The 56,926-nt window shown below is 41.9% G+C and overlaps 2 protein-coding genes across 8 annotated transcripts; both read right to left on the bottom strand.

Moving 5' to 3' along the window:
• Positions 1-24,214: 24,214 nt before the first annotated feature.
• kansl2 (KAT8 regulatory NSL complex subunit 2) lies at positions 24,215-45,034 on the bottom strand. Of its 6 annotated transcripts, XR_014615108.1 has the most exons (11): positions 44,979-45,034; positions 43,625-43,883; positions 43,234-43,406; positions 39,377-39,491; positions 36,791-36,954; positions 36,355-36,521; positions 34,952-35,048; positions 33,765-34,024; positions 30,803-30,994; positions 29,284-29,424; positions 24,215-24,720 (listed from the first exon to the last, which is right to left on the bottom strand). XR_014615108.1 is itself a non-coding variant. In XM_084187900.1 (10 exons), the coding sequence occupies exons 1-10, from the start codon at positions 44,489-44,491 to the stop codon at positions 24,634-24,636; spliced, it is 1,551 nt and encodes a 516-aa protein (XP_084044026.1). In that variant the 5' UTR covers positions 44,492-45,017; the 3' UTR covers positions 24,215-24,633. The 6 variants fall into 6 exon arrangements, 5 of the variants coding, with proteins under 5 accessions (XP_084044026.1, XP_084044027.1, XP_084044028.1 ...); XM_084187900.1 differs by lacking the exon at positions 29,284-29,424 and having other exon boundaries at positions 44,455-45,017; XM_084187901.1 differs by lacking the exon at positions 29,284-29,424 and having other exon boundaries at positions 44,979-45,017.
• Positions 45,035-45,974: 940 nt separating this feature from the next.
• LOC311150307 (cyclin-T1-like) lies at positions 45,975-56,709 on the bottom strand (the record flags this gene model as incomplete). Of its 2 annotated transcripts, none has more annotated exons than XM_084187711.1 (9): positions 45,975-50,069; positions 50,211-50,281; positions 50,385-50,548; positions 50,804-50,849; positions 51,047-51,109; positions 51,847-51,907; positions 54,928-55,056; positions 55,194-55,275; positions 56,537-56,709. In XM_084187711.1, 9 exons carry the CDS (start codon positions 56,707-56,709, stop codon positions 48,774-48,776), a joined length of 2,085 nt encoding a protein of 694 aa, XP_084043837.1. In that variant the 3' UTR covers positions 45,975-48,773. The 2 variants fall into 2 exon arrangements, with proteins under 2 accessions (XP_084043837.1, XP_084043836.1); XM_084187710.1 differs by having other exon boundaries at positions 50,804-50,859; positions 51,048-51,109.
• Positions 56,710-56,926: the final 217 nt, after the last annotated feature.

Below are 56,926 nucleotides of genomic sequence, written 5' to 3'. Positions count from 1 at the left end.
GCGTTAAGGAGGGGTTATAAATACCAGCTATACTACACTTAATGCACATTACAGCTCCAGGCATTGCAAACTACAGTACAATATATAGATCGTTTGTTTATTCAGTAACAAGATAACAGGACAAAATGACAAATCCTCTTCCACATAACAGTATCTGCATGTTCTTGTAACATTCACACATCCAACTGGGTAAAAACTGGTTGGATCAACATTGTTTCAACGTCATTTAAAAAATGTTTTGGGATGTGATGATGAATGAATCAACATGGAAAACTGATTGTATTTTTTTTTAAAGTCATCAACGTAAGGGCATTTTCGTATTTTTTCCACCCAACTTTTAAACTAAATCCAATGATATGGTGACATTATTTTTTTAATTTCACTGTGTTGACAACTCAACCAAATGTAAATTTAAACTAGACATTGAAATGACGTCTGTGCCCAGTGGGATGGAAATCCATGTGAACTCCACATTAAACAAAACATAAAAGTGAGACTAAATATAACATGGACATGCTGCTGTTGCTAGGTGCTGCACTCTATGGGGCAGAACCTTGAATCACGACCAAAATAAAGAGATAAAGGAGAATGCCTCTTTTCTGCATTTAATCCAGACAATTCTAAAGTGATACAATTTATTGATTGCAGCTTGATCAAAGCTGAATCACCCACCCTCATGCACTCTCCCCCATCCTTAACCTCATCCTCGCTCCCCCCATCAGACCAATTCAACTGATATTGATTATATAACAGATCCTACATCTGATCACGGCGGATACAATGAAATTCTAGGCAGGGGTCACAGAGAACTGTAGGGGTCAACTGTAGTGTGCTGAAGGACAGCGTTGTCATTGTGGTGGTGGTGGTGCTTACAGTGCCTTGCAAAAGTATTCATCCTCCTTAGCGTTTTTCCTATTTTGTTGCATTACAACCTGTAATTTAAATGGATTTTTATTTTGGATTTCATGTGATGGTCATACACAAAATAGTCCAAATTGGTGAAGTGGAATGAAAAAAACTACTTGTTTCAAATAATTATAAAAAATAAATAATGGAAAAGTGGTGCGTGCATATATATTCACCCCCTTTGCTATGAAGCCCCTAAATAAGATCTGGTGCAACCAATTGCCTTCAGAAGTCACATAATTAGTTAAATAAAGTCCACCTGTGTGCAATCTAAGTGTCACATGATCTGTCACATGATCTCAGTATATATACACCTGTTCTGAATGGCCCCAGAGTCTGCAACACCACTAAGCAAGGGGCACCACCAAGCAAGCGGCACCATGAAGACCAAGGAGCTCTCCAAACAGGTCAGGGACAAAGTTGTGGAGAAGTACAGATATGGGTTGGATTATAAAAAAATATCTGAAACTTTGAACATCCCACGGAGCACCATTAAATCCATTATTAAAAAATGGAAAGAATATGGCACCACAACAAACCTGCCAAGAGAGGTCCTCCCACCAAAACTCACGGACCAGGCAAGGAGGGCATTAATCAGAGAGGCAACAAAGAGACCAAATATAACCCTGAAGGAGCTGCAAAGCTCCACAGCGGAGATTGGAGTATCTGTCCATAGGACCACTTTAAGCCGTATACTCCACAGAGCTGGGCTTTATGGAAGAGTGGCCATAAAAAAGGCATTGCTTAAAGAAAAAAATAAGCAAACACATTTGGTGGTCGCCAAAAGGCATGTAGGAGACTCCCCAAATATATGGAAGAAGGTACTCTGGTCAGATGAGACTAAAAGTGAGCTTTTTGGCCATCAAGGAAAATGTCTGGCGCAAACCCAACACCTCTCATCACACCGAGAACACCATCCCCACAGTGAAGCATGGTGGTGGCAGCATCATGCTGGGGGATGTTTTCATCGGCAGGGATTGGGAAACTGGTCAGAATTGAAGGAATGATGGATGGCGCTAAATACAGGGAAATTCTTGAGGGAAACCTGTTTCAGTCTTCCAGAGATTTGAGACTTGGACGGAGGTTCACCTTCCAGCAGGACAATGACCCTAAGCATACTGGTAAAGCAACACTCAAGTGGTTTAAGGGGAAACATTTAAATGTCTTGGAATGGCCTAGTCAAAGCCCAGACCTCAATCCAATTGAGAATCTGTGGTATGACTTAAAGATTGCTGTACACCAGCGGAACCCATCCAACTTGAAGGAGCTGTAGCAGTTTTGCCTTGAAGAATGGTCAAAAATGCCAGTGGCTAGATGTGCCAAGCTTATAGAGACATAACCCAAGAGACTTGCAGCTGTAATTGCTGCAAAAGCTGGTTCTACAAAGTATTGACTTTAGGGGGTGGGGGGGTGAATAGTTATGCACGCTCAAGTTTTCTGTTTTTTTGTCTTATTTGTTGTTTGTTTCACAATAAAAAATATTTTGCATCTTCAAAGTGGTAGGCATGTTGTATAAATCAAATGACACAAACCCCCCAAAAATCCATTTTTATTCCAGGTTGTAAGGCAACAAAATAGGAAAAATGCCAAGGGGGGTGAATACTTTCGCAAGCTACTGTAGGCCACTGACTAGCTTCAGCGTGCCCAAATAGATAACCATTCACAGGGAGAGAAGATCAGTGTGTCTGCCCAGAGACTGCTGTGCCAGGCAGGGAGCAAGGGGTGGGGAGGGAGAGAGTGTGGGTGGGAAGGGAGAGAGCGTGGGAGGGGTGGGGAGGGAGAGAGAGAGCAGGAGAAAGAGAATTGGAGAAGAGAGAGTGCACGTGAAGAGAGAGAGCGAGAGAGAGAGAGAGAGAGAGAGAGCGAGAGAGAGAAAAGAGAGAGAGATGCCCTGCTACAGAAATGTGCTGAAATGAGACAGAGCCATAGAGAAGCACTGCATGCAAAAGGAGTTTGTGTACAAGGAGGACGGCCATATTGCTTGCTACCTTATTTTCCCATTCTAGAATTATAAACAGGGGAGATTTATATGTCACCCAAATAATTTATGATATACCCGGATAAAAACAAGACGTGCTTTATTACAATCTGCAGTCTGTGATAAGAAGTATGAATCATATATGGGTACATACTTCCACAATCTCCTTCTTCTCTCTGCATTGTGTGATAAAGAGAACACTGACTGTAATTCAAATGTTAACTATCTACTGTAGATAATGGTGTCTTCCCGTGAGATACATAGAACAGAAGCTTCACCCTCATCCCTTGAGTGCCTGATCATTAATAACCCTGATATTTCCTCTGTTGACTGACATACAGGTGGATCTAAAAAGAGCAACCTCTTAAAAGCAAATATGATTTTACACCACCATCAATGACATATCTAATCACAGTGACAGAGTATCTCCCTCTGTTTCCTGTTCAAATGCCACAAAACTAAAGCAAGGACACTGACACTGTGACAATCGCTAAAAGGACATGAAGACGAAACAGAGTGAAGCACAGAGATAACAAAGGGAACCCTGAACTCCATGAGGTTGACACTGCTTTTTGAGCAGCACTGCTCTTTTTCAATGATGCTTCTACCTCCACTGCTCTTTTTCAATGATGCTTCCACCTCCACTGCTCTTTCGTCAAGTAGATCCATAAAATACAGAGTAAACCATGTCCAATGATGCACGATTTTCAGTTTAAAGGGAACAGCAACAGAACAAAACAAGATATATCATATGTCATATCTGGGCTGGAATGCATATAACACGTTTGTTTCTCTAAAATGGCTGTAAAATGGATATCTGCTATAAAAAAAAGTATGCCTGAGGACATTTTAGGGGCTTTTATAAGGAGACGAAAATGTGTAACACTATAGGCCTACAAAACAAATGTGTCATGCACCAGAAATAAATAGCCAAGCATGCTGTCGCCCTGAAGGTATAACACCCAGAAGCTATTGCTAGGAAGGTCCATTTTCATGGGTGGAAACATACACAGAAAGACAAAGAACATAGAATACAACAGTAGAGTAGAATAGAGTCTTCTAGAACAGACACTCACCTGTGATGCCAGCTCTCCTTAGAGCAGAGTAGTCAGTCTTACTCCTGTGCGTGTAAGCCACTTCTCCACTCTCCCTACGTCAGAGCCAAGGAGCTGAGGAAAACACGAAATGACACATCTTGTTATTATCATCCCCCCCCCCCCCTTTTCCAGTCAGGGGATTTAGTGAGGTTTGCTGACATCAGGCATTATTTTTATACAGTCTACAACATCAAGGCCATATTTCTCTTGCTCCATTTTGATATCCCCAGATGGACACTCAAATATCACATCCCTGTCATCTCCAGAGAGGAGAGCAACTTCATAGTGTTTTTTTGTGTGTTGCCCAAACACAATGAATGTGACTGTCACCATCGGAACGGGCAGCTAGTCCGAATTCTGCAACTCTCCTTCCTCCTTGGCCCTAACCCTTCGATGATTGGAGATCTGAAGGGTCTGGAGCTTCCACCATATGTTTTCCATATCTACACACATCGAAGGGTTAGGGCCAAGGGGAAGTGGTAGGTAGCAAATTGGGACAGGCTATGGAACTGGAATGGTCTTCCTGTCCTCTCAGACAGACCAGGAAGTTGTGAGGAATCTCCATCCCCCGCGGGGGACAACGTCTACAGATGCCAGCCTCCATGCCAAAACCACAATCCCCCCTCTCTCTCCCTCTCATCTTCCCTTCTTTCATCTCGAGTCATTGTAAAGTGTAATGAAAGAAAGATGGATGAATAATTCAGCAGAGAGACCCAGTAGCATGAAGTCCCCTTTCATGTTCCAGTGATAACACTATGGCATGTAGGCTGCAGACACGGCGTATTACAATCACTGTATTGAACCTCCATGTAGTCTAGTCGGTAATCTGGGATTTCCCATTACTGTACTCTCATTGGTAATTATGTTTAGTTTCCACAAGACTTGCCCTTATAGCTAAATGGGACCAGCTCAGACGCTCACTGCCATAGGCTGAGTCCCAAATGGCACCCTATTCCCTATGTAGTGCACTACTTTTGACCAGGTCCCATTGGCACTACATAGGGAATAGGGTGTCATTTGGGATGCAATCTTGTCCTCATACTGTAGCTTGCTAAATGGGAGCATGTTCAGTCACTGCCATTGGCTTCAGATTCAGTCTAGTCTGGCCGCGTTCCTTCAGACTAGATGAGTTTAGACAGAGCTACAGCATTAACTCTTCACTCCCAAGCAGCCCACAGGGAACCCAGGGCTGATCCTTTTAGATCTTGTCAACTCCAAATGGGATTAGCAGTATTTAGCATCTGCCTTTTCCACTCTGGGTTTCAGCTGCAGATGAACTAGAGCAGAGCAGTCTGCACGCCTGTCTCTGAGTCAGGAGAACACACCTGCTCCATGTGTGAAAATCCTGATCTGTGCTCAGATTATTGTTACGATCCACTTGCCATAGCCATATTGTGTTATTAGCTGCACACCTGATCACATCCAAGAGACCAGACAAAATGGCACTTGAGTAATGATTCCTTGAAAATGGGTTTTGCCGTTGGCATATAATGTTACTGGGTGCACACACCTGATCACATCCAAGAGACCGCGAAAAATAGCACTTCTTCATAATGATTTTCTTGAGAATGTGTTTTGCCTGTGGCAACACTGATATTGATATAATGCTGTGTGTGTGAGGTCATCCGAATGGAGCTCAGAGTTCAAAGTGTCTGGGTCTTGTGTGATGCACGCCACAAAGAATGAGCCAAGCAGCAGACTATACTCTATATTCATGGAATGAGGGCTACAGTATAAATCAAAGACAACTCAGCAGAACCAAAAACCTTGAAGCTCCTTAAATCATGTCAGTCACACACTTGGGGATTTGGCTGCTGCCGGGCAGAGGCTGTCTCAGGTTATATCAAATAGCACCCTTCCCTTTTGCCAATCTGGGATGGCACAGATTGGAGTTCTCTCGGTGTGAACAAACAAGTGTGTAGGCAGGAGGGGTAAACAACATCCAACACAGAAGACCCATTCAGACAAATTAGGAACCACATCTCATAGGAACAACAATGCAACTATAAACATGATCACTAAAATATGCCACTGTAGACATACATCTAAGCACAGTGACATAGTACATAGACTAGATTCATCCTATCGGATTCCTTTGTTCCTATGGCTTCTGATGTTTAGCCAAAATAACAGTGGGCCTGATTATCCAATCACAACATTCTGACTGAAGGTACAGTGGAGAGATAGAGGAGAGAGGGAAGAACAGATTTGGGGAGGGGAGGGACGATTCCCAAAAGAATCCAGAGGTTGGACCAATGCCATGTCTGAGAGTAATCCAACAGAATGGTGCAGGCCTCTCTGGGATATTTCAAAATCTTTGTCAGGCAACCCCCAAAACCCCACCCTCCACCATCCGTCCTCCCCACTGGAACTGCATTACAAGGCAGCCAGTCCTGATACAGCGAGACAAGGGAGATTTTGTCATAATTGGGCACACTGAACAACAAACAACATTCATGTACACATGTCCCTCATCGTCTATGATCTATAAAACAAACTAAATCAACCCCAATACCTCCATGTTGAGTTGAACAATCAAAAGACTAATATGTTTATGGAAACTGTTTATGTAGTGCTGGCCCAAAATGTAGGCTAGTCCACTAATCACTATAACACAGAAAGTAAGGGACCTGGCCGTGGGCGTCTGATCTCTGCTTCCCATGTCCATCTGTCCTCTCAGACCACAGCTAATACATCATCTGTTATGGTTCTGTCACATCACCTGTCACAACTAGCCTGCATGTGAAATCTACACAGTCAATGGTATCAGAGCACCACCCTAAAAGCACCATAACAGCACAAGATAGGCAAATATTCTAGACTACATTATGTCTTAACAATAATATATTTTTCAGATTTTCAATGTGCGTGTCCTAAAATGCCCACCCAAGCTCACCTTGCTCCGTATCCTAGCATCTGCTCAAAACAGAAGGGTTTTTTCCTCAAGGTGATGTCTTCCAGTCTATACTACTGATAGAAAAGGCCAGTCCTTGGGCATGTGCATTGTGTATCTCTCTCTGCCTGCCCTGTGCTGTCTGCCTGCAGTGGCTGCCATATCTCCCATTGTTCCAGGGCGAGTGAGGAGGCAGGCTTCCTGCCCCAATAGATCCTGCCTACTACAACAGCTGTGGACTAGCCCCCACCTCTCCTCTCTCCTCCTCCTCTCCTCTTTTCTCCCCTCCTCCTCCTGCTAAAACGACTACCTCTGCCGCTGCTGCTAAACATTAACCCTGCAACTGCTGGTCAGGCCATAAAGGAGAAAGAAAGAAAGAAAGGGGTTATGTTTCAAAAGAAATCCCACCATGTAACGGACAAAGGCATGGAGCCGTGGACACAGAGAGGATATCCAACAGCCTGGCTGGCTGGCTAGTTGAGTAATGGAGTTATCCGGCCAGGGCTATTCAACTGCTTGTATAAAGAACATGGGTTGTCGTTAAGAGGATTTTCATACCGAATCAGACCACTAATGAGGAGAGGATAGCCTCCCCCATGACCATGCAAAAGAGGGAAAGACACTAATAAATGAATAACCTATTCATGAACAACCAATAGATGAGCTAATAATTCAAATATTCAGTTTGCTATGTAATAGCATTTTACATTTGTGAATTGACCAAGCACTATGCAGCTAATAATGCTTTTAAATAACACCTTTAATAAATGCCTTATACCAGTAGGCCGAATTGTTTAGTATTTTCTAGTAAATGACCCTAATTGACATGACAGAGAGGCCTGACCTGAATGTACTTGATTCCAGAGAAGACTTCCGGAACTCAAATAAAAAAGCCCTGGGGTTATTTCATGAATGTCAGTGTTCTCAGCTTCTCTCTCTCTTGGAATCTAGATTTGACCTAAGCAGCTTGCCATTGGTGCCACATTCCTACAAAAGCTTTTAAATCTCTGCCAATTTAACCATGGCATTGGATAAATATCACTGTATTGCCACATATTGTATTGGGAACAATTCGGCCATACCTACATCTAAAGTGGCACTAGGTTGAGTTGCATCCTCCTTCCTGCTATCAAAGAGACAGATTCACTGTAGGGCAACCATAGAGGCAGAAATCTCTGTCTGTCCACCTAGTGGTTGGAAGAGAGAATAAACTGTTTCCATCTCCATCCAGTGTCATATAAATAGTGAATGAATCTGGCTGGATACCATTATTGCATCCCAAATGGCACCCTAGTCCCTACATAGTGCACTACTTTTGACCAGAGCTCTAGGGCGGCAGGTAGCTTAGTGGTTAAGAGCGTTGTGCCAGTAACCGAAAGGTCGCTGGTTCTAATCCCCGAGCCGACTAGGTGAAAAATCTGTCGATGTGCCCTTGAGCAAGGCACTTAACCCTATTTGCTCCTGTAAGTCGCTCTGGATAAGAGCGTCTGCTAAATGACCAATTATTTTTTTAAATTATATAGGGAATAGGGTGCCATTTGGGACTCAGTCAATGCCTCTGCTCTGTCAGACATTAATCCACATGGGCATCTATCTCTATGGGATGGATGTAATGAATGGAACATTCACAGAAACAGTCCCCTCAAAGAGGGTCAGATAGGCTGCACAGGCTGCCATGATCTGAATGAGAGAGAGCAGGTCACATGGTACCCATAGAGGGAATGAGAACATATTTCACATTAAAGGCCTATTGTTACCCTTTTACATTTACATTTACATTTTCGTCATTTAGCAGACGCTCTTATCCAAAAAAGATTTGGCATGGGTCCTCAGATCCTCAAAAAATTCTACAGCTGCACCATCGAGAGCATCCTGACTGGTTGCATCACCGCCTGGTATGGCAACTGCTTGGCCTCCGACCGCAAGGCACTACAGTGCGTAGTGCGTACGGTGCGTACGGCCCAGTACATCACTGGGGCAAAGCTTCCTGCCATCCAGGACCTCTATACCAGGCGGTGTCAGAGGAAGGCCCTCAAAATTGTCAAAGACTCCAGCCACCCTAGTCATAGACTGTTCTCTCTGCTACCGCACGGCAAGCGGTACCGGAGTGCCAAGTCTAGGTCCAAAAGACTTCTCAACAGCTTCTACCCCCAAGCCATAAGACTCCTGAACAGCTAATCATGGCTACCCGGACTATTTGCACTGCCCCCCCACCCCATCCTTTTCACGCTGCTGCTACTCTGTTAAGTATTTATGCATAGTCACTTTAACTCTGCCCACATGTACATATTACCTCAACTACCTCAACTAGCCGGTGCCCCCGCACATTGACTCTGCAACGGTACCCCCCTGTATATATAGCCTCCCTACTGTCACTTTATTTTACTTCTGCTCTTTTTTTTTCTCAACACTTTTTTTTGTTGTTGTTTTTTTTTTTTTTTTTTTTTAATAAATGCACTGTTGGTTAAGGGCTGTAAGTAAGCATTTCACTGTAATGTCTGCACCTGTTGTATTCGGCGCATGTGACCAATAACATTTGATTTGATTTGATTTGATTTGAAAAGCGACTTACAAATTGGTGCATTCACCTTATGATAGCCAGTGGGACAACCACTTTACAGTATTTTTTTATTTTTTTATTTTTTGGGGGTGGGTTAAGGGGAGGTAGAAGGATTACTTTATCCTATCCCAGGTATTCCTTAAAGAGGTGGGGTTTCAAGTGTCTCTGGAAGGTGGTGAGTGACTCCGCTGTCCTGGCGTCGTGAGGGAGCTTGTTCCACCATTGGGGTGCCAGAGCAGCGAACAGTTTTGACTGGGCTGAGCGGGAACTGTGCTTCCGCAGAGGTAGGGGGGCCAGCAGGTCCACTTTCACTTCTTTGAGGATCGCGACTCACAAATAGAACAGTCAATATTAATCGAATGCTCAATATCGACGTTACGTTATAATGTTATTTATAGGAGTTAGTGATTGTACCAGTATGAAAATGTATGCACTCACTAACTGTAAGTCGCTCTGGATAAGAGTGTCTGCTAAATGACAAAAAATATATACTTGTAATTGGTTGATGATAGGTAAAAACAGAGGTAGAGTACTGGTAGCTAAGGAGCTCACATTTCCTAACATAGTTACCAGTAAGCATAAATGCAGCTACAGTATATCATCAGATTCAGATTCAGTCACTAGTAATGTCATGCTGACATACCCGGCCACCACTGAGCACCGTTCCACCTGGACCCTTACAGATTTGCGAAGACACATCAAGAAATTAGACTAAAACACAATGCAAAAGAAGTTCATTCCATAAGACTGGCTTCCTCTGTCAATTTCCATAAAAAACCCAAAAGCCTCCATGGTTCAACCTGCCCTCCATGCACAAAAAAACACAAATACATGCGCCCAACGTCTGACCAAAGGCAAATTAATACAGCACAGCAGCCTAGCAAAATAAAGAAATGCAACTATGCATTAACAGATGGTCTATCTATTTCAACCATTCTTCTTCTTCCTCGTCGAGTGGTTGGTTAGTTGGCATGCAAAGCGAACCTCACTGCTGTCAAAGGGGCTGAGGATTAGGGTTGTAAATAAGACTAATGGGGTAAAACCCTATTGAGAGGCAACAGTTTAATGGCCTGTAGTGTGCACAGCTCCATGTGAGATGGAGCTAATTCACCTATTAGAAATGTGACACTGGCTGCCTCTGCTCTGCTGGCAGACACACACACACACACTCTCTCTCTCTCTATCTCTCTCTACTGGGCAATGGGAGATGGGCAGGGTGTGTCCACAGCTGGGTATATAAAATGAGAATGGTGGCCTTTATGGTAATTTGTATGAAGCTGCTCAGTTATGCCTTAGCCCAGGCCTAATTATGAAGTCAAAATCGTACTATCCATTCCAGAGACATCACCAAGAAGTACTGTAGCTTCTGCATTGCTGATTTAAACTGGGCGTATTCGCGGAACGTACGCAGACATTCACATTCCTTTTGAATGCATGGGTAGTTGACATTGTGGCCAAACCAAAAGTGCAAAACATTTTATTCTAAAATTCAAGTAAAGAAACATATAGTTGCAATAAACTATCTCTAAACAATTCAAAATGTTATGTGACCACCTTCGATACATGTTTTAATACAATTTAATGAACCATTTCATGCATTATTTCGGCCCAGTACATCACTGGGGCCAAGCTTCCTGCCATCCAGGACCTCTATACCAGGCAGTGTCAGAGGAAGGCCCTAAAAATTGTCAAAGACTCCAGCCACCCTAGTCATAGACTATTGTCTCTGCTACCGCACGGCAAGCGGTACTGGAGCGCCAAGTCTAGGTCCAAGAGGCTTCTAAACATCTTCTACCCCCAAGCCATAAGACTCCTGAACATCTAATCAAATGGCTACCCAGACTATTTGCATTGCCCCCCCCCCCACACCCCATATTTTTTACGCTGCTGCTGCTGCTCTCTGTTTATGATCTATGCATAGTCACTTTAATAACTCTACCTACATGTACACTACCATTCAAAAGTTTGGGGTCACTTAGAAATGTCCTTGTTTTCGAAAGAAAAGCAATTTTTTTGTCCATTAAAATAACATCAAATTGATCAGAAATACAGTGTAGACATTGTTGATGTTGTAAATGGCTATTGTGGCTGGAAACGGCTGATTTTTAATGGAATATCTACATAGGCGTACAGAGGCCCATTATCAGCAACCATCAGTCCTGTGTTCCAATGGCACGTTGTGTTTGCTAATCCAAGTTTATCATTTTAAAAGGCTAATTGATCATTAGAAAACCCTTTTGCAATTATGTTAGCACAGCTGAAAACTGTTGTGCTGATTAAAGAAGCAATAAAACTGGCCTTCTTGAGACTAGTTGAATATCTGGATCATCAGCAATTGTGGGTTCGATAACAGGCTCAAAATGGCCAGAAACAAATAACTTTCTTCTGAAACTCGTCAGTCTATTCTTGTTCTGAGAAATGAAGGCTATTCCATGCGAGAAATAGCCAAGAAACTGAAGATCTTGTACAACGCTGTGTACTACTCCATTCACAGAACAGCGCAAACTGTCTCTAACCAGAATAGAAAGAGGAGTGGGAGGCCCCGGTGCACAACTGAGCAAGAGGACAAATACATTAGAGTGTCTAGTTTGAGAAACAGACGTCTCACAGGTCCTCAACTGGCAGCTTCATTAAATAGTACCCGCAAAACACCAGTCTCAACGTCAACAGTGAAGAGGCGACTCCGGGATGCTGACCTTTTAGGCAGAGTTGCAAAGAAAAAGCCATATCTCAGACTGCCCATCTTAAACTTTTATTTTTATTGGCCAGTCTGAGATATGGCTTTTTCTTTACAACTCTGCCTAGAAGGTCAGCATCCCGAGACAACAACATATCACAATTGTAGCAAGTAGATTTTCTCTCAAAAAAGTAGTTATCAGCAAAGTCAGTGCTATTAGGACAAGTGCAATCGGTGGGAGGTGGGTTTCAGATGTTTTCGGAAGATGGGCAGGGACTGTCCTGACATTAGAGGGAAGCTTGTTCCACCATTGGGGTGCCAATTAGTTTAATGGTGTATTATGATGATGTTACCTGCCTCATGCTTAACAATTATTTATACATTTTGTTCAAGACAACACCTTTTTTTCCTTTCATTTATTGGCGTCGCCCCATTGGACATTATGTCACACCGATGGACAATTGACAAAAGGCAGTCAAATTTTACTTATAAATAACAGTACATTTATATAAATATAAATAAATTACACTTTCAAAAGTTTCTGACCACTGTAAAACAAAACTTCTAAACATCAGTAATGGATCCTCGTTAAAGGATTGAAAGTGTACTCATTCCAACTGAAGGGCCTCGAAAGAGTCCTGTATTGTTATTTTTTGCCACTACCTCCCAGAGTCAGGAGTGGTTCATTTAGGTACCTGCTGGATGTGGTTGCCGTTTCTTGGGCTCCCTCCCCAGAATCGATTCCTGACTCACTGTTACCCCTGGTCACCACGGTAGGCACAGAAAGTACCATCGAAAAGCGTCCGTGGTGCCCGAGACTAACCTGCATGGGTTTTGGGTCTGATTAAATGCACGCATTCCCAAAGGTCAGCACTTGTTGGCATGATTTAGCTCTAGAATTGCTGCAGTCATCCAAGTAACGTTGGAGCAATCAAAGGAAATATAACTGATTTAATGAACCATTCGCAGTTTCACTGTACCGGCCGTGTGTACTAATACTTGCATGGCTTCATTTTTGAGACAAGAATAATGCTAATGGCAAGATCACTCACGTAGACCACCAAAACATTGAGGTGTACCTGGCCGCAAAGCGAACCCAGACCCCGATCTACCCACAGCCACAGCGTGGACGACATGGGTCCCGACACGGGTCTCGTTATGTCTGGCGAAAACCAAACACTGCATTCCACACACAGTAATAACCTCATACCAGCGGTCAAGCATGGTGGTGGTAGTGTGATGGTTTGGGGATGCTTTGCTGCCTCAGGACCTATGAATTCTGCTTTGTATCAGATAATTCTAAAGGAGAATGTCAGGCCATCCGTTCATGAGCTGAAGCACAGCTGGGTCATGCAGCAAAGTCGAGACCTAAACTCGATTGAGATGTTGTGACGGGACCTGAAATGAGCAGTTCATGCTCAAAACTCCACAAATGTTGCTGAGTTAAAGCAGTTCAGTTTTTATTTTTAATCCCAGCCCCCGTCCCCACAGGAGGCCTTCTGCCTCTTGCCAGGCCGTCATCGTAAATAAGAATATGTTCTTAATTGACTAATTCTTTTTTTGTCTTTTTCTCCCCAATTTCGTGATATCCAATTGGTAGTTACAGTCGTGTCCCATCGCTGCAACTCCTGTACGGTCTTGGGAGAGGCGAAGGTCGAGAGCCATGCGTCCTCCGAAACACGACCCTGCCAAACAGCATTGCTTCTTGACACACTGTTTGCTTAACCCAGAAGCCAGCCTCACCAATGTGTCTGAGGAAACACCATCCAATTGGCAACCATGTCAGCATGCATGCGCCCGGCCCGCAACAGGAATCGCTAGAGCGCGATGGGACAAGGACATCCCGGCCGGCCAGACCCTCCCCTAACCCGGACGATGCTGGGCCAGTTGTGCGCCACCTCATGGGTCTCGCAGTCGCGGCCGGCTGCGACACAGCCTGGGATCGAACCTGGATCTGTAGTGATGCCTCTAGCACTGCGATAGTACGGAGATACTCGGGAGGCCGACTTGCCTGGTTAAATAAAGGTTCAATAAAATAAAAGGTTCCGTTGATATAATATCAGGTTTTGGTTGAAGATCTGATAACATTCAGTGTCAAAAATATGCAAAAATAGAGAAAATAAGAAAGGGGGCAAATACTTTTTTCACGGCACTGTACATTCCGTTCTAAGCATCAACAAAACTCTCTCTATCCTCTATCTTGTTAAGTGTGTTCAGGTGTGTTGGCCATGCCCACTAATTGGCCGCGCCCACTAATTGGCCACACCTGATCTTAATATCTTAATGAGTGTTTGTTTCCTTTGAAATGGGGTCTGTTTGAATAGACTAAAATGAACAGCTTTGCATGCGTAAAAAAATGCTTGCAATGCTAGCTCCATCCTGGTGGCGCAGTAGACTAATTCCATGGATAAAGAACAGATGATTATAGGTTGAAATCGTACTTATGCCATGTCACAATAAAAAATAAGTGTTTGCATAATTAATGCCTAAGGAAATGAATTTCCATGTATCCTATCTGTGCTTGGAGTTCAAAAATGTTAACCCAAAATAATCTAGCATTGTTATTAAAAGTCTAATTGAAACATTCAGTGAACTTTTTAAGGAAGTTATTCAAAAATCTCCTAATAGCCTACAATTTCCGTTCTCAGAGCATTAATAAAACCTCCCAGGAAAACTTTCAAGGAACCAGAGTAATACCTTCTCAGAACCTCCCTGCAACCTAAGAATAAAGGTTCCCAGAACAGGCAACATTTTCACTTCTGTTCTCAAAAGATTTAAGAAACGTTCAGTTTTACCGGTCAGGAAACATATGGCTTCGTTCCCACAACCAATGTGAAACATTTAAAAAGGCATCACACCAAAGGACTAAGACATTTATGGCAACAGCAAAAAAGTACAATATTTTGATAAATATTTCTGATAAAATTTACAATCTGTTTAGACCACGTGCTCCAGCTCTCTCGCCTGTACAATGGTGACCAAATGCTGGCTCATTGTTTAATCACACCATGTGGACGTTGTCACCAAAACCAATCAGAACTATTTGAAAATATCATGAACTGACTTCGGGAAAGGAATTGTATAAATGTTTTCATTAAAGTGGCAATATGTAACTTTTTGGGCGACCTGGCCATATTCACATAGAAATGTGAGTTATAGATCTATCATTCTACTCTAAAGAAAGTCTAAGAAGCGGTAGATCTATTTTATGTGCGCTATTTCTATGCTTTCCGTGCTTAAATTTTGTTTTTGCATCTTTAACTTTCGGTTTTGTACACCAGCTTCAAACAGCTGAAACAACAAAATGTTTGGTTATGGAAAATATATTTCACAGCGGTTTACATTGGAACAATGATTCTCTACACCAGGGGTGTCAAACTCATTTTAGCTCAGGGGCCACATGGAGGAAAATCTATTCCCAAGTGGGCCGGACCGGAAAAATCATGGTATATATAACTTAAAAACAACAACTTCAGATTGTTTTCTTTGTTTTAATACGATCAACATACAACATAAAGCTGGAGCCTGAGGACAGTGTGTCCAAAATAGTACAAGCACAACATCACTATTAATCATTAAACACGTCAAGTTTATTTGAAAATTCTAAAGAAAAAGAACACAAATACACAATGCCTCAGTGATTAACAGAACTGTTTCACAGATCACAGAACTATATCAGGGGGTCATTTCTCAGGCAGAAATGTAGATAAAAAGAATGAAATCCTGTTCCCCAAACAAGTGCAAGAACCACAGAGTCAAGAATAGGTTAAATATACAAATAAAATAAAATCAATTAAAAACAATAGCACATCAACATAAAAACATATAAACATAAAGCTGGAGCCTGAGGACAGTGTGTCCAAAAGCACAACATCACTATTAATCATAAAACACCTCAAGTTATTTGAAAGTTCTGAGGACAAAGAACACACAAACACACAATGCCTCAGTGATTCACAGAAGTATATCACAGATCACAGAACTATATCAGGGTGTCTCATGTAGCACTTTAAGTGGGGTTGCATAGTTTATTTGACTCCTGATACCTGGCATCTTTTAGCTTTCACCAGCGCATCAATATCAGGCGTCACATCCTGAGGGCGCACCATCTGTAGCCAGGCTGACAGCGCGGGACCAGTGTGCGGTAAAAATATCAGCTGCTGTCGTTGTATCTGTCATCGGCACCAACTCCACGAACTCCTCGGTGACGGTCAATGTGTCATCAACTCCGCGGATGAAAATGGCCAGTTGTGCAACATCTGTAATGTCCGTGCTTTCATCAATTGCAACCGAAAACGCAATAAATGACTTTACTTTTTGCTTCAACTGGCTGTCAAAATCCACTGAAAGATCGGAAATCCTGTCTGCAACTGTGTTTCTTGTCAGGCTGATATTTACAAAAGCCTGACGCTTTTCAGGGCACACAATCTCCGCTGCCTTCATCATGCATGTTTTTACAAATTCACCCTCACTAAATGGTTTTGAAGCCACTGCGATTTCATTAGCAATGAGGTAGCTAGCTTTCACTGCAGCATCACTGATGTCTCGGCTGTGAGTAAACACAGACTTGACCTACTTGCTCTGCCCCGGTATAAACAGTTTGCTTGCTTAACACAATTGCTATTGCGCCATCCAGTGGACGCAATTGGAACAGCAGTTTATTTTATTGAAAAATTGCAGCGCATTTCTATACTTTACAAAATCATCTTGCGGGCCGGATTAAACCCGTTTGCGGGCCTGATCCGGCCTGCGGGCCGGACGTTTGACACCCCTGCTCTACACTATACTATCTTATTTTGTCACATAAACTGAAATTAGGCTAACTGTTAAGAGTTTTAGCAACCAGGAAATGGCAGAGCGATTTCTGCATAGTGCAACTTTAATTTACTTAAGTTAAAAGTTCAAAAACTTTACTTGTAACAGTCACACCATTGGACATGTATCCACAGCTGGCCCGCTCATTAGGCAGGATTAGGCGCCAGATTGACGAGGGTGTCATTTTCTGAGCTAAACGGATCAAGACGCACATCCAACAACAACACATAAAACCTCACATAATTCTGCCCAAAAACAATGACAATTTCTCTCAACCAGTGGCATATGGGCTTTTTAGGTGAGCGCTGATGCCGCCCTGTGATAAGCAGTGCCCACTTTGTCAAAGGCAGGGGCCAAAATATTTTGCTTGTTCATTTGCAGCACCTCCCCATCGTGCTGTTGGAGAGACGCATCGCTGCCGCGCTCCACCAACGTTCTGTCAAAAAAATTTTTTCACATAAATCATGTAGCAGATATAGCATATGGTAGAAAGAGTATGTGACCTTTTCTGTAGCCTACAGGCTGGAGAAAGAATGTATTACAATGTAATGAGATGGACACTTTTTACATCATGCAGGTTTCTCCGATCAAATAGCCTAACCTAAATGGCGCTCAATCAAATAAAAAATGCACTGTCATGTTAACAAACAACATATCCTAAAAACAGGACAGGTCAAAGTAAAATGGACAATATGGAATGGACAATCACAACTGTTGTCCAGGAGTTTCACCCCATTGTCATGATCAGTGGTTTCAAGTTTGTATCCATCAATTACTGACAAGCTGATCATAAAGAAAAAGAAAATACTTCTGCATTTCCCGCTGTGTAAACACATTGCAAATAGGCTCACGATAACTCCTGATGAAGTTGGGTAGCTGATATTCAGAGCTTAAATAGCCAAATTGATTAGTCACAGGAATCAGTACTAATAAAGCCAATACAACGGCCTGCTTTACAAAAGGTGGGCATACAACATGGATAGACATTCATAAAATTCCATTGTGGGCGACAAGGTAGGCTACACCCCAGTAAGCACGAGCCGACGTATTTTGCACGTCTTTCGTTTTGGTGTTTTACAAACAGTAGGCTTACCACATAGATGGGCATTCATAAAATTAAATTTCAGGCAACACTGTAGGCTACACCTCAGTAAGCACGGACCGATGTCGACGCCTTTTGGACGTCTTTATTTGGTGCAGACCGGCCTTGATTTCCACATCCACAGACATTGGTTTTTGGTCCGGACCAAATCTGAACCAATCATAGACGTCTATAAATGACTTATTTTCAACTTTTATTCAGAACCGAAAATGTGCATGATTCCAACATCCAGAAAATACATATTTTCAACATCTGGAAAATACTTATTTTCAACATCCGGAAAATTAGTAGCCTATTTTCAATTTTAATTCAGAACCGAAAATGAACCTGATTTCAAAAATAAGTATTTTTCAATGTCCGGAAAATATGCCTTTTCAACATCCTGGAAAATATGTATTTTAAACATTTGGAAAATACCTTTTCACCTTTCATTCAGAACCTAAATTGAACCTAACTTCAACGTCTGTAAAATACGTCTTTCTGACGACTTTTCATCGGCATTTTGTTTACTGGGACTATTCTAGTTTTGCGGGGTGGCATTTTTTGGTCTTGACTAAGGCGGCAGAACCGCAAGGACTGGCCCTGCGTTCATCGCCTTTGATTCAAAATTATAAGAAAACAAATTATACAGTGCGTGAATTTACTTGTGATCCAAGTTGAAAAAACTAAGTTATATTTATGTTTGCCATTATGAACAAAGAAAGGGGCATCACTTCAACTACCCAATATGTTTTAGAACTGAATCATTCTGCAGTAACCACACAACGGCCCTTATAAATACCTTTCAGGTAAAACATTTGATGAATGTTCTTAATAAAAAGTTGATGTATTGTTCTTCTTACATTTTACTGAACATTAAACTCAGTAAGGAAAACCATTTGTCTTGCCTCTGTATACAGACAGGTTTTATACAGCTGTAAATACTTCCGTGATAACAGGAATCCCCTTGCCAACAACTGGAGTTCTCTTGCCAGAATGTGGAGAGCAGGGCAGTGAAGTCTGGGTCATGCTCTGTAGGGCAAAACATACCAAAGCGGTTTGAAGCATAACATGAATATGAGCTTTTCTTATTGAACATATTCAGGTAGTACCTCACTGTTTCACCAGCTTCAAAAGTTATCTCCTGTGTAGTACCTACTGGACACAACCCTGGACCTCTGCAATGTTCCACAACGTTTTTCTACTGAATATGGCTGTGACTATTTGCTGGATATAGAATGGCAGTGTGGTACTCAAGGCCAGAGAGGAGCAGGAATTGGGATAGGATAAAGTAATCCTTCTACCCCCCTTACCCCACCCCAAAGAAAGAAGAAAAAAAACATATTGTAAAGTGGTTATCCCACTGGCTATAAGATGAATGCACCAATTTGTAAGTCGCTCTGGATAAGAGCGTCTGCTAAATGACGTAAATGTAAATGTAAATGTAATAGCCAGCCAGCAGCAGGTAACATCTGGACACCAGGCACCATGGAAGCGTTTCAAATGGCACCCTATTCCCTATATAGTGCACTACTTTTGACCATGGCCCATAGGGCCCCCCTGCATTAGAGGAATTAATTATTGGGGTAGCTATAGGCTAAGCCCAAAAGGCTATTGTTATAATTTAATACCAAAAAAATGATTTGATGCAGTTTATATTAGGAGAGAAATAGAAGTGGAAGAGTTTAAGCTGTCCTTATAATGACCCCTAAATAACGTTCTGCCTTTAGTCGACACACACACACCACTTCTGACGATTTATGTTTTTTTAGTTCAAAAGAAAACGAGAAACAAAAGGCTGCGGGGGAAAATATTAAAATATCTTCAGTGTGTGGAAACGGTAGTGATGTTTCAGGGAGATATTGGTCCTGCCTCCTGCTTTGAGCTCTGCCATATCGTTCCAGCTCCACGTGGTAATTTATGAATATTTCTACATGCTAATGTGTGGCTCCAGAGACACACACACGCTAACATGCTGCTCCAGAAGCGTCTCTACTCGGCTGCATAACCATGGTAACTACCTGCATGCAGCAAACTGCGGGGTGCAGTGGGCGATAGAGTGAACATTTATAACAGACGAGAGGGGAGAGGGGGATAATGCATATGCACAGAGGGGAAGCACTGCAGTACGTTTAAGAAAGATAGGCCTCTTATAGCCTAATGACACTGTGACCTGTATGCGCATTCTGTCTGTGAAAGGCATTCAATAACAGCATTGTAGAAGTGTGTTAATATAAGTCTCAATGCAACTCTGTACAGACATAGCAGCTATGTTTCCATTGCTCTAATTCCTACTAGAGCAGTGAGTTGTCAACACAACCAGGAATGTTGATAAGTGATCTCTAGGGAATGAATGACCATGACTTTACAGAGGTTATAATCTCAACAAAAGCACTAATTAGGCCTACTCCATGCATAGGAGCACAAGGACTTGTCAAACACTAAGTCTAGACGTCTAGTGTAGTGCTATGCCTAACATGTTATGGCTGATGTATTAGAAGAACAGAAAGGAAAACGCAGCACACTGCTGCTCATGCTCCCAGGTGATATTTATTTATAACAACGTTTCGACCCTTACGTCTTCATCAGGCATCCATGTCCCAGGTGGGGGTGGAAGGTCCTATTTATAGGGGCAGTGCTCAGTGACATCACTTCCTGAAACAGGAGGTAAAAGAAATGTATAACATAGGTTCACAATATTAACATTCAATGTATCAAAATATATGATCATATACAAGGAATGCAATCAATATTTACAGTAATATACATACAATATTCATACAATGTTCAATTTGGATTTTAAAAAAAATACAATTGGACATATTTAAACTATAAAAACGGTTAAAGTCAAACTCCTCGTTAAGGCCAAGAGGAGACAGTGTGTTGAGCCTGTGGATCCAGAAAGATTCCTCTCAATGTCCTCTCCCCTGCGTGACATCTTTACCATTTATATTCCAATGTATCTCAGAGAACTAATAAGATGTCCAGTTTGTAATTACAAATGTGGCCAATGTGCTCAATGCAGCTTCACGTACACATGCAACTCATTTACCCACCCCGCACAGCACCTCAGCAATATACGGACAGGTGAGACAAAAAAATCAGGTTGCTGTTCATTTTGTACAAGCTGGACATCCTATTAGATTTTCCACCCCCACCTGGGATATGGATGGATGCCTGATGAAGACCTAAGGGTCGAAACGTTGTTATAAATAAATATCACCTGGGAGCATGAGCAGCAGTGTGCGGCGTTTTCCTTTCTGTTTTCCATTAAATTGCCTATAGCTCCAGCACCTGCGGAAAGTATCTGGATGTGCCAATGTTCTTCAGCTTTTGTGATGCATTAGAAGAACATTGTAATAATTCCAATGTCAGCATCATTCTGTCACAAGACAATACATTTGATCATATGTTTGTTAGTATCAGACTGAAAATGATCTGCGTGTTTTAAACAATCTTGTAACAATTAACTTGGGAAGAATAATTAATGTTTCCCTCAATGGATCCAATTTCCATAATGTTTTTAGGTTTCTTCATTCTAAATCCACTGCAACATTTCCTCTTATAACATTATATCTAGCAACTGTCTCTAGGCAGACATGTGGGACACAAAAGACATGCAACACATCTGTAAAAATGTAAAATTTGAACTAAATTATCCAGGGTGAGGGAATACTTTTACCGACAATTACACTTGAATTAGTCACTGCTGTTCATGGTGTAAGTGAGCACACCAAATAGGCCATATAACCTAATAGTATACATTCCAAAACTGGACACATTGTTTGGGGTTTTCCCATTGTCAAATCCATGTTTTGGATTTGTGTCCGCCAGACAAGCAGGCAGACACAGACAGACACACACACACACACACACACACCAACCTAGACCTGGCTATTAGTAGCCTAGCATACATTGCCATTTGTCGGCTTTTTGGAGGACAACTGCACATATTCCTAGATGTATAATTTTCCGGTTTTATCTGGAGGGAGATCACAGCCACTGGCATGTTATTTTGGTATATGTTTTAAAAACGCTCACTAATTTTCTAAAAATATCGTCGTGTAGACTAATTTCATTACATTGCAGTTTAATTAAATAACCAGACTGCCTATCCTACCTACACAAAAGTATGTGGACACCCCTTAAAATTAGTGGATTCGGCTATTTCAGCCAGACCCGTTGCTGACAGGTGTATAAAACGGAGCTAGCTCCCTAGACAAACATTGTCAGTAGAATGGCCTTACTGAAGAGCTCCGTGACTTTCAACGTGGCACCGTTATAGGATGCCACCTTTTCAAGTCAATTCGTCACATTTAACTGACGCTCTTATCCAGAGCAATTTACAGCAAGTAGGCTACCACAGAAAACGTGCCATAAACTATAAATAGCCTACATTTAAATCGTATGAAAGCGCTCCGCTGTTTTAGGACGTTTTGTCTTTGTCGGTTGCATTTTGCCTTGCTGCTTGCAGGCAGCGTTTCATGTCATCGAATGAAATTGTGTTATCCGCCCAAATTCAGTCCCACATTGCCAAGCATGACTAACCTCACCCAAGGAGATGTATATATATAATACCAGGGTTTTTCTTTATTTTCACAATGTTGAATAATAGTGAAGACATCAAAACTATGAAATAACACATATGGAATCATGTAGTAACCAAAAAAAGTGTTAAATCAAAATATTTTGTTATATTTGAGATTCTTCAAATAGCCACCCTTTGCCTTGATGACAGCTTTGGGGGTATACAGATGATAGCCTTATTTGGTAAAAGACCAAGTCCATATTATGGCAAGAACAGCTCAAATAAGCAAAGAGAAACAACAGTCCATCTTTACCTTAAGACATGAAGGTCAGTCAATAAGGAACATTTCTAGAACTTTGAAAGTTAAGTGCAGTTGCAAAAACCATCAAGCGCTATGATGAAACTGGCTCTCATGAGGACCGCCACAGTAATGGAAGACCCAGAGTTACCTCTGCTGCAGAGGATAAGTTCATTAGAGTTACCAGCCTCAGAATTTCCGCCCAAATAAATGCTTCACAGAGTTCAAGTAACAGACATCTCAACATCAACTGTTCAGAGGGGACTGTGTGAATCAGGCCTTCATGGTCGAATTGCTGCAACAAAAAAAACACTACTAAAGGACACCAATAATAAGAAGAGACTCGCTTGGGCCAAGAAACACGAGCAATGGACATTAGACCGGTGGAAATGAGGTTTTTGGTTCCAACCACCTTGTCTTTGTGAGACGCGGTGTGGGTGAACGGATGACCTCTGCATGTGTATTTTCCACCGTAAAGCACGGAGGTGGTGGTGTTATGGTGCTTTGCTGGTGACAGTGATTTATTTAGAATTTAAGGCACACTTAACCAGCATGGCTACCATAGTATTCTGCAGCAATACGCCATCCCATCTGGTTTGGGTTTAGTGGGGCTACCATTTATTTTTCAACAGGACAATGACCCAACACACCTCCAGGCTGTGTAAAGCCTATTTGACCAAGGAGAGCTGCATCAGATGACCTGGCCTGCACAATCCCCCGACCTCAACCCAATTGAGATGGTTTTGGATGAGTCGGGACTGCAGAGTGAAGGAAAAGCAGCCAACAAGTGCTCAGCATGTGGGAACTCCTTCAAGACTGTTGGAAAAGCATTCCAGGTGAAGCTGGTTGAGAGAATGCCAAGTGTGTGCAAAGCTGTCAAGGCAAAGGGTGGCCATTTGAAGAATCTCAAATATATTGCTTTTTTTTAAACACTTTTTTGGTTTCTACATGATTCTGTGTTATTTCATAGTTTTGATGTCTTCACTATTATTCTACAATGCAAAAAACAGTACAAATAAAAACCCTTGAATGAGTAGGTGTGTCCAAACTTCTGCCACATATATATATACACATATATATCACCCACCATTGAATCACCTGTAGCCTCAAACATCCCATGTTTAGCGAATGATGCTTTGGAGAATAATATTTTCTCAGCATTTGGCAAACCAAAATACTGGCACTTCCAGTAACAATTTAGTGGTGCTGCACAATTAAAATGAATCCGACAGACACACAGTTAGTTACATACTGGTATAATAGTGTCATTTGTTTCAAGAGTAGGCTATTTGTTCAAACTAAACTACTTGGAAGAATTAAGTTTCACCAATTTGAGAAATCTATAATAAGAGAAGTGTAATTACAATACAGAAGGTAAAAATCAAATGATCAATACATTTATTTGTGGAGTGTTTAGTGAACAGTAACAAACCAAAGACTTGCAAGGGTGTTTCATCTCTTCACTATACCAACACTGACTTGGTATACAATATATAATCTGTTTGTAGTTTATGGAGAAGCCAGGAGTTGTTAAATTACACAGGTAAAGTTCAGAAAGGCAACAGTGCACGAGACCAGACAGACATTGAAATGACTCATTGAGAGTATGAGCAAAAGTTAGCAATACGACAACTGATTAAACAATGACTTAACAGTAGTCATTTGGCAATGGTGTGCAAAGGCACCGTTATGATCTACCACCTTGTAGATCTATCCTGGCTTTGAATTGGTCAACTCAATATTAGTCTCTGTAATTCAACACAAGTTTGTAATTTGAACATGGGTTGAGGCAAAGCTCTTTCATCTGGAGGTGTCTGCAGCAACATGGTCCAGTTCTGTTGATGAATTTTCTGTGGTGTCCCCTTCTCCTATTACCTCTGATACAATCTGGAGAGGAAGAAGATGAGCAGTTTAGCTAAAGCTAGATTAATTTATAGCAGGCATTAGCCATCAACAATGTACAGTGCCTTCAGGAAGTATTCATACCACTTGACTTATTCCACATTTTGGTGTGTTACAGCCTGAATTCAAAATGGATTATATAGATCCGTTTCCCCTCACGCATATACACAAAATACCCCATGACAACGTGAAAACGTGTAGACATTTTAGCAAATGTATTAAAATGAAATACAGAAATACCTAATTTACATAAGTATTCACACCACTTTGCTATGACTCTCCAAATAGAGCTCAGGTGCATCCAACTTCCTATGATAATCCATGAGATGTCACTAAAACTTGGAGTCCATCTGTTGCCAATTAAATAGTTTGGACATGATTTAGAAACAAAACACCGGTGTTGGAAAAAATATGGAAATGAAAATAATATGGAACTACCCCAGACTTCGCCTAGAGCTGGCCGTCCAACCAAACTGAGCAACCGGGCAAGAAGGACCTTGGTCAGGGAGGTGACAAAGAACCCAATAACAGAACTACAGAGTTCCTTGGCAGAGATGGGAGAACCTGCCAGAAGGACAATGGTCTCAACAGCACTTCACCAATCTGGGCTTTATGGGAGAGTGACCAGACGAAAAAGGCACGACAGCACGCCTGGAGTACGCAAAAAGGCACGTGAAAGACTGAGCATAAGGCAAAAGATTCTGTGGTCTGATTAGACAAAAATTTGACTCTTTGGCCTGAATGCAATGTGCCATTTCTGGAGAAAACCAGGCACAGCTCATCACCCATCTAACACTATCCCTACCGTGAAGCATGGGGGTGGCAGCATCATGCTATGGGGATGCTTTTCAGCAGCAGGGACTGGGAGACTGGTAAGGATAGAGGGAACAATTAATGGAGCCAAATCAGGCAAATCCTTGATGAGAACCTGCTCCAGAGTGCAAACAGACTGGGGCAAAGATTTGTGTTCCAACAGGACAATGACCAAGCATACAGCTAAAGCGACGCTGGAATGGCTTCAGAACAAATATGAGAAAGTCCTTGAGTGGCCCAGCCAAAGTCCAGACTTGAATTCCATTGAAAATCTGTGGAAAGACTTGATTGCTGTTCACCGCCACTCCCCATCGAACTTAACAGAGCTTGAGAAAATCTGCAAGGAAGAACGTGAAAATCCAGATGTGCAAAGCTGATAGATATACAAGACAACACAAAGCTGTAATTGCCGCCATAGGCGCTTCTACAAAATTATTGACTCAGGGGTGTGAATATTTACATAAATTAGATTTCTGCATTTAATTCAAAACATTTTCATAAAATGTTAAAAACGTTCTCACTTTGTCATTATGGCGTATTGTGTGTAGATGGGTGAGAAATTAAATGTCATCATTTTGAATTCAGGCTGTAACAACTAAAATGTGGAATAACTTGAGGGGTATGAATACATTGAAGGTATAGTACATTTTAAATCTATTCAACTTTATGAGAACAATGTATTTTTCTGTATTGTGCTGTTGGTTAGTCATTTCTTTGAAGGGGGGTGGTAAGCTGACATATATAATTGTTTTAATACGGTCATTCTATGGACAATTTAGCCATTTTATTTTTAGGACCCCTTTAGGTATAATGAAAATAGATTTTGGCCTTTATTACTAATGCCCATAGAAACGCATTGAATAACATTCATAAATGGCAAAAAGGACAGTAAAAAAATATAAGAAACAAGGTTTTGAAGTGTCTGTCCTAAATCTAGAAGATATATATATATAAATAAAAAACAATGGAAATATATATATATACACACACAGTACCAGTCAAATGTTTGGACACCTACTCATTCAAGGGTTTCTTAATTTTTTACATTGTAGAATAATAGTGAAGACATCAAAATTATGAAATAACACATGGAATCATGTGGTAACCCCCCCAAAATTGTTAAACAAATCAAAATATATTTGAGATTCTTCAAATAGCCACCCTTTGCCTTGACAGCTTCGTACACTCTTTGCATTCTCTCAACAAGCTTTACCTGGAATGGTTTTCCAACAGTGTTGAAAAAGTTCCCACATATGCTGAGCACTTGTTGGCTGCTTTTCCTTCACTCTGCCATCCGACGCATCCCAAACCATCTCAATTCCAAATAAAATCTTATTTGCCACATGCGCCGAATACAACAGGTGTAGACATTACAATGAAATGCTTACTTACAAGGCCATTACCAACAATGCAGTTTAAGATATTTTTTTTATTTAAATAGCAAATAATTAAAGAGCAGCAGTAAAATAAAATAACAGTAGGGAGGTTATATACAGGGGGTACTGGTACAGAGTCAATGTGCGGGCGCACCTGTTAGTCGAGGTAATATGTACATGTGGGTAGAGTTAAAGTGACTGTGCATAAATAATAAAACAGAGTAGCAGCAGCGTAAAAGAGGGGGTTGGGGTGGCAATGCAAATAGTCCAGGTAGCCATGATTAGCTGTTCAGGAGTCTTATGGCTTGGGGGTAGAAGCTGTTAAGAAGCCTTTTGGACCTAGACTTGGCGCTCCGGTACCGCTTGCCGTGCGGTAGCAGAGAGAGCAGTCTATGACTAGGGTGGCTGGAGTCGTTGATAATTTTTAGGGTCTTCCTGTTCCACTACAGCCCCGTCGATGAGAATGGGGGCGTGCCCAGTCCTCTTTTCTTTCCTGAAGTCCACAATCATCTCCTTTGTCTTGAGCACGTGGAGGGAGAGGTTGTTGTCCTGGCACCACACGGCCAGGTCTCTGACCTCCTTCCTATAGGCTCTCATTATTGTCGGTGATCAGGCCTACCACTGTTGTGTCTTCGGCAAACTTGATGGCGTTGGAGTCGTGCCTGGCCATGCAGTCATGGGTGAACAGGGAGTACACTCTGACTGAGCACGCACCCCTGAGGGGCCCCTGTGTTAAGGCTCAACGTGGCAGATGTGTTGTTACCTACCCTTAACACCTGGGGGCAGCCCATCCGGAAGTCCAGGATCCAGTTGCAGAGGGAGGTGTTTTAGTCCCAGGGTCCTTAGCTTAGTGATGAGCTTTGAGGGCACTATGGTGTTGAACGCTGAGCTGTAGTCAATGAATAGCATTGTCACATAGGTGTTCCTCTTGTCCAGGTGGGAAAGGGCAATGTGGAGTGCAATAGAGATTGCATCAATTGGGTTGAGGTCGGGGGATTGTGGAGGCCAGGTCATCTGATGGAGCACGACATCACTCTCCTTCTTGGTCAAATAGCCCTTACACAGCCTGGAGATGTGTTGGGTTTTTGTCCTGTTGATAAACAAATGATAGTCCCACTAAGCGCTAACCAGATGGGATGGCGTATCGCTGCAGAATGCTGTGGTAGCCATGCCGGTTAAGTGTGCCTTGAATTCTAAATAAAATCACAGTGTCAACAGCAAAGCGCCCCCAAACCATAACGCCTTCTCCATGCTTTATGGTGGTTACTACACATGCGGAGATCATCCGTTCACCCACACCGCGTCTCAAAGACAGTGGTTTGAACCAAAAACCTCCAATTTGGACTACAGACCAAAGGACACATTTCCAGCGGTCTAATGTCCATTGCTCATGTTTCTTGGCCCAAGCAGGACTCTTCCTACTGGTGTCCTTTAGTAGTGGTTTCTTTGCAGCAATTCGACCATGAAGGCCTGATTCACACAGTCCCCTCTGAATAGTTGATGTGGAGATGTGTCTGTTACTTGAACTCTGTGAAGCATTTATTTGGGCTGCAATTTCTGAGGCTGGTAAATAATGAACTTACCCTCTGCTGCAGCGGTAACTCTGGGTCTTCCATTCCTACGGCTGCCCTCATGAGAGCCAGTTTCATGATAGCGCTTGATGGTTTTTGCGACTGCACTTGAAGAAGCTTTCAAAGGTCTTTACATTTTCCGTATTGACTGACCTTCAGGTCTTAAAGTAATGATGGACTGTCGTTTCTCTTTGCTTATTTGAGCTGTTCTTGCCATAATATGGATTTGGTCTTTTACCAAATAGGGCTCTCTTCTGTATACCCCCCCCCACCCCACCTTGTCACAACACAACTGATTTGCACAAAAGCATTAAGACGGAAATCAATTCCACTAATTAACTCTTAAGAACACACACCTGTTAATTAAAATGCATTCCAGTTGACTACCTCATAAAGCTGGTTGAGAGAATGCCAAGAGTGTGCAAAGCTGTCAAAGCATAAGGCTGGCTATTTGAAGAATCTCAAATATATTGCTTTTTTCAACACTTTTTTGGTTACTACATGATTCTGTGTGTTATTTCATAGTTTTGATGTCTTCACTATTATTCTACAATGCAGAAAATAGTAACAATACAGAAAAACCCTTGAATGAGTAGGTGTCCAAACTTTTGACTGGTAGTGTATATATACACACAGTACCAGTCAAGTCTGGACACACCTACTCATTCCAGTGTTTCCTTCTTAAATGTGTTTGAGCCAATCAGTTGCAGGGGTGGTATACAGAAGACAGAAGTCCATATTATGGCAAGAACATCTCAAATAAGCAAAGAGAATTGACAGTCCATTACCTTAAGACATGAAGGTCAGTCAATCCGGAAAATGTCAAGACATTTTATCTTCAAGTGCAGTGGCAAAAAACATCAGGCGCTATGATGAAACTGGCTCTCATGAGGACCGTCACAGGAAAGGAAGCCCCAGAGTTACCTCTGCTGCAGAGGATAAGTTCATTAGAGTTACCAGCCTCAGAAACTGCAGCCCAAATAAATGCTTCACAGAGTTCAAGTAACAGACACATCAACAGCAACTGTTCAGAGAAGACTGCGTGAATCAGGCCTTCATGGTCAAATTGCTGCAAAGAAACCACTACTAAAGGACACCAATAATAAGAAGAGACTTGCTTGGGCCAAGAAATGCAAGCAATGGACATTAGACCGGTGGACATCTGTCCTTTGGTCTGATGAGTCTTAGAGTAGGTGAACGGATGATCTCCGCATGTGTAGTTCCCACCGTGACGCATGGAGGTGGTGGTGTGATGGTGCTTTGCTGGTGACACTGTCTGTAATTTATTTACAATTCAAGGCACACTTAGCCAGCATGGCTACCACAGCATTCTGCAGCGACACGCCATCCCACCTGGTTAGCGCTTAGTGGGACAATAATTTGTTTTTCAACAGGACAATGCTCCAAAACACACCTCCAGGCTGTGTAAGGGCTATTTGATCAAGAAGGAGAGTGATGGAGTCCTACATCAGATGACCTTGCCTCTACAATCCCCCAACCTCAACCCAATTGAGATGGTTTTGGATGAGTTGGACTGCAGAGTGAAGGCAACACAGCCAACAAGTGCTCAGCTTATGTGGGAACTCCTTCAAGAATGTTGGAAAAGCATTCCAGGTGAAGCTGGTTGAGAGAATGCCAAGAGTGTGCAAAGCTGTCATCAAGGCAAAGGGTGGCTACTCTGAAGAATCTAAAACATAGTGATTTGTTTAACACTTTTCTGGTTACTACATGATTCCATATGGGTTATTTAATAGTTTTGATGTCTTCACCATTATTCTACAATGTAATTTTTTAAAACTAAAAATAAAGAAACCCTTGAATGAGTAAGTGTCCAAACTTTTGACTGGTGGCAGTGGTAGTGTGTGTATGTATATATATTAAACACATTTTCAATCCCTTTTTGGGACTACCTCACTTAAATTGGTTCCTTTTTTACCGGTAACCTTCAGAAGAGTCCTGTGACACTTGTGGGGATCCTAGAGCAAAAACTGATAACACGTGAGTCTCCCTTTTCCATAGACAGGTCATAATAGTTTAGGCCAAACCGTTCAGACGTTTATGTGAGAAGACTGATTTTCGGGATGTCTCATGGTCTGACAAACACCGCTCCATTTCAGCCACCTTTCACCGCAGATGCGGAAGTGCGACACTGGCGGATGCGGTGGATTTAGACGCATCAAATGCAAAAAACAGATCTCTAGCTTAAACTGATGGATTTTGACGGGGATGTTTGTTATGCAACTTAGATTGACGCACCGGCGTGTCAGTCGACTCTAGGGGGTTAAGGAAACAAGGACGACAACTCACTTGGTCCTCTATAGACTGCAGAACTCTCTCAGAGAGCTCCATGTCAGCAGAGTCGTGTCCCGAAGCGTCCAGCTCAACGCCAGTTAGGATGTCCATGGGACCCTCAGCGATGGCCCTGATCGTCTGGTCCTCCAGAGCCAGGGCCGTGTCAAACATCAGAGGGGACGGAGGACACCCCACTACATCCAGGTCCTACGGGGGGGGACATTAGAGGTAAATGTTACAAGATGTTTCTATTCCGCAGCAGAGTAGATTAATACCGCTACATTACAGGGGAGGTAAAAGGCAGATTTTTGTGATGGATTAACACTAATGCTATGGTTGAGCACACACAGTAAGCCAGTGGTATCCAAACTTTATCAACGGGAACCTCATTTTTTGCGCTGGAATTTCTGCTGACCACATCCCACCAAATCCAATGAAACTATAAAATCTGTAAATTGATTTATCAATAAATAACCTTACATTTATTACAATAATCTCTTAAAATTATTAGAACCAATAAATACATTTAAATAAAAAGTTAAATCTTTCAAATTCTTTTGTATATTGTCCCATATAATAATCTGTAAAAAAATTAACCTGACGACCCCACTGCAATTCCCGCTACTTTGAGCCTTGTTAAAAAGGGATACTTCAGGATTTTGGATAAGAAGCCTTTAATCTACTAACCCCAGAATCAGATGAACTCGTGGATACCATTTTTGTCTGAGTGCCGTTTGTAGGAAGTTGCTAAATAGTGTTAGCGCAATTGCTAACTAGCATTTGTGCTAGTGAGCATTGGCTCGCAAAATTACCTCTAACTTCCTTCATACTGCACGTAGAGACATACAGTTGAAGTCGGAAGTTTACATACACCTTAGCCAAATACATTTAAACTCTTTCACAATTCCTGACATTTCATCCTAGTACAAATTCCCCGTCTTAGGTCAGTTAGGATCACCACTTTATTTTAAGAATGTGAAATGTCAGAATAATAGTAGAGAGAATGATTTATTTCAGCTTTTATTTCTTTCATCACCTTCCCAGTGGGTCAGAAGTTTACATACACTCAATTAGTATTTGGTAGCATTGCCTTTAAATTGTGTAACTTGGGTCAAACGTTTCGGGTAGCCTTCCACAAGCTTCCCACAATAAGTTGGGTGAATTTTGGTCCATTCCTCCTGACAGAGCTGGTGTAACTGAGTCAGGTTTGTAGGCCTCCTTGCTCACACACGCCTTTTCAGTTCCGCCCACACATTTTCTATAGGATTGAGGTCAGGGCTTTGTGATGGCCACTCCAATACCTTGACTTTGTTGTCCTTAAGCCATAACTTTGGAAGTACAGTGCCTTGCAAAAGTATTCATCCCCCTTGGCGTTTTTCCTATTTTGTTGCATTACAACCTGTAATTTAAATGGATTTTTATTATTTGGATTCCATGTGATGGACATACACAAAATAGTCCAAATTGGTGAAGTGAAATGAAAAAACTAACTTGTTTAAAAAAATTCTAAAAAATAAATGACGGAAAAGTGGTGCGTGCATATGTATTCACCCCCTTCACTATGAAGCCCCTAAATAAGATCTGGTGCAACCAATTACCATCAGAAGTCACATAATTAGTTAAATAAAGTCCACCTGTTTGCAATCTAAGTGTCACATGATCTAATTCATTCATATATACACACACAGTTGAAGTCTGAAATTTACATACACTTAGGTTGGAGTCATTAAAACTCGTTTTTCAACCACTCCACAAATTTCTTGTTAACAATCTATAGTTTTGGCAAGTCAGTTAGGACATCTACTTTGTGCATGACACAAGTAATTCGTACTATTGTTTGTACAGATGAACGTGGTACCTTCAGGGGTTTGGAAATTGCTCCCAAGGATGAACCAGACTTGTGGAGGTCTACAATGTTTTGTTCTGAGGTCTTGGCTGATTTCTTTTGATTTTCCCATGATGTCAAGCAATGAGGCACTGAGTTTGACGGTAGGCCTTGAAATACAGCCACAGGTACACCTCCAATTGACTCAAATTATGTCAATTAGCCTATCAGAGGCTTCTAAAGCCATGACATCATTTTCTGGAATTTTCCAAGCTGTTTAAAGGCACAGTCAACTTAGTGTATGTAAACTTCTGACCCACTGGAATTGTGATGCAGTGAATAAGTGAAATAATCTGTCTGTAAACAATTGTTGGAAAAATTACTTGTGTCATGCACAAAATATATGTCCTAACCGACTTGCCAAAACTATAGATTGTTAACAAGAAATGTGTGGAGTGGTTGAAAAACAAGTTAATGACTCCAACCTAAATGTATGTAAACTTCCGACTTCAACTGTAATTGTATCCACGAGTTCATTGACTCTGGAGAAGAAACACCAAAAATCCCAACGTATCCCTTTAAGGCCATTCTAGAAGGCATGGAATCAAAGTGTGATTTTAGCATCTCAAATACTTTGAAACTATTTTAGTACATGGGGCCGACACTTTAAATGTTGTATTTATATTTTTGTTCAGACATTCTGGGGGGGTGAAATCAGTTTCGGAGGAATAAATGTGTTTGTTGCTTCCAACTGAATTGACTATCCCCTTTGTTAATATGGGAGGGGAAACCAACAGACCATGGGAAGTTGTTAATGTTTGCCCGGTTTGGATCTGGACAGCTACAACAAGCTGTCAGACTTGATTAAGGCACCGTTAGCAATAATGGTAAGCAGAGGGAGAGTGAAAGTAAATCTTGGGGGTGAAAATTAGTGCGCGATATACATACACCACAGACTTCCAGCAAGTTTCCTGTTCTTATGATATACTCATAGCCTGGAATCCAGACCTGTTGTGTGGTAACATTTCACTCCTTGTACTGTGTCATATGCCAGACAGAGTACAAGGAGTGGAATGTTAGCACAAACATCTGGATTCCAGGCTATGAGTATATCATAAGAGAAGGAAACTTGGTGGGTCAGACTTTACGTACGTCACTGAATTCTAGTGGCAGGCTCTCCGTGGGCTGTAGCTCTGCAGCACTCAGGTACATGTCTTTGGGTAGTACTGCATCTAGCTGCTCTGGGGTCAGGGCCGTCTCCTGTTCAGGCTGGTACATGGGGGGAGGCAGGGAGAGGTGCAGGGGGCAGCGAGGCTCCTCTGACTGGCCCATGTGAACGGGCCGGTCACAGGGAACATCCTTCAGCCCCGGACACATCTTGAACAGTACCTGGTTACTGTCCTGGTAGATGTCTGGATGTCTTATGGTCAAGATAAATAACTGATATCGATGATGGTAATTACATCAGTTACAGTCTCCCATTAAGATACTTCCAAGTCTCGTGTATCACTCTGCTATCGGAACCAATGTGAGGAAGCCTGGAAATCAAGGCTAGATCAGTTCATCTTACTTCTGTGTTGGGCATCTATAGGAATCGTGGGCATGCAACAGAACGTCAGAAACAAACAACCACCAGTTAGACCAGGGGTGTCAAACTCATTCCATGGAGGGCCTAGTAGTGTCTGCTGGTTTTGGTTTTTCCAACACAAAACACAAAAGCGTCACTCTGAATTAATCAGGTTTTATTGATTCTTGGAAAAATACTTGCTACGTCAACCATTCTGTTGATCTTATACGGTTGTTGATTACGAGCAGACCAACAATGTAATGAAACTGATGCATCTTTATGCTTGAAATACATGTTGCAATAATGATTTGTAAAGGAGGAGTTTTGTTCCTTCCAACTGAATTGACTATTCCCTTTTAATATGGGGGAAAACCAACAGACCATGGGAAGATGTTAATGTTGGCCCTGTTAGGATCTGAACCGCTACCACAAGCGGTCAGACTTGATTTGGGCCCTTTTAGCAATAGTGTGTAGTAAAGGGAGAGTGAAATTAGTCCATGCATCTTCTGGAGGTCAAGCACATGTAAGAAATGAGGGTGCAAACAGGATATAAGTTACTGTGCTGACTGGTTAACAAGCTTGGAACGCCTTACTAGCTAATGCTGAAGTTTTAGGCCAAAAAAATAAAGGCTTTCGGCACAACAAGCATTAGTATGTGTAGTTTAACACCCACAAAAGTCAATGAAAAATATTATTTTCATTCAAATTTGAACTTTAGGTAATCACATGACTGATCATAGAGATGACAACAGAAGAACAGTATGAAGGATACGAGAGACGCAGTGTCGCGTCATTGGGAGACACTGGTTAGAACAGCGGGTCCCTTCCACATAGGAGATACACCTCTGGCTAGACCTCATCGTATGCACCTGTAGAGAGAACACACAACCACAGGACTATGGTTAAAATCCTCAAACAAATTCCTCAGCCAAAGTTTATTAAACACAACTTCATCAGAAGAGGTTTTAACGTATTTGCTGACCAGTTCAAGCAATGTCTTAATCAGGATATACCAAATCCGGCGTACTGCCTGCGTTCCCGCAAAATATTACACTGTTCCCTCTGCTGGCACTATTGTACTGAGGCGATATATCAAATTAATTTGAATTGGTGTTTTAGCACAATGTTCCAAATGCCTGTATCGCAAGAATCAATTTATTAAATTTTTATGAGCGCTCTGCATTTTTGGTCTCGTCTCTTTTGCGCCTTCTGTGCACCTTCTCATACAGACACCAAGCCCCTGCCACTCACAATGACGAAATAACTTCTTCTTACAACAAGCAGTTTAAACTCGCTATTTGCATTTGAGGTTTGGTCCAAAAGAATCGATCATATGGACACCGAAACGCTTATACACTTCGTAATAGATCTTTCTAACGATACCATTTTTATGTCTCAAATCCCAAAATGTATAACAGACCCTACTAAACGAAAGTATCAATGAACACGACTGTTATACCTTGTTAGCAAGCAAATGGAGCAAATTTGCCTACACTTGAAATATAAAAGATTAGCTGGCTACTGACTAGCATTTTTTATGAGACACGTGTTAATTTTCTATAACGACTGCTACAAGAACTTGGTAATTATTAGTGGACGTGCACGGTTCTGGTAAAATTTGTAACAAAGTGGATGTGCACGGTTCTGGTAAAATTTGTAACAAAATGGCATTTTCATAGACAGTCTTGAAAGCCAGATCAGTTATTATTGCAAAAAAAGCATGTTAAATTATTGCTCAAATTAAATTATTAGTGGGTCTTATGTTTGTGGAAGGCTTATATTTAGCCTAGGTATATTTTTTACATGCAGTATTTTGCCCTGAGCTCTTCAGTTAGGCCATTCATTCTACTGCCAATGTTTGCATTGTTGATTTTATACACAATGGGTGTGGATGAAATAGCTGAATACACTAATTTGAAGGGGTGTCCACATACTTTTGTATATCATGACTCGCCCATAAATTCAAAAAAAATATAGATATGATTTTTAGGCCATATCGCCCAGCCCTATGTGAGGCTCGAGCAGAGTGGATTTGGGATGCTAGGAATTTCCACAGTCAATCTTCTGAGACTCACATACAACCTGGAACACAACTAGTTACTTCTGCCAGGCCACAGACGGTTGCTGGAGTTCGCGGCATTAGAGTCCATCCCTACAAACAGTTAAGCCACAGACCTGAGGAGGAGCTCCTTCTGTGACAGCCTGTCTCCTCTCTCTGAGCTGCCGGTGAAGCAGAGCCTCCACGCCGTACCGGCGGCGGTACCGACGGAGAGCCTTCAGCTTCCTCAGGTTCTCCCTCTCCTTCATGGAGAGACCCTCTGTGCCAGTCAGCAAACTACTCCCTGTTGGACAGAAAACACAAGGGGTCAGAGCCAGTATTCAAAAAGCGCACCCATTAATTACGCAGGAATCACCACAATTATCTCAACTGGAAAACCCACGATCACACCTGGGTTTTGTTCAATATGGAGTACTATATGAAGCTGTCCAACTGGAACGATTATATTTATTTTCTGTTTAAAAATGTTCCGCTACAGTGAACTCTATTGGTCACAACCCTGACTAACTACAGGCCAGAACTGGCTGGGTTAGTGCAGCGCCATGGCTTTACCTAGGGTCTCATGCTCCACCTTGCGGCTGTGCAGGTATCGGCGCTTCTTCTCCTTGAGGAGGTGCTGCAGGCGTTTGAACTGGTCGATGTAGAGAGACTGGAGTCTGATGAGCTTCTCCCGTGTGATGAGAGCAACCTCCTCTGCTGTGTACACCCCTGCATGTCTGTAGGTCAAACAACCAATGCAAACAGTTAACAGTCTACTGCAAATATTTGTCTGATCTAGGGTTGTTAGGTTGACCGTATAGTCGCAACACCGGCGGTCACGATTCATGAAGGCAGTCAAATTTCACGGTAATTAGGCTTCTCTAAGCTATGATGCTGCTGATATCATTAATAGCCTACCAAACTTGCTAACTGCCTGGTACTCTGCACTCCATTGCGCCTCTAAATCACATCAACGCAAATGTAATCGAAAATCTAAGTCAAAACACTTAATGAGAGCCCATTAGCTCATGTTGCGCAACATTACTATAGGCTATGCAATTGCGTGAGAACACAGGGTGATGGACTCTATTAAAAAGAGGATCCCATCAGATTTCTATAGGCTAGGCCTAATATTTATTTCTCAACTTTCCTAATATTAAGCACATTGCTTCTCTTCACAACAGGAGTATAGCCTACCTGGCTGGCATGAAAATGAACCACGTAAAAAGCATCGCCCATTAGCTATTTAAGTGCATAGATGACATGCATTTCTTTCCGGTGCCCCTGTTTCGAGACAGGTGCATGATAATGGTCCATTCTAGATCAAATTAAAAGTAACATTATTTACTATACGTAAAGACAAGATTAAATCAAGAAGAGTGATGGAGACAATATTAGCCTATCACTTGTGAATGATGCCCAGCTTAAGGCACACAGCACATTATTTTTATTGCAACTTTTTCAAATCATAGGTCGCACACCTCACGTAGCCTAGCCCATAGGCCTATATGTTTTGATAAAGCACATTAATCCGATTTACAACGGGTGCAGAGCCTAACTGGCATACATACACAGCGCGTGAGTTAAGCTTGGGGAAGATAATTGTCACCATAAAAATGCACCTTTACAATAAAAGCAATACATGCATAAATCGCATTTGTGGTCACTTTTGAGAAAATTGAACATTCGCGCTTATAGCCTACTGCCGTGTGCACATTGCTGCACTTATGTGAAGAAATAGCCTAAGTTATCAACGTTTTAAGATAAACGTTCTCATCTGTTGTGTTAGTACTTTAAAAAAAACAGGTTTTTTGATGCTAGTGGTTGCATCCCACAACTGTCCCAAACTATGTTTGGAGTATTTATTTCTCGCACAGCAGGACAAGTTGCCCAATAGAATTGGTCAACTTTTGTACAATGGGGGATAGTAGATTGACATAAGCTAGTGCTTTTGCTGTTCGGTAGTCCTACTCACAATGTGGACAATTCTTCCAATATGCGCCTCAGAATTGGATAAGGACGCGCGCAGTTGCATCCCCGATGTGTCAGTCTTCATTTGTGGCCTGCGAAAAAGACCCGATCACATGACGGAGAGCCATGTGGATGAGAGGTGTTGTCTCGGCACGCAGCCCAGAGAAGGTTATTATAATTATTAAATTCAGCCCAAGGGCACAATGGCCACTGGCAGCAAAGGGTATGGATTTTTTTAGGGGGCATTACGGCCACACAAAGGGGATGCAGCCGGGAAATTCAAAGCATTATCAAGTGCTTGTCAAATTGTGAATGAGAGACTGATGAAGTGTGTACAGCCTTCTCAAAAAACTAAGCAGAGCTCATGCCTTAGACTTTTTTTCAAATTAGTCGCATCATGCAGCCTTAGAATGTATTAGAAATCTAAACATATAGCCCAATATTTATCACAAGTTACATAACTCTAAATTAAGCATATAGGAGTACCCGTTTCTTTGTTAACCCCTCAACACAATAGCCACATGTGCGCACTCAAATCGTTTGGAGAAAATATATTTTATATTTCATTTCAGCTATGTTCAATTGTATTCTTCATACTACAAAATAATGCCACGAAATTCTAAGCAAACCGTGTCTGCTAAATTAACTAGTGTCACACACAGCCATATGACATAGCCAGATCATGGCCTAAAGCACAACTCAGAGTACGCCATTATGTTCTTCTGAAATAGACTACATTTTCTTCTTATCATGTCTCTTTAGACAGGTCTAAAACAAATGGATGTATTGTGGATGGTGTAGGCAATATTACATGGATTTATTAGACTTTCTAAAATGTCGATGTTCTAAAAAGGTCTGCATCAGTGGCTTCTATGCTATGTGTGGAAGCCAGGAGATGCTAAATGGGTTTATGTTAATTAAGGGTAAATTACAGTGAGACCGGCAGTTATTTGCTTGACAATCACCAGCTGACAATATTTCATGACCGCCACAGCCCTACTCTGATCTTGCTTTCATAATTTTGACACAGCCCAAAGCAAAGGTTAGCTAAATGCACTCCAATAGCAATGCCTTGAAAAGTTACATGATTTTTACAGAGTATATAATTATTGGAAACTAATCTCATGGCATTACAAGACCCATGTAATGTGAGCACAAGCAAGCACACAACACCAAAAGGTGCCTTACTTAAGAGGATCCTCATGGTCACTGTCGATGCTGTCAGCTTCACTGTCTGGATCTCCTCTCCATGTCTGGTCCAGCACCAGCGGTCCCTGCTCCTCCTCACTCCAGCTGTCCACATCTGACAGACAAGCACTAGTCAATACCTCTGCTCTACGGCATGGCTCAAAGCAACAAAGAAACAGGAAAGTCATGACACTAGCTAGCAAGTGCATTCGGAAAGTATTCAGACTTGACTTTCCACTTTGTTACGTTCAAGCCTTATTCTAAAAAAGGATTAAATCTCCCCCCACCTCAAATGTACACACAATACCCCATAACATATATATTTTTAAAAAATAGAAATCTGAACAAACAAAAAAATACTTCAATATCACATTTACATAAGTTTTCAGACCCTTTACTCAGTACTTTGAAGCACCTTTGCCAGCGATTACAGCGTCTAGTCTACTTGGGTATGATGCTACAAGCTTGGCACACCTGTATTTGGGGAGTTTCTCCCATTTTTCTCTGCAGATACTCTCAAGCTCTGCCATGTTGGATGGGGAGCGTCGCTGCACAGCTATTTTCAGGTCTCTCCAGAGATGTACGATCGGGTTCAAGTCCAGGCTCTGGCTGGGCCACTCAAGGACATTAAGAGACTTGTCCCGAAGCCCCCCCTGCGTTGTCTTGGCTGTGTGCTTAGGGTCATTGTCCTGTTGGAAGGTGAACCGTCGCCCCAGTCTGAGGTCCTGAGCAGGTTTTCATCAAGGATTTCTCAGTACTTTGCTCCATTAATCTTTCCCTCGATCTTGACTAGTCTCCCAGTCCCTGCCGCTGAAAAACAACCTCACTGCATGATGCTGCCACCACCATGCTTCACCGTAGGGATTTTGCCAGGTTTCCTCCAGACGTGACACTTGGCCAAAGAGTTCAATCTTGGTTTCATCAGACCAGAGAACCTTGTTTCTCATGATCTGAGAGTCCTTTAGGTGCCTTTTGGCAAACTCCAAGCCGGCTGTCAGGTGCCTTTTACTGAGTGGCGGCTTTCGTCTGGCCACTCCACCACAAAGGCCTGATTGGTGGAGTGCTGCAGAGATGGTTGTCCTTCTGGAAGGTTCTCCCATCTCCACAGAGGAACTCTGGAGCACCTCCCTGACCAAGGCCCTTCTCCCCGGATTGCTCAGTTTGGCCGGGCGGCCAGCTCTAGGAAGAGTCTTGGTGGTTCCAAACTTCTTCCATTTAAGAATGATGGAGGCCATTGTGTTCTTGGGGCCCTTTGATGCTGCAGACATTTTTTGGTACCCTTCCCCAGATCTGAGCCTCGACACAATCCAGTCTCTGAGCTCTACGGACAATTCCTTTGACCTGATGGCTTGGTTTTTGCTCTGACATGCACGGTCAACTGTGGGACCTTATAGACTGGTCTGTGCGTGCCTTCCCAAATCATGTCCAATCAAGTTGTAGAAACATCAAAGATGATCAATGGAAAGAGGATGCACCTGAGCTCAATTTTGAGTCTTATAGCAAAGGCTCTGAATGCTTTTTATTTAATACATTTGCAAAAATGTCTAAAAACCTGTTTTTACTTTGTCAATATGAGGTAGTGTGTAGATTGAGGATTTGTTATTTATTTTTTAAATTCATTTTAGAATAAGGCTGTAACATAAAAAAAATGTGGAACAGGTCAAGGGGTCTGAATCCTTTCAATTAAGAAGGTCAAATACACTTCATTTCAGAACAGTCAGCACTAATCTAATGAATTCAGGGCTTGTGAAGTTATACCTAGGCTAAATATAAGCATTCCACAGCCATAAGACACACTAATAAACTATTCTCATAATAATTTAGTTAACTTGCTTTTTTGCAAGATTCACCGATCTGGCTTTCAAGTCTATGAAAATGCCCTTTGTTACAATTGTAACCAGAACCGTGCATTATGCACATTCACTAATAATGTCTAACATTTACATAGGTCACATCAACAAGCCCACGTGCTAGTGATTAGCCAGCTAATCTTTATATTTCAAGTTTAGCCAACTAGGATCTATTTGCTAGCTAACAAGGTTGAACAGTTTAATTGTTATGAACACAACCTTGTCGGTCTGTCTCCAACTGTTTGAAAAGCATGTTACCCTGTCCACTTTGTTCAGATGTTGAAATCAAGTGGCCTACCTTATTGCTCAGAATGACAATGAGTTGCCAATTCCTTATATAAAATTGTGTTTTATGCTTATTGCACATTTACAAAACATATACTAGCTGTCTAGTCTAACAGTCTTTGGATAAAATGCTGCTAACCTACCAATTCCATGCACGACAAACGGAGCATTCACTTTCCAGAATCAATGTTCATTGATACTCGTTTTAGTAGTGTCTGCTCTGCGCGCAATTTGAGTAGTTGAAACAAAAATGGTATTGTTTGAAAAGTTAACTTCTCTATTACAGCAAAATAATGTCTCAATGTGTTTTTCCATATTAGATTATTTTGGACCAAACCTCAAATGCAAATAGTGAGTTGAAACCGCTTGCCAGAGAGGAAGATGTGATCTCTCAACTTTGTTGGTGCGAGAGGCAGGGGCTTGTTGTGTGTAAACCATAGAGGAAGAGGCAAAGCGAGCGGTTTCACTCCCACGGAAATCTGTCCAAAATAAGGCCAATGCGTTTCTATGGGCTTATTTTGGAACTAAGCTTGTTGCCTGCCTTCCCGCCTTTGGGACAACAACTCCCATTGTTAGGGCGGAGACGTGCATCTCGTCATTGTATACAGATCTCTGGTGTAAATGGGGAAGGTACACACAGCACAGAGGAGCGAAGGAGAGGAGACCAAAATTACAACATGAGAACATGCGGACATAAACACAAAAAAATAAAAAATAAATGTTAACTAAATTCTTGCGATACAGGCATTTGGAATATCGCGCAAAAACAAATGTATTCTATATAAATTGCCCAGCCCTACATCGAACACCTTTCGGATGAATTGGAACGCCAACTGCGAGCCAGGCCTAATCGCCCAACATCAGTGCCCGACCTCACTAATGCTCGTGGCTGAATGGAAGCAAGTTCCTGCAGCAATGTTCCAACATCTAGTGGAAAGCCTTCCCAGAAGAGTGGAGGCTGTTACAGCAGCGGGGTCGGGGGACCAACTCCATATTAATGCCCATGATTTTGGAATGAGATGTTCGACGAGCAGGTGTCCACATACACTACATGACCAAGGGTATGTACAGTGCATTCGGAAAGTATTCAGACCTCTTTGACTTTTTCCACTTCGTTACCTTCCAGCCTTATTCTAAAATGGATTAAATCAATTTGCAAACATTTCTAGAAACCTGTTTTTGGTTTGTCATTATGGGGTATTGTTTGTAAATAATAAAAAAGACATGAATCCATTTTAGAATAAGGCTGTAACATACAATTGAGAAAGTCAAGGGGTCTGAATACTTTGAATGCACTGTATGTTTTAGCTTGAAAAACATGTTGAAATAATGATTTAGAAAGTCATCATTATGATTTGTAAAGGAGGAGTTTTGTTCCTTCCAACTGAATTGACTATTCCCTTTGTTAATATGGGGGAAAACCAACAGACCATGGGAAGATGTTAATGTTGGCCCTGTTAGGATCTGAACCGCTACCACAAGCGGTCAGACTTGATTTGGGCCCTTTTAGCAATAGTGTGTAGTAAAGGGAGAGTGAAATTAGTCCATGCATCTTCTGGAGGTCAAGCACATGTAAGAAATGAGGGTGCAAATGGGAAATAAGTTATTGTGCAGACTGGTTAAGAACTGAAGTTCACTCTAGGAAAAATTAAGTTATTCTAAAACATGTTGCCATTGCATATGGCTGTGAAGGGGAAAAAAAGATGCAGGAACGTTATTCACCTAGGATGCGGGTGGCTTCACTGCGGCCACTGTCCAGGCCATGCGTCTCAGGGCGGTTGTACCCACTGAGCTGAGATAGGAGGGCCTCAGGGGAGGGTCCGGACGAGGCCTTTCTCAGCTGGGCCTGGAGCGCCATGGCATTCCTTCTAGCGTGCTCCGCACAGAAGGTCACCCTGAATGTAGACATAAGAATCACACGTCAGATAAGAACTAATGTCACAGAGAATTCAAGATGTCGCAGATATTTCTGAAGAACTGACTTGAAAAGCAAAAGACTCAGTCTTCATTGATAAACTTCAAGTGTTTTCCCACATTTAAGCCCATATACATCAAAATGTGGTTGTTTTGAGAGTTCGATAAAATGCATTTATATCCAAGTTGCTTCACTCACCCTTCTTTCTTTTCCACCTTAGGGGCTGCGTTCGGGCAGCGCTTGCCATTCTTGTTGGAGACGTAGCTACACTGTCTGTAAGGGGCGTTCTTGTCCTCCAGGACGTGTTTGATGCAGAACTCCAGGCCCTCCAGGCGCGGCTGGGAGCAGGGTCGCTGAGTGAAGGAGCAGGCCTGGGGCTCCTGGGTACGAGCGGTCTGGGCCACACGGCCCCTGCTCGATGGCAACACGTGGATCCTTATCCTGTTCATCACTGGTCCTGGAAGGGAAATACATGCTCCGGTGAGTACCAGGGGCTGAACCAGCAACCCTACAGTTACAAATCGACATAGCTACTTAGGTGAGAATTGGGTAATATTGACATTTTAGTCATTTAAGCAAATACTCTTATCCAGAGCGACTTACAGTAGTGAATATACTTTTTTTTGCTGGTCCCCCGTGGGAATCGAACCCACAACCCTGGCTTTACAAGCGCCATGCTCTACCAACTGAGCCATATGCGACACCACAATATGTGGCGGCAAACAAAGAACTGGGGGCATTTCAATGGAATCTTGATACTACAATACAATAAACATGGGACATGATCAAAGAAATTATAAAGTTTCAATTGTGTGTCAGTTGTTCACGGACCTGACCCATGTCACATTAACTTAATTTGTAATTCAAGCCTTACTCAATTCTCTTTCATCAAGGATTTCCACAACCTCAGCAATCAATAGATACATACTAAAACAGGTGCATCAGCATAACCAGTGACATAATTGGGCTGGAGGACAGAATAACCAGAAGTAAAGAATGAAAGGTCAAGAAAAGCACAGGACACTTACTCATGACAGCTGGCAAGCTTATTTGCCACATGAACATGGTTTCAGATCTGACCTTTGCACCATGCTGCTGATTGATAAGTTATGCAGAATAGTAGAGACACGGACCTTTTCATTGCAAACATATTTATACAAAAATGTTAGTTACTTGCTACGTTAACTTCTAAGCCATTTGTTGTAGCTAGCTGCCAAACAAGTATGTTGTTCAGGATAAAACTGTACTCTACCATCTGTGCCATACACTTGTGCTGTGACGATCCTGCATAAAACCCAATCACGCGCCACATGGAACAGGTCCGCCTTCTTTTAGCTCAACGACAGCGAATTGTAGCTTTTGTGTTAGCTTGTTAGCCCGCTAGCTTTAGCAGCCATGTTTGTTCAGCGTTCCTTAGTCTCTATGTGGCAAAGTATACTGCTTTATACGCTGTCGTTGATGTACAGATGCACTCTAATATAAGCAAAATAAGTTAATAACTCCAAATTACTTTTATATCGGATTTTGGTTAATACAACGACGAGGAGCTTACCGTGTCCTTACCTAGACAGTCCTCGAAGCACAATGCCACTGCGTCGTTTTTCCCGCACTCTCCTATCAGTTCGTTGAGAAGATGGACCCGCCCCATTTGAGCTTTGATTGGTCTAGACTTGTGGGTGGGAAATACACGATAGGTTGAAAGACCTGTCTCTCAATTTACAAAACCCACATCTGAGCATGTAGAGATATTAAATGTCGCTAGCGACCTCAGTATATTATTATTTATGTTAACAAAGATTGTTGCATGATCATAAAATACAAAATAATAATGAGAAAGGGATGTTTTTCTTAAAACATTTATTGACATGGGATTATATCAACCACATTTAAAAAATGAACTTTGTTCACAACAAAACGCATACCTTTAGTTTATTTTAAACAATATATATCCCAAAAAGTTCAATTACAGACCTGAGTTGTGGTACAACTGAAACATTAAGACGTGACAATAAGTACAAACAGATACAACTTTTGAGCAGTTAATGAAGTACAGAGGAGTAGCAATGTGATTTTGCATTTGGTTGCATGAGTGTCTTCCATCTATTTTCATAATTTCAGCTTCATTTTGTGGTCATTCATGTTCAACAAGCACTCGCACAAGACATATCGCATACAGTCATCCATGTATCAGTCCAAATCCATTGATTCTTAGCTTAATTTAGTACTAATGGGTATCTTATATAATACAAAACAAAATGGAAGCATAATGCTCCTAGTAATACAAGTTATAATTTCCTCAGTTTTTAACAATAAAAAAGCAATGTTTGTTAGACAATCCTGATGGGATAACGTTTCAGTGCATTTTGAAGCATATCCATGTTTCTCTTTATATATCATCATAAAGGCTTACCTGAGTGACAAAAATCAATGGTTGGACTCAAGTACTGTAGAAACTGGGCAGACTTAGGCCATTTTAGGTAGCCTAGGAAACAGCAGAAATGTATTCCCTTCATGCGTCGGTTAAAGTAATAGAAAACAGCCCCCAGAATAATGACAACTCTTTCCTTTATATACAAAACCAAAACAGCAGGAACACCACATGATCAAATCAGTATGCTACAGCTTTGTTACATGATCTCCAAAAAATAAATCTGTCCATTGGCATCTTATTGGACCGAGAGAGTTCTGATAAAAATGCCTGAAACATGGCAGAGCTAAGTTACAGCCCACTTCATTTCCACTATCACACATTCTTAAACATGATTCCCAAAACATGATTTAATGCGAGAATACCAGTTTATGAACATGAAAAACAGCATATTTGGACATGAATGGGACGATAATTATTATATCTTAATTGAACAAGTCACAGAAATTAAATCCTGACAGTTATGGTTGACACAGTGGTACCAGAGATTTTCTTATGTTAAATCCTCTAATCTCTCAGTTAAGCATGTTTAATTGCCACAAACAATCATAGTGTGGAGTGAAACCAGAAAAAACTGCTGTATTATCTAAATAATATGGACAAAAGATTATGCACCTTACTAAAATCTCCCAAAAAGGAAATTTCAATTTCATTCAAATGAGTGAAGACATCAGTTATCGTTAAAACAGTAGTGGAAGTAACACTTAATTCTGTTCAAAACACACAAAAATACAAAATCAGTCCATTATCAAAATGATTGACACTGCTGTGGTTTGTATATGAATATGTAGATACACTACATGGCCAAAAGTATGTGGACACCTGCTCATCAAACATCTCATTCCAAAATCATGGGCATTAATATGGAGTTGGTTCCCCCTTTCCTGCTATAACAGCCTCCACTCTTCTGGGAAGGCTTTCCACTAGATGTTGTTACATTGCTTCAGGGACCTGCTTCCATTCAGCCACAAGAGCATTAGTGAGGTCGAGCACTGATGTTGGGCGATTAGGCCTGGCTTCCAGTCAGCCTTCCAATTCATCCTAAAGGTGTTCGATGGGGGTTGAGGTCAGGGCTCTGTGCAGGCCAGTCAAGTTCTTCCACACTGATCTTTAAAAAAACATTTATGTATGGGCCTCGCTTTGTACACGGGGGCATTGCCGTGCTGAAACAGGAAAGGGCCTTCCCCAAACTGTTGCCACAATGTTGGAAGCACAGAATTGTCTAGAATGTAATTTTATGCTGTGGCGTTACGATTTCCCTTCACTGGAACTAAGGGGCCTAGCCAAAACCATGAAAAACAGCCCCAGACCATTATTGCTCCCCAACAAACTTTACAGTTGGCACTATGCATTTGGGCATCCACCAAACCCAGATTCACTGTTGGACTGCCAGATGGTGAAGCCTGATTCATCACTCCAGAGAATGCGTTTCCACTGCTCCAGAGTCCAATGGCGGCGAGTTTTACACCACTCCAACCGACAATTGGCATTGCGCATGGTGATCTTAGGCTTGGGTGCGGCTGCTCGGCCATGGAAACCCAGTTCATGAAACTCCCGACGAACACTGTGCTAACATTGCTTCAAGGCAGTTTGGAACTTGGTAGTAAGTGTTGCAACCGAGGACAGACAATTTTACGCACTTCAGCACTACAGTTCTGTTAGCTTGTGTGGCCTACCACTTCACAGCTGAGCAGTTGTTGCTCCTAGATGTTTCCACTTCACAATAGCAGCACTTACAGTTGACCAGGGCAGCTCTAGCAGGGCAGATATTTGACAAACTGACTTATTGGAAAGGTGGCATCCTATGACGGTGCCACGTTGAAAGTCACTGAGCTCTTCAGTACGGGCCATTCTACTGCCAATGTTTGTTTATGGAGATTGCATGTCTGTGTGCTCTATTTTATACACCTATCAGCAACAGGTATGGCTGAATTAGACAAATCCACAAATTTGAATGGGTGTCACATACTTTTGGCCATGTAGTGCATGTACTGTAGTATAAACTCTGAATGTTAGTGTAATTATTTGAGTATTAACATTTTACAACCATTTAAAACAATGACTGCAACACATAAAAATCTAGGAACTAAAATACAGCTTGTATCAATTTACAGGATTTTTTGCAACCTCTTTCTTAACAAAATGTAAAAAATATTTGAGTCCACTTTCACCAATTTACATTATTAATATATAACAATTGTTTACCAAATAATGCAGATTACAAAACTAAAACACAAAAAAATAAAAATAACTATGCTTCAATGACTACAGTATTTTGAAACAAACAAATTTTTTGAAAACGATGGCTTTGAAGACATGAATTCTCAAATAGGCCTGTTTAAGGAGCACTCAACTATCCTTCAGTTTAACAGGACACAGCAGAAAGGGCCGGGGAGGCAGTTGGTAAAGAAAGAAAACTTCCTCAAAAGCATTCAATACTAATAATAAATAGTATATTTCAAAAACATTCTGAAAAAGACTAATCGTTAGCAAGACTTTAAAATTTCCTCTACTATGCATTCAAAACATGTAATGTTTGACTTTCTTTTAAAACAGCCATGGCTCAAATATTATGCCCGCCATTCCATTCCATTTGATTTTGAGTTCCAAACTGAATAACATCCCAAAAAAGTATTTACATTGTGAATAAATAATTTAGTTCGTTTCATATTTTTGCAAGCTTTTCTTTCACACCTCCTGTTATTGCCCCACAGATGTATTGGATATGATGTAATGAGGGAGAAACTTCAGCACATCACTGAAAAGTATGTATTAGTACATTTCTTTGCTGTCAAGTTGAAAACCACAAAACATGATCCATACAAACACATAAAAGGGACAAAAAATTCACAGAGCAAATATCTTATGTAACATGGTTGGATGATGTGTCTACAGATACACTGTCATTAATTCACCTCTTCATTTGGGTAGAGGGGGTAGCGGAGGTGGAGGTTCAGCAGGCAGAGGTGGCGGTCGAGACCCCCCCCTAGACCCTCCACTGTATCTGTACTCCCCGTACTGAGACCGGCAATCAAACATGGGAGGCTGGGCAGGCTGGACCCCCTGAGCACTCAGTAAAGAGTTCAGCATCTCAAACGTGTCCTGGTACTCATTCGACTGGCTGCCAACCCCTGCATTGTGTCCGTTAGTGTCCGGCTTGTCCCCCTTGGCGTGAGAGTAGTTTCCCTGGTGGAGGGAGGGGAGACCCAGGGAGGGGAGGATGTCAGTGGGGTGCGCCCCCAGGGAGTGTGCTCCAGAGGCAGCTAAAAGAGCAGGCAGTTGGTGGGCTGAGTTCCTGGAGGACTTAGAGACTTTGGAGGGGTGGGAGCCCTGGGACTCCGTGGAATTTGTCCTCTTTCGAGACGCAGAGGAAGAAGAGGAGCTCATTCTAGCAGAGTCACTGGAGGCTTTTTTGCTGCTGCTTCCTCCTACAGCACTGGCTGAGTGTTTATGTGACGAGGATGAAGAGACAGAAGCACCGCTCAAAGACGACAATGAATGATGGTGGTGGTGATGATGATGGTGGTTGGAGCGTTCTCTGTGCTTTCCCTCCCTACTCTTGCCCCCCTCCTCTCCCGAGCCTCCACTTCGTACTTTCTCAGGCACCCGGATTCTAACTTTGATGTCCTTTTCTCCTCCTGCTCCTCTGTTCCCTCCTCCACTGTGCCCCCCGCCTCCCCCAGACCCCAGAGGGAGGTGCATCTTCAGGGAGCTGCGCTCACCCCTCTCCTTTTCCAGGGGGATCTTGAGGATGATGGGCGAGGGGCTGCTGAGGCCAGAGGAGGCTGAGCTGGAATGGTGGGAGCTGGATTGCTGCTGGTCACGGTGGTGCTTCTCCTTCCTCTGCTGCTGGCCTATCAGAGCCTGGGCTGCCGTGGCGTACTCCTTCTTCACGCTGGCCTCCATGTTCTCCAGCTTCCTCTTCTGAGCAGCCAGGACGTCAGCGTGCTTGGCCCGGTACTCGCTCAGTGACACCTTGGCCGGGGCGTGCAGCTCAGCGTGGCTGGGCTGGTCGGAGCCACTGCCGAGGGTCGACTTGAGCTCCAGTAGTATGGGAGCCATGGAGGAGGAAGAAGAAGAGGGGTTGGAGAGGCTCATCAGGCCGCCCAGCGTGATCTCAGACGACGACATGGAGACCATGCTCATCATGCCATCTGTCTGATCCCCGTCCTCTGGCACCTTGGACTTCCCTCCCTTCACTGTCTGACCTGCCGCCTGGGACAAGAAGTCACGGAGTTAGGCAATGATGGAGCTACCTTTAAGTCAGGAAAGACCCTTTTGCGAGGGCGACCTGAAAGAAATGGAGCTATGAAAATATATAAAATGAGCGCAAGTATGTTACAAAGTACGACTTACTTTCCAGTTGCGAATACGTTTTAATCGGCTTGGTGTCTTCTCCAAGATCTGCAGGAACTCGTGGGTGAGCTCTACGGAACAAAGTATTACAAAGGGCTCTGCAATTCAGTTCATTACAATACAATCTAACCAACACCTGCACAAACATGCATAATGAAATTCAGTCAAACTTACCATCCAGCAGCTCGAGGGTGACAGTATTGTCCACATACTCCCACCAGTGCTTGCTGTCTGTGGAGACAGGGATCTCCCAGTTGGACCACTTGCAGGCCAGATGGATGCAAACGCAGGCCACAATGGGCGGGCTGTGCTGCAGGCAGAATGTGGTCAGGTGTAGACTACACACCAGGTTGGGTCCAAGATAAACCAGCCAAAGGAAAATCCAGGGAAAACAGGGAAAAAACAAGAGGGGGGAGAAGAAACAGATTCAGTTTCAGAATATAATGAAGAGGACCGTGCACCTCTTAGATGGGTGGTCATTTCATTCAAATACAGGCAGATCAGACAATGTTGCATTTAATTTTTATTGAATAATGTTATATTGAATTGAAATTAAAAGCGCAAAGTTGAACACAGCAGAGTGAACAGCATACCTGTTGGTAGCCATGAAGTATGATGTCTGGGCCAAATCCTTACTCGCTGGAACAACAACACGAGAAACAAGAAAATACAATTAAAACCTGCTGCGTTCAATATACTGGCATTAAAAACATTTGATTAAAATATTCATAAATAATACCTTTAACTAAGCGAGAACCATTTATGTCATTGTAAAAGTACTACTAGGGTTTGGAAACTTCACCAGTAGCCTACAAAGGGACTTTGTTGATGCTTACCTCTTACTAGCTGGGTGCACTTGACAACATGAGTATGTGGGTGGTCAATGGTGATTTCAAAGGCTGTAATGAATAGGGCAGAGGGGAGACAGAAAAAAGGTTCCATGAGTGACAATTTCGAATCGTCTTTATGAGAATTTGAGGCTGCTAATGCAAAATACAAATTTTTACTCAATAGGTACTGAATTTATTGGATATTTCAGTACTCTCACTGAGCGTTAATATAAATCATTCCCGGAAAACCAATGTACTTGTTTTATGAAACTATATTAAATAGTGAATGAATGCACTGCTTTAGATCTTCAGATGACAGGCCCTGTATAAGACAAATGTGAATGAGTGAGTAGAGAATAAAAAAAGTTTCACATTTACATTTAAGCCATTCATTGAGACAAAGGTCATAGGTGGTGAATGGCCATTTTAGCAGGCAATCCCAATTCTATCAATACTGTACTAAATTCACTTGCTCTCTAATATGATTAGAACCTAAATATCCTCCATCACCACAACCTGCACCACAATTACTTGAATCAAATGAATGGCTTAAAATCATGAGGAAAATGTGAAGAGAAAGTGCTACAATATAAACTTCATATGAAGACAAAAGTAGGGAACCAAAAATGCAAGACAGTAGTGATAGTGAGCATAGAGGACTAGGTGATGTGTGGACTTCCAATAGAATGGACTGCTACTCAAAACTCTGTGGACAAGAACAAAGATGGTTAATAATGTCAGCAAGCAGCACATCTCTAGTTTGGGATGAAATCAAAGACCCCATTCATTTTTCCATCCCAACTTACCCAGGGTCTGGAGTATAATGCTCTCAAGAATGACCAGGTCTTGGGCTTGTTGCAGGTAAGCCTGAGGTTGAGAGGACAGGCAGGAGACAGGCATTACTCACTAGGAGGCATTCTCTCTCACCCTTATGTCTCACTCACCCTCTTGCCTTCCCTTTACGCAGTCTTACCTTCAAGGAGGTACAATTAGGCTTGGGCGGTATCTAGATTGTCATACCTTCAGACAGACCTTGTGCCATACCTTCAGACAGACCTTGTGCCCTACCGGGATATTCTGTAATCCCCGCACTGAACACAAACCCCACTGAGCCTCTAATCCGAAGGTTACGAGGAGGTTAGCCGGTAAATGACAGCTTTTGTGCGAGAGGAGAAAATAATCCATTGATGGAACTACCAGTCGAAGTGCTCCAACTTCAAAGGCAAATATACTTCATAGCCTAATAAATATACTTCACAGGCTAATAAATCTTCAAGCAGCTTGGAAATTAGTGTTGTTTCTATTTTTACTCCCGCAAAAGACGTCAGGTCCTCATAAGGGACTTCAGCGAAGTATACCCCGACTGGGCAAAATTGGCAAAGATTGTGTTGATTATCCCCCTTTCCAGTATCCAGTATGCCCGCCGAGAGGGGTTTCTTTCTCCAAAACAGAGTAAAGACAGCCTCAAGATCGCGCCTTCCCGAGGACAAAGTAACGAGGCTGATGTGCATTGCAAGCTGCTCATAAGAGTTGGGACAGTTTTGACTTCCCAACAGCAGCGGCTCACTTTGATAGACAGGTGTGTGCCTTTCCAAATCATGGCCAATCAATTGAATTTGCCACAGGTGGACTCCAATCAAGTTGTAGAAACATCTCAAGGATGATCAATGTTTTTAATAAATTAGCAAACATTTCTAAAAACCTGTTTTCACTTTGTCATTATTGGGTATTGTGTGTAGATTGATGAGGAAAAACATTTATTTAATCCATTTTAGAATAAGGCTGGAACATAACAAAATGTGGAAAAGGGGAAGGTGTCTGAATACTTTCCGAATGCACTGTATATTGGAGGCAAATTGTGTTCGTCAGGCCCGGTCTTAGCAGTTCTGCTGGCGCCCTTGTCAAGATCAACATATGCCGCCCCTGTGTCATGTATAGTATAATGATTTGGAATGGATTGATAGACTAGAGTAAGGATGTGTATCATGCGCAATTGGTGCATTTCAGTTGAGCTTATTCAGTAGCACTTGGAAACAAAATATTGTTGCCGAAATATTCACATCGGAGAGTTACAATGTTGCAATCACTAGGCAGCCAACTGCCTATAGTAAGAAACAGAGTTATCAATAAGCCACGTACATCACATGACAACCCCACTATAGTTCAAATTACAATAAACACACCATTTATTATCATCCAGTATAACTGTAAAAAGAGTGAGATATCATTTGACATTTGGAAACAAGTGCTTCATAAATCCATAGAGCGGAGCTCGTGTCACAGGAGTATTGTAAAATAAGCTCTCTCAATGAACCAGCCTTAACGAAATGTGTTCATTTGATTGTCCAACATCAGTTTTACAATTTCTCAATTTTGTGGCCACAAAGAGTGGCCTCTTTCCACTGTTGTGGTGCTGAATCGCAGTGAGAATGAGGAGTGGGACGGGCTGGCCCTGATGTTCGTAGACAGCCATGTTTTGTTATTTATTAGACCTAATTAAAATGTTCATGCCTAGGCTAAATTAAATTAGAGGCCGAGATTGTATTTGTGTTTTGTTATTTATTAATTCAAATGTTCATACGAACAGCCTATTGGACAGGTCGTTTCCAAATTATATTATACAAATATTATATTTTTAAGTGGTATTTTATTGCTGTGTAGGCGACTTGTTCTTCTAGGTTAAATGTTTATTTATTTTTGAGTTTTGATTTATAGCAGGGATGAAGACAACGGGCAATGAACATCATTCTACTTTATTACATCTTTACAGGCTCATTTCTATTCTTTTAAGAAGAATTACAATAATCTAAATGTGATTTTGAGCACCGTGGGTGGACACCTTAATGCGTTACGCACCCAATGCATATGGATGTCCGGTAAATTTCTCAAATGTCTGGTAAATAAAAAATGTCCTCCCGGAAACCCAAGTAAAATCCCAAAGCTAACTAAATGCTTACGAGCACATTGTGAATATTTTATACAGTGTCTGACCTAAACTATTATCAGGACATACGTCCCAGTTCATAAAGTTATACAAGTAACTCAAAAACTACTAAAAGCTACTCGCAGTTTGTTGCACGCACAGAACAAATATAAGACAGCAAGGATCTTAATCCAGGACGGGATTCTCTTCTGTTAACAAGCTAAACTTGATTTTGGAAGAAGCTAACCACTAAATTAGCACACCAAATGCACAACTGCAGAGCATTTTTAGCACATTTTAGACAGTTAACTTAATAGTTGTGAATTCCATACTGTAACTAGATCACCTGGTGCATGCTGCACAACAGTGACTGACTCACAAGGCTCTAGTCTCGTGTGCTTGTAAACAAACACCACGTGACTGGAGACTACGGGTAAGCTTCATAATGAAAAAATATGTGACAGGTGAAATAAAGAACGCAATCTACTTTATCTCCTAAAGTATTGCAAAAAAAAACTTCCAATAAATAGTTAATGGTATTGAAAAACCATCCCGTGGCTATTTCTAAATACCCTGGTATACGGTATACCGCCCAAGCCTAGGTACAACCGCCTCAGAACACCCAATGGCTGTGACTATACCAGTATTGCAATATTTTTTTCATGACAAAAAAGAAAACACGAAGCAGACCCTTTAAAAATCTGCTGTATATAAAGTAGTGTGCTATAGCTTGTCAAATAAATAAATTAGACTCTGGATGACAACAGGTTTGTTTCCAACATTAGGGCTGTTTTCCTAAAGAAGTGAAATATGCTTAGTGTTTTGTTTCCTTGCCACGATACCAACAAGTATAGTGATACTGGTATCATCCCGGCCCTAATAAACATACCCAAATCAGTTTGTGGAGCACAATGCAAGTGCCAGAGTGAGTTCAAAGTGGAGTGGCCAGACCATGGAGACTTACATCACTGCGGACATCTGGTGATGGGTCCTGAGGGTTGAGGCATGCATGGGTCACCTTGATAACATGCTCCAACTTGCGGGGCTGCTCCTCAACCTTTGCAGCCAGGAATAGTGTTGCTGGAGCTATGACCTACGGGGAAAAATTGGACAAATTGAATCAAAAAATGCTGTCCTGATAGTGCTACGCATTTTACACATTGTTTATTTCAAACTATACAAGATACAACATTTTGCAAATAAGGCTGTCAGTGTGTGCAAAGTACTTACATTTCTGTGGAACCTGGTGAATGACTGGATCATGTAGAATCGGTGCATATACACAATGGCAGTATTAATTGTTAGCTGGGACCTGATGCATAACTACAGGTTAAGGGTTATAACATAACAATAATATGACCTGATGTCTCAGTGAGATATATATTACCTCAACTACGTCAACTAGCCGGTACCCCCCTGTATATAGCCTCCCTACTGTTATTTTATTTTACTTCTGCTCTTTTTTTCCTCAACACTTTTTTTGTTGTTTTATTTTACTTTTTTATAAAAAAATTAATGCGTTGTTGGTTAAGGGCTGTAAGTAAGCATTTCACGGTAATGTCTACACCTGTTGTATTTGGCGCATGTGGCAAATACAATTTGATTGAACACTCACTACTTGAAGGGTTAAATGATAAATAGTATATTTGATTGATGACTGCGTATGTTATGTAACAGCAGCTACCAACTATTTTCAAAACTAGTTTTGGTTGTAGCCGAGTGATCTAGTACTGCTGTAACAACTCCTAATGTTGACAATGTCTGTTGTGGTACGTAGTAGGATAACGATGTATCTAGCCGGCTAGAACTGCATTGTGGGTCAGATAGTTTGCTATAGCTAACAAGATAGCAAATAATGACCACAAAGAAGCCAACCGTAACAAATAAAATAGGTACTAAAATGTCTTAATCTCAATTAGCATGGACATTTTATCTAAGAGCATTGGACCGCTCACCAATACCATGTCTAGTAGTTAGCTAGGTAACGTACGCTTGGTTTGAAAACTTGTGTTGTTAACCTATAGTTAACTAATCGTTATCTAGAGCAGAGAAATAGATTGTTAGCTTTAACGTTACTCGTTAGCGCCCAAAACAGCGCTCTAACAATTTTTGGCCAACAAAGCCAAAAACGTTATGCGCTTATCAAAATATTAAAGTGTTTGATACACCAAAACCCCAATTATAATAGCTAAACAACTCTAACGTCCCTCTGCTCGGCTTTTGTTCTCTAAAGTTACAGGAAGCGTAGGCCTAGGCTGCAAAGGCCTACACAACCTTAGCTGGCTAGGCTAACTAACGTTAGTTAGCCATGCTAATCAAACGCAATGATGGCCGGGCCCTTGCTAGCGAGTCGCACGTCTGGGCCGCTAGTTTCAACTAACTAACTAGTAACAACCCAGTCCAGTCTGAACCAACCACATGAATAAATTGTGGTATCAACAATAACACCAACTAACGTTATATACACACAATAGCAGATATTAGCTAGCAACTAGCCATGCCGCCAAACCGGCTTCAACCTCTTGTAGCTAGCTAGCCGCTAGCAGGCACAAATCGTCCCCGACAAAAGATACACATTGAGTCGTTGTCCCATGTCCTGTAGAAGGTTCGCAGCTTGCTGTCTGTAGGACAATTCCTTGTCTGGATCAAGCCCCGCTCGGCGAGACGGGCTATTCTCGATCTGTTCTCTGGTGAAGTACCATTTGTTGTTGTTTGTTGCAGAAGGAGAAGGAAAGGAAGCCGCCATTACTGAGAAGGACAATATTTTAAAAATTTGTGGATACAGGAAGTGACGTCAATGGTGTGAATGGCAAGTGTCCCCAAAGCAAATATTTTGGTTCCTCTCCAACCCAAGCAACATTTCTAAACATCTCGAATATGGTGTAAATGCAGACCGCAATTCAGGTCGTTTCTTGATGTGGTTGTTCCCTATCAGCAAAACGTCCATTGATACCTGCCATTAG

Source organism: Coregonus lavaretus, assembly GCF_964263955.1.
Source record: "Coregonus lavaretus genome assembly, chromosome: 22".
NCBI classification, from domain to species: Eukaryota; Metazoa; Chordata; class Actinopteri; order Salmoniformes; family Salmonidae; genus Coregonus; species Coregonus lavaretus.
Note: the sequence above shows the minus strand (reverse complement) of the source record. Positions and strands in the feature narration are given on the sequence as shown.

What these genes read in the sequence shown, in the direction of transcription:
- kansl2 (XM_084187900.1), bottom strand. Translation starts at nt 44,491, where the DNA reads ATGTTCATGTGGCAAATAAGCTTGCCAGCTGTCATGA. An exon ending in GGTGGAGCATGAGACCCTAG is followed by an intron (nt 36,522 to 36,790) that starts GTAAAGCCATGG and finishes TCTGTCCAACAG; the next exon opens with GGAGTAGTTTGCTGACTGGC. An exon ending in CAGAAGGAGCTCCTCCTCAG is followed by an intron (nt 35,049 to 36,354) that starts GTCTGTGGCTTA and finishes TTCTCTCTACAG; the next exon opens with GTGCATACGATGAGGTCTAG.